The 66890-nt window shown below is 50.1% G+C and overlaps 2 protein-coding genes and 1 long non-coding RNA gene across 4 annotated transcripts; 2 read left to right on the forward strand and 1 right to left on the reverse strand.

The window, feature by feature from the left end:
• Positions 1-23735: 23735 nt before the first annotated feature.
• Positions 23736-49837, reverse strand: LOC150045310 (uncharacterized). The gene is made up of 3 exons (XR_016533001.1): positions 49749-49837; positions 39386-39507; positions 23736-23992 (listed from the first exon to the last, which is right to left on the reverse strand). It is a non-coding gene; the product is annotated as an uncharacterized LOC150045310 (long non-coding RNA).
• Positions 49485-58069, forward strand: Septin5 (septin 5). Of its 2 annotated transcripts, XM_090320630.1 has the most exons (12): positions 49485-49542; positions 49701-49711; positions 54316-54412; positions 54515-54601; positions 55062-55185; positions 55282-55416; positions 55513-55630; positions 55734-55835; positions 56482-56578; positions 56666-56801; positions 56943-57045; positions 57142-58069. In XM_090320630.1, the coding sequence occupies exons 1-12, from the start codon at positions 49500-49502 to the stop codon at positions 57196-57198; spliced, it is 1110 nt and encodes a 369-aa protein (XP_090176756.1). In that variant the 5' UTR covers positions 49485-49499; the 3' UTR covers positions 57199-58069. The 2 variants fall into 2 exon arrangements, with proteins under 2 accessions (XP_090176756.1, XP_090176755.1); XM_090320629.1 differs by lacking the exons at positions 49485-49542; positions 49701-49711 and adding an exon at positions 53111-53457.
• A 111-nt stretch (positions 58070-58180) lies between these two features.
• Positions 58181-59427, forward strand: Gp1bb (glycoprotein Ib platelet subunit beta). Its single transcript, XM_090320631.1, has 2 exons — positions 58181-58320; positions 58588-59427. The coding sequence occupies exons 1-2, from the start codon at positions 58311-58313 to the stop codon at positions 59217-59219; spliced, it is 642 nt and encodes a 213-aa protein (XP_090176757.1). The 5' UTR covers positions 58181-58310; the 3' UTR covers positions 59220-59427.
• Positions 59428-66890: the final 7463 nt, after the last annotated feature.

Consider the following 66890-nt stretch of genomic DNA (forward strand, 5'->3'; position numbering starts at 1 on the left):
TCGCGTTGTTGACTGTGGTAGATTCTGAGAGCCATTTTTATTGCAAGTAGATAGGCGCTCTTATTCTGGAGGCTTCTATCTACTTCAAGTCACAGGAACTTTCTATATTTGTTTTTCTTTTCTTGTCAGTTGTGGGGCTTGAACTCAGGTTCTGGGCATTGTCCTTGGACACATTTTTGCTCAAGGCTACAACTCTGCCACTTGAGCCACAGGGCCACTTCTGGCTTTTTCTGTGTATGTGGTACTGAGGACTTGAACCCATGGCTTTGTGCATGTGAGGCGAGTACTCTACCACTAGGCTACCCTTTCAGCCTTCTCTTAGCTTTTTTGCTTAAAGGTGGTATTCTGTGACTCAAGACACTTTCTAGTCTGGTTAGTTGCAGACATGAGTCTCCTGGCTTTGTCTGCCTATGCAGGTTTCAAACCTGGAACCCCAGATCTCAGACTCCTAAATAGCTAAAATGACAGGCATGAACCACCAGCATTTGGCCTCTTTCTTGTTCTTATTGGTTCTAGGGTCTGAGCTCAGGGCTTCACACTTGTTGAGGCAGGTGCTCTATCACTGGAGTCAAACCTTCATCTTTTAGGTTTTTTGTGGGGGAGGGTCAGCTATGGGGCTTGAACTCAGGGCTTGGGCACTGTCCTTGGACATTTTTTGCTTAAGGCTAGTGCTCGGCCACTTAAGCCACAACACCACTTCCAGCTTTTTCTCTGTATGTGGTACCAAATCATTGAACCCAGGGCTTCATGCATGCAAGGCAAGCACTACCAACTAAACCACGCTCCGGGCCCTGGCACCTGGCTTTTTTCAGTCTTTGGCAGCTCTCATGTCTGCAATGTATGCCATGTCCCTCTAGTTCATTGTAGAAGTGAGGCTGCCAAATACACAGCCCCCGAGCAGGGCAGGGAGCGTTCCTGTGGAGAGGTAAGAAATTCCACATGTGAATAAGGGTGGGAGTACAAGTCAACAAACAAACAGGAGAACCCGGGAAAATGTTGGCAGCTTGTTTGCTGCTACAGAAGAAAATAGAAAGGGAGAAATCGATGCCACCTAGAAAAGTCAGAGAGCAAGGATATTAAGAAACAGGGTGTTGGTGGCTCATGCCTGAAATCCTAACTACTCAGGAGGCTGAGATCTGACAATTTCAGTTCCAAGCCATTGTGTGCAGACAAATCCAAGACCTTTTTTCTTCTTCTTCTTTTTTTTTTTTGCCAGTCCTGGAGCTTAAACTCAGGGCCTGGGCCCTGTTCTTGAGCTTCATCAAAACTTGTGCTCTACCACTTGAGTGATAGCACTATTTCCAGCACTTTCTGTGTATGTGCTACCAAGGAATCAAACCCAGAGCTTTATGCATGTTAGGCAAGCACTCTACCACTAGGCCTCTCTCTGGGCCCTGGAAGTTTAACTTTTTTTTTTTTTCCATCTCTCTGGGGCTTGAACTCAGGACCTGGGTGCTGGCTTTGAGATTTTTTTGCTCAAGCCTAGCACTCTAATACTTGAGCCATAGCACCATTTCTGCCTTTTTCTGTATATGTGATACCAAAGGAATCGAACCCCAGGGCTGGTTCATGCTAGGCAGTAAGTCTACAACTAAGCAACACTCCTGGCCCTCCAATACTCTTATCTCCAAGTAACCAATAACAATGCTGGAAATAGAGCTGTGGCTAAAGCAGTAGAAAAAAGCTAAACAAGAATACAGATGCCCTGAGTTCAAGCCCCAGTAGTGGCACACATACACTTTAATGGATTTCTCATCAGCAGAGTGCAGCTCTCAACTGTGAATAACAGGAACCAGAAAGGGACCCTGCCCAGCCCCTCATCTTCTGGAAGGAAGCACTTTCTCTGGTTTCCTTCCTAACTGTGGGAAGGAAGGAGTGAGAAAAATAGCAATCTCTAAGGCTTCCATGAAGGCAGGAAATTCAGCATCCTCAACTCTGAATTGTATGCTATTCTCTCTTCTTCTCACACCTACAATGAACTTGCATTTCTAAATTCAGCTCAGGAAAAGAACAACAATCCCTAGAAATAAAATAGACCAATGGCAATAATATAGTGTGATAAAAGCTACATGAATATGTAGCTACGTGACTCCAGTGTTAGTCTTCTTGCCTCAGTCTCCCAAGTACTGGTATTACAGGTGGATACCACCAGGCTCAGCTCAGAACACCTTATGGAATTGTCCTTAGCCCTGTGGTGATGTGTGAGCACATGTAGAATTTAGTTTTTCAAAGTTCTGAAGTCCAAAATCAAGGTGTAGAGAGGCTGGATTCCTTCTTTTTTTTTTTTGTGCCAGTCCTGGGCTTGAGCTCAGGGCCTGAGCACTGTCCTTGGACTTTCTCAAGGCTAGAGCTCTACCTCTTGAGCCTCAGCACCACTTCTGGCTTTTTTCTATGTATGTGGTACCGAGGAATCGAACCTGGGTCTTCATGCATGCTAGGCAAGCACTTTAACCACTAGGCCAAACTCCCGGCCCCTTGGATTCCTTCTTACAGGATGCTGGTGGCTCCTGTCTATAATCCTAGCCACTCAGGAGGCCGAGATCTAAGGATCAAGATTCGAAGCCAGCCAGGGGAGCTAAGTCCCTGAGACTTATGTTCAATTAACTACCAAAATCTGGGAGTGGAGCTGTGGCTCAAGTGGTAGAGTGCTAGCTTCTAGCAAAGGAATCTCAGGGACAGTGTCCAGACTGTGTTCAAGTCCCGAGATAGAGGGTTCAAAGCTTGACTGCCCACTCTACTTGGTGCTCTACCACATGAACCATACTTCCAGCCCAGCTTTTTTGATTTTTGTCAATCATGGGGCTTGAACTCAGGGCCTGCACGTAGTCCTTGAGCTTTTTCTCTCAAGGCTATCCCTCTATCACTGGGAGCCATCGCTCCACTTCCAGTTTTCTGGTGGTTAATTGGAGGTAAGAGTCTCACTGACTTTTCTGCCCAGGCTTTGAACAACCATCTTCAGATCTCAGCCTCCTGAATAGCTAGGATTTGCATGTGTGAGCCTTCAGCACCTGGCCAGCACAGCTTTCGCTGGTGAATTGGAGATGGGATCTAGCACACCGTTCTGTCTGGTTTGCCTTCCAACCTCTATCCTTTAGGTGTTTGTGTGTGTGTGCGTGCGTGCGTGCGTGCGTGCGTGCGTGCGTGTGGTGTATGCTGGTTCTAAGTCTTGAGCACATCATTGGCCTGTGTGCTATGGCTTAGTTTTTTCTGCTCCGTGCTGGCACTCTAGCACTTGAGTGCTCCATGTTCAGCTTTTTTGGTCGTTAACTGGAGATAAATTTCACCGATTTTCCTGCCTGGGCTGGTCTGGAACCATGATCCTCAGATCTCAGCCCCCTGAGTAGTTAGGATTACAGGTGTGAGCCACTGATGCCCAGCTGGAGATAAAGTCTTGAAGAAAGTAATTCATTCAAAACCCTCATATAAGTAAGTCCGCATGCTATGACAAGCTCCCTCCAATAAGAGATTAAGATACGGGCGTGGGAAAACACAGGAAGACACCACGGCTAAGCTAGAGAAAGAGACTTCAGAAGGAAACAACCATGCCAAAGCCTTAATGTTGGACTTCCAGAACTGTGAGAAATGACCTGTGCTGGTTCCATGTGTGGCTCCCAATCAGATCACTCCAGAAAACAAATCTACCCCCTCCTTCCATATGCTTCTCTCTCAATACAAGAGCATGAGTCATTTATTCTACTTGTATTTCCTTATTTATTTTTGCCAGTCTAGGATTTGAACTCCGATCGTAGGCACGGTCCCTGAACTTTGTTTTGCTCAAGGCTAGCACTTGAGCCACAGTGCCAACTTCCTGCTTTTATTGTTTATGTAGTACTAAGGAATCGAACCATGGCTTCATACATGCTGGGCAAGCACTCTGTCACTGAGCCACATTCCCAGCTACATGAGGCATTTACTAACTCCATTAGCAGCAGTTTGTCACTGCCATGATTAATGTGACTGATCCAAAGAGTTACTTGGGGTTCTACTTGGCAAGAAATGGTGAGTCGTGATGGCCACATCCTGCTATAAATGGAGTCTTCTCTCCCTGAAAAGGGCCTGTGATCCTCTCGATCCAGAATTCTTGGCCACAGCCCAACGAAATGTTCCAAATAGGAAAGGGCGGCTTGATTTCAAGATTCAGTCTTCTAAGGCGTCATGTTGATTTATGTAAAAATAATATGAAATGGTTGACTAACAATGGGCTGCCACTCACCTGTGTGTGGCCAGGAGACTAATAAAACACACCCGTCCATCTCCATTGTAATGGCATCCATTTGTCGGAGCCATTCTTCCACGTTCACAAACGTGTCATCTGGTTCCAAATGAACCTTTACTGGCCCAAGGATTGTCTTAAGAAGTGGTTCCAAAAAAAATGAGTGTGTATATTTTCTCTCGGGAAATTCTTGTATATTATTGAAGTTCAGAACACCTTTCACACACAATGAGTAATCAGAGATTGAAGGAAGAAAAAAAAAAGTCAGGATCTCTCCTGCCAGCACAGCTGGTGAGTGTTACCATAAGATGTCTACCCACCCCCAAATTCCCCCCACCCACCCCATCCCCACCTCCCCACCCATGTGGGAGGCTGGCTGCTGTTTCCTTGGGAATTCAAGCCAGGTAGAAATATGTTTCTTGTGATTCAAGAGGAAACTCAGCTTGAAGCCATTCCTGTTTTGTCTCCCTAAAATTCAAAGATTTTGTGTGTGTGTGTGTGTGTGTATAGGTGCGCGTGCGCGCACGCATGCGTTGGTACTAGGACTTGAACTCAGGGCCTAGACACTGTCCTTTAGCTTTTTCACTCATGGCTGCCACTTTATCACTTGAACCATAGTTTCCCTCCCGGCTTATTTTGGTGGTTAATGGGGGAGATAAGAGTCTCAGATACTTTCCTGTATCCTCCATCCTCACATCTCAGACTCCTGAGGAGCTAGGATTAGAGGCAGGTTCCACTTGGCTCCAAAGATTCTTTCTTTCTTTTTTGTTTGTTTGTTTCTTTCTCCTCCTTCTCTTCCTTGGTTGTGAGGCTTGAACTCTGGGCCTAGGCACTGTCCCTGAGCTCTTCAGCTTAAGGCTTAGTGCTCTACCACTTGAGCCACAGCACCACTTCTGGTTTTCTGGAGGTTAACTGGCAATAAGAGTCTCATGGACTTTTGTGCCTGGGCTGGCTTTGAACTGCAATCCTCAGACCTCAGCCTCCTGAGTAGCTAGGATTACAGGCGTGAGCCCTATTGCCCAGCTTTCAAAAGATTATCTCTAAGCCTTTCTCCCAACTTGGGTTAAAATCTGCACCATGAGAGTTAGGAGTGTAGCCTAGTTGGTAGAGTGCTTGCCTAGCGTGCATGAAGACCTGGTTGGATTCCTAAGTACCACATACTCAGAAAAAGCCGGAAGTGGTGTTATGGCTCAAGGTGAGCAAAAAGTATCCAAGGACAGTGCCCAGGCCTGGGTTCAAGCCCCAGGGCTGGCAAAAAAAAAAAAATCTGTTGGAAAGAAACATAAGGAATGGAATAAACAGCAGGTTTAGCTTTTGATAATCAAGAGTTTTTTTTGAAAGGCACTGAAAAATACCCTTAAAATCATGAAAGACTAAAAAGATAAAAATATGAAGCAAAACTAATACTCTATTCTGTACATAATAACTAGTTCAATGTGCTGAGAGTGCTATATGTAGGAACTGAAACTGTAAAACTCTTCAAAGTAATACAGAAATCAATGTGACCTTACAGTATACGACACAGTCTTAGATATGACATTCAAAGCACCTGCAGCTCATTTTACAAAGAAAGTAAATGGGATTTCATCAAAATTTAAAACTTGGCCTAATGGCTTATACCTGTAATTACAGCTACTCAGGAAGCTATTAACTAGAGGATCATAATTCAAAAAAGAAATCCGCACCATGATTGTACAAGTTGTACAAAACCAGTTCAAAAGAATGATTTTTGTGAGAGAAGCTAATATTTGCTATATGCCCTGCCCCCCAGTTTTTAATTCCCCAAGAGAAGGCTAATCTTTAGAAACACAGACATGGAGAGCAAGAAAAGCCAGATTGTTTGGTTGTAGCAACTGTGAAATCCAGTTGGGTTTTTAAATGTTGCTTTTTTTTTTTTCCTTCAGGAAAGCTCTGGGTTAAGAGCCCTAATAGATTATTCATGCGCCTGTGCTTCTGGCTTTCCCCCTATTGTTCCAGTCTCCTTCTTTATCGAGAAAATCTCAGTCAAGTTCAATGCCATGCTGTGCCCAGGGGAGCCCTGCCCTCTGCCTGGGTTCCCATAGTTTCAATCCTACCCTTTCATGTGGCTAAGGAACCTTGAATTCAGTGTGTGTGTGTGTGTGTGTGTGTGTGTGTGTGTGTGTGTGTGTGTGTGTGTGTGTGTGTGTGTGTGTGTGTGTGTGTGGAGGGCGGGGTGGGGGGGGTAGGGCAGTGGGATCATGGGAGATCTTCCATGAGGGTGAGAATCACTGAGAATCTGGTGCAATGAGAGTTGTTGCTACTTCCCCACAGCAGCGTGGGATCTCAAGGGACAGTTAGACAGCTCCCTCTGATGACACTGCTGCCCCAGGGTGTAAGTTCAGCCAGTGAGCTGACCTTACTATAGAGTCCTGCGATGCTTTTATGTGCGTAGTGGTGTGCAATACATGAGGACCTCAAGCTAGAGAAAGCCAGGTGCCTGTGGCTATGCCTGTAATCCTAGCTCAGAGGAAGCTGAAATGTGAAGATCATTGTTTGAAACCAGCCCGTGGGGGGAAAGAGTGTGAGATTCTTCTCTTCATTGAACCACCAAAACAAAACAACAACAACAAAAAAGTACAGTGATAGCTCAAATGGTAGACCACCAGCCTTGAGAAAAAGGAAAAAAAAAAATTCAAAGCTAAAAGACAGTTCCTAGGCCCTTGAGTTCAAGTCTCAGTGCCGCCACAAAAGCAAATCAAAGAGTCCTCAAGCTAAATGAATCTCAGGAGCTAGGAGAAATAGGCCAGGGAATAAACAAAGGGTTAGATTTGACTTTGCTGCTGTCTTTTTCCCAACAGAAACTTTCTGCTCAAGTATTTTCTAGATGAACCTACAGACCCCCAGAAGAAGCTACAGGTGGAACTGCAAATGTGTGGCTCACGTGAAAAAAAAAAAAAAAGCCAGCCTTGAGCAAAAAAATAAAGCTAAGGAAGAAGACCTAGTACTGGAGAGACAGACAGACAGACCCAGAGGTGGCAGGCCACACCCCCCACCAGCCCTTCACAGCCACACTTACACGCCAGCCTACTAGTACCTCTAGTCTGGTGTGTGTGTGTGTGTGTGTGTGTGTGTGTGTGTGTGTGTGTGTGTTCCTTTCCTCAGACCTCCAGAGACCTCCAGATCCCTCCAGATCCCACTCACTTGGGACTGGGTCTCATGTGTGTGAAACTAGGTGTGTGGCAATTTAGCTTCCTCTGGAATTGACGCTTTCCTGTGAAAATATATTCCCCTTGTTTCTCACAGTTCTGTCTTAGCAAGGCACCATGGCTTGCTAGCTGCAATCTTAAATTACTTGGAGGTTTGAGACCATGCTGCATCCGCTACCCTTCCGTCATTCACCTAGTAGCCATGTCGGTTATCATATTGACTGTTGCAGCATTTCAGGACTTAGGTTCAAGTCACCCAATCGTGCTTAATAATGACATTAAAATCCACAAGTAGAGGTGTTAGGTGGGTGTTCGTGGCTCACGCCTGTAATCCTAACTGCCCAGGGGACTGAGTTCTGACGATGCCATTCAAATCCAGCCCAGCCAAGAAACTCCCTGGGATTTTTTTTTTTTTTTTGGCAGGTCCTGGGCTTAAACTCATGGCCTGAGTACTGTCCTTGAGCCTCTTTTTGCTCAAGGCTAGCTAGCCCTCTGCCACTTGAGCTACAGCATCACTTCCAGCTCTTTCTGAATAGTTCATTGGAGATAAGAGTCTGCCAGACTCAAAGTGGTATAAAACCAGCCTCAAGTAAATATGTAAATAAATGAAATAAAGGTATGGATTTGGGGGGCGGAATAGTACATAGTACATGTCTTGCTCCATAGTCAGCTGAGTTTCAGATGCTGCTGGGGATCTTGTCTGAATCCTCTGAGAATAAGGTGGAGCTGTGGATGATACATTGTTGCTCCTTTGACCTTGAACTCATAGCAGCAGGGCTCTGTCTCTGTGCATTTGACTGAAAGCAGCTAAGGGTCCCCAAGAGACCAGGCCAATCCTGCTCTGTATGCAGCCACTGCCCTCTAGTGGACACATGAAGAAGCAGCAGGAAGCAGATTTCCCTTGTGTATGCTCACAGCAAAAGCCATCCTAGTCTCTGCATGGTATCTGGACCAAGTGTTAGTGTCCTAAACTCTCAGGTATAGAGAATATATGAAATGAATCACACATTGTCCTGGGGTGAACTGTGCCCCTCCCCTCAAATTTTCCTGGTGACTCTGGCCCCATGAATGTGGCTTATTTGCAAACAGGATATTGGGTTAGTTTGGGGAGGAGTGGTACTGGTCCTTGAACTCAGGACCTGAGCATTGTCCTTCAGTTTATTTTTTGCTCCAGGCTGACATTCTACCCTTTGACCTTCAGCTCCATTTCTGGGTTTTTTTTTTTTTTTTGATGACTGATTGAAATAAGAATCGCGCAGACTTTCTGGCCCCGACTGGCTTTGAACTTAGATCCTCAGATCTCAGCCTCCTGAGTTAGCTAGGATTACAGGTGTTGAGCCACTAGCATCTGGTTCAGTCGAGCCTTAGACTTCCCTCATCCCAAACCTGTTCCTTCTGTTTGCAGTCCCTATTAATTTTCCTTTCATGCTCCAAAGCTGGCCCCAGGCTGCTTTCTCCTAAAGAGTCACTGCGCTAGGAGCCGAGCATTTTACACTTCAGCAAGTCTCCTCAGGAGACAGGCCAGCAAAGCTAGGGACACGTGACAGCCACTTCAGCAAGAAGGGAGAACAACAGTTCCTGGGGCCAGGATGTGGCCTGGTGGTAGAGTGCTTGCTTAGCATGCATGAAGCCCTGGGTTCCATTCCTTAGTACCACATACACAGAAAAAGCCGGAAGTGGTGCTGTGGCTCAAGTGTGGTAGAGTGTTAGCCTTAAGAATGCTCTAAGACCGTGCCTAGGTCCTGAGTTCAAGCCCCAGCACTGGAAAACAACAACAAGCTTCTGAAAAGCCCTTCCAAAAATGGATGTTAAAAAAATAATAAAACCAGAAACTGGCGGCTCAGGTAGAACAAAGGCTAAGGTCTGAGGATGGTACCTCCATGTCAGCTAGGATAGATAAATCCCAGAGACTCTTATCGCCAATGAACCAGCAAAAAAAAAAAACCCTGGAAGTGGAACCATGGCTCAAGTGGTAGAACACCAGTCTTGAGGACTATGATGCCCATGCTCTAAGTTCAATTCCCAGTACCAGCATACACACAGACAAAAATGGATTGGCAAAACCATACTGTCAGGTGGGGGGCTTACGTTGTTAAGTGCTTGCCAGGCATGCACAAGGCCCTGGGTTCACCCCCAGTACTTCCAGAACAAATGGCTATTGTTGTTTTCCTATCTAGGGGGGTCAGTTAGTTGGGTGATTCCTTGGTTGGTTTTGTGTTTTGTTTTAGCGATGTCTCACTATGAAATCAGGCTGTGCTCAAATTCACAATCCTCCTGCCTCAGCATCCCCAGTGCTGTGTTCAAAGGCATGTGCCATTATGCCTAGCTACTTTTCTTTCTCTAACAATGGCTATAAGCACTGGAGACCACATGAAAAACAAGAACCTGAGCAAACATTTGGAAAGGAGGCAGGGGTGTCGCTCAGTGATAGAGCACTTTCCTACAGAGGAAGCCGGGGTTTCCCTCAGCACTGTAAAACAAACAGGAAGGTGTAGACAAACATTCATGGAAGATTTCTCTCTGACAGACAAAACAACCAAAATACACTATCTGAATGATAAAATGTAGCAGGGCCCTTCTGGTCAATGGAATATTACTTAGCTGTGAAAACAGAGATGTCCTGGTTTGTGCAGCAACACGGGTGGACAGCAGAGTCCTCCATGAAGAAGCCAGACACAAAAAGGCCATCTAAAGTGATTTCATTGCCAGAGGCTGGAGGAAGAGGAGAACGGGGACAATCTTGGGAAAAGCAAATGAGATGAACTTCCCAAACTTATTAACTAAAAAAGCACAGAAACTGAGAATGTATTGACCATAAAGACAGATAGAAAGAAGAGTGGGAGGGGCTGGGAGTTTGGCCTAGTGGTTAAAGTGCTTGCCTAGCATGCATGAAGACCCAGGTTCAATTCTTCGGCACCACATAGATAGAAAAAAGCCAGAAGTGGTGCTGAGGCTCAAGTAGTAGAGCTCTAGCCTTGAGAAAGTCCAAGGACAGTGCTCAGGCCCTGGGCTCAAGCCCAAGACTGGCAAAAAAAAAAAAAAAAAAAAAGAAAGAAAGAAGAGTGGGAGACGTAGTGATTGTGCTGGTTATAAAACTTTGGGGAGGTAATAAGAATGCTCTAGAATTAGAATTTGTAGTTTGTGCTCAAAGCTAGTGTTCTACGACTTGAACCACAGCTCCACTTCTGGCTCTTTGTGTAGTTTAGTGGAGATCAGAATCTCATGGACTTTCCTGCCCTGGGCTGGCTTCAATCTGCAATCTTCATATCTCAGCTTCCTAAGTAGCTGGGTATAGGCTTGACACCCAGCTGGTATAACTTTGAAAATACACTAAACACCACTGAATAGTACACATTCAAAGAGAAAAAAATCTTACGGACTATGAATGGTACATGTATTGTAAAAATGATGAGGGGCTGGGCCCCCGTGACTCATGCCTGTAATCCTAGCTACTCAAGAGTCTGAGATCTGAAAATTTCAGTTTAAAGCCAGCCCTGATAGAAAAATCCCTGTGGACGCTCATCTCCAATTAACCACTCAAAAAGAAGTGGGTTGGCAGGGAGTGTGGCCTAGTGGTAGAAAACGTGCCTAGTATGCATGAAACTCTGGGTTCAATTCCTTGGTACCACATATATAGAAAAAGCCAGAAGTGGTGCTGTGGCTCCGAAGTGGTAGAGCACTAGCTGTGAGAAAACCCAAGGACAGTGCCCAGGCCCATAGTTCAAGCCCCAGGACTGGGAAGAAGAAGAAGGAGGAGGAGGAGGAGGAGGAGGAGGTGGGGGGAGGAGGAGTACTGGTAGCTCAAGTGGTAGAGCACTAGTCTTGAGCACAAAGAGGCACGGGGACAGCGCCCAGACCCTGAGTTCAAGCCCCACAAATGACAAAAAAAAAAAATCAACCACAAGGGTCAAGCATAGCAATACGTATTTGTAATCCAAGCTACTTAGGAGATAGAGATCAGAAGAATCAAGGTTCAGAGATTGAGTACAAGGTTATCAGAACCCCATGTCCTAGCTACTCAAGAGACTGAGATCTCAGGATTGTGGTTCAGAGCCTAACGAGGCAGAAATGTCTGTGAGAATCTTTTCTCCAATTAGACACACACACACACACACACACACACACACACACACACACACACACACACACACACAGAGCCAGAAGTGAACTGGGGTTCAAGTGGTAGAGTGCCAACCTTGAACAAAAATGCTGTGACTTGAGCTTGGGCAATGCCCAAGCCTTGATTTCAAGCCCCAGTACTGGCACACACACAGAATTTCAGATTATAGCCATTAGTTTGGCACAGAGAGAAGAAAAGCCCAAGATCACCCCCAGACAAAAACATAAGACCCAATTGGAAAAGCAAAAAGGACCAAAGGCTCTGAGTTCAAACCCCAGGGCTGCCAAAAATAATGATGATGATGATGATTCCACAAAAATCTAAACTAAAGGGGAGAAAAGAGAGAGAAGAAGAAAGAGAGGGTAAGACAGGGTTGTGTGAGGGACGCATATCAGACCATCTGACTAGAGAAATTGCTTATTTATTTTGGGGTATAGCTGGAAAATGAGGGGGCCCCCGTTCATCAGGGGACCTCATTTGAGACACATCTTCCATAATTTTTTCAATGATTAGGGCAAGGGCCATTTTCCTTATTAATAAAAAAAAGATCTGCCAGGTGCACGCCCGTAATCTTAATATTAGGAGACTGAGATCTAAATATTGTGATTCATGGTTCAAAGCCAGCCCAGGCAGAAAAGTTCGTGAGACTCTAATCTTCAATTATACAGCAAAAAGCTGGAAGTGGAGGTGTGCGTATAGCAGAGTACCAGCCTTGAACAAAATAAGCTAAGGGACAGAGCCCAGGCCCTGAGTTCAAGCACCAATATAGGGACATGCGCACACACACACACACACACACACACACACACACACACAATCTGCAATACTGTATATAAATCAATCTAGTTGAAATACGTTGTATTTTTTCCTAAACTCTTCCAGAGTAAAATAAATACCGTTTTGGTTAGGCGGCAGTTTACCTCGCCTCTGGCCTGGTGTAGTGGCCGTCTTTGTGCAGTGGCAGACTGGCCACACGGGGGCAGAGTGAGCACTGCTCAGACTGGACTGGAACCTGAACTTCTGGCCCCAAGAAAGCCAGCAAAGGCCTTGGAAAAGCTCTGAGGCCAGGGAGGTGTCTCTGGGTGCTGTGGTGTTTGGCGGGGAGAGATGCTGTTTTTGACAATAGTCCCGTGATATTTAAAAAACTTGGCAAAATATCTCAAAACATTTAAAGATAGCACTGCTCAGCATCATCTCTCATCTCTTTTGTTGTCCCTTGGTTATCTCATATTGTTACAGTATCTCACTTTGTTACCTGATATATCGGATATATTTGTATTTGGTTATTTCAAATTGGATAGGGAACGGAGGAAAACAAGATGAGGTGGGGGTGGGGGAGAGGGAAATGGGGACCAAGACATGTGAAAGGGTATCCATGTATGGGAATTAATGCACCATCTATCTGGCAAATATCATGTAACCCTTCTGTTAATTACAATAAAAATATATTAAAAAAAACCTGCTCAGCATCATATTGGGACTACTGCAGAGAAAGGAATGAGGAGGAGCAGGTGTCACAAACTGCTCATAATTTCATGTGTATGTGTGTGTGTGTGTGTGTTGGTGCTGGGATATGAACTCAGGGCCTCACAGACTTTCTTGGCTTTTTCACTCAAGGCTGGCACTCTACCACTCGAGACATGCCTCCACTGTTGCATTTTGCTGGTTAATTGGAGATTTAAAAGAAAATCTCTCTGTTTTGTCTGCTGATAGAAACACAACCCTCAGATCTCAGCTTTCCGAATAGCCACATCACAGGTGTGAGCCACCAGTTCCCAGCTTCCTGATTTCGAACCCCGGGGAGTTTCACTGAACATGTTCTCTTTTATACATACACATATGCAGTCTGCAAACCAAGCCCATGGATTTACATCTAAGTGACTCAACCAACTGCAAGTAGAAAAATAACTTAAAAATCACATTTGTAGCCTGTAATTATATTTATGGTACAGTCCTACAGTCCCAGAATACTTGCTAACTCCAAGCAGGAGAATTGAGAGTTTGAGGTCCGCCTTGTTTACATGCTGAAACTTAAAACAAAACAAATCTAACCAATCAACCCACCAAACAAACAAAACAGGCCAAGTATGGTAGTGAATGCCTGTGATTTCAGCATTTAGGAGCTTGAGGCAGGAGAAAGGCATGTATAAGGGTAACTTGGGGTACATAAGCAAGTTCTAGGCCAGCCTGACTATGTAGAAAGATCCTGTCTTATAACAAAATAAAAACAAAACAAAACAAGCAAAAATAACACCTAGACTGCTGTCCAGACTTCTTTTTCCTCTAAATGTTCTGTATGTACAGTATAACTACTTTGATAACCATTTAAGTATAGTTATTGGAGTTCATCTTATAATAAGTAGTGTAAGTCACCTACAAGTAGAGGGGGAGGGGGATACAGATGTAGTTTTGTGCAAATGTAAACTACGGTGAGGGGTTTTTTTGTTTTGTTTTGGGAGGGGAGAGGGTGTTGGTGATAGTTGGGCTTGAATTTATGCCCTTAAGCTTTCTAGGCACTACCACTTGAAATACACTTCCAACCCTTTGTGTTTTGGCTCTTTTCCAGATAGGATCTGGCTGTTTATGCAGGCAGACCTGGACTGTGATCTTCTTATTTGTGCTTCCCTGTGTCAGTGGGTGCAGCCAGCCACTGTCCAGTCATTGATTGAGGAGTCTCTGAAATTTGGGTCTTGAACTCTGGGCCTGGGCGCTGTCCTTGAGCTTTTTCAGCTCAAGGCTCCCGCCCTACCCCTTGAGCCTCAGCCCCACTTCCCATTTTCTAGAGGTTAATTGGAGATAAAAGTTCCCCCGGCTGGCTTTGAACAGCAATCCTCAGATCTCAGCCTCCCAAGTAGCTAGGATTACAGGTGTGAGCCACTGTGCCCTGCTGTTCTGAAACTTTTATACGCTGGCTGGCCGAGAACCTTGATCCCCACCTCCCAAGTAACTAAATTATTAGCCCTATATCCAGCTGCTGCACTGTTTTCTAAAGGGACTTGGTCATCATTGATTGTGGTGATAATACAGGCGTCCTGGAACCAATCCCCAAAGGATAATGAGGGACTGAGGGGTGACATGTACACATGCATATGCATGTGCATGTGGGTTTCAAATTTTTCCATTAAAAATCAAAATGAACTCCAGGGGAAGAAAAAGAAAAAAGCCTGGCAGAAGTTGAGGACTGATGGCTCACACCTGTGATCCTATCGACTTCTAAGCTGAGATTTGAGCATCCTGATTCAAAGCTAGCTAGCCCTGGGCAGGAACGTCCATAAGACTCTTATTTCCAAAGGCATGCCCCCCCCCAAAAAAAAGCAGAAGTGGCACTGTGGCTCAAAGTGGTAGAGCACCACCCTTGAGTGGAAAATACCAAGTGAAAGTTTAAGGCCCTGAGTTCAAGCCCCATTGCTAGCACCAGAAAATGAAAGGAAGGAAGGAAGGAAGGAAGGAAGGAAGGAAGGAAGGAAGGAAGGAGGGAGGGAGGGAGGGAGGGAGGGAGGGAGGGAGGGAGGGAGGGAGGGAGGGAGGGGCGGAAGTTTGAACTTGTCAATGTCCTTGTTCTTTGAACAGGAATGGAGGTTATCATAGCCTTCTTGCTTTAAAAAAGGACACAAGCCTGTAATCCTAACTACTCAGGAGGCTGAGATCTGACTTTCCTGGTGCAAAGCCAGCGTGAGCACTAAAGACTGGGAGACTCTTATCTCCAATTAACCATTAGAAAACTGGAAGTGGCCCTGTGGCTCAGGTGGTAGCCTTGAGCTAAAGAGCTCAGGGACAGCGACCAGACTCACAGTTCAAGCCCTGCAACCACCCCCCCCCCCCCAAAAAAAAGGACACTGCCCCTGAGAAACAGGCAAGACTGGATCACTAGAATGAATGGGTAACATTACAGGCCAGGCACGTGGCCCCAGCGCAGGCACTGCAGCCACCAGAGGAGAAGGGACTAAGCCACACTCGAGGTACCTGGCTTAATGCCTGTGAGGTGGGTGGAGATGGGGGAAGGAGACTTCAGGGGGTTCAGTGTGTCCCTGGCTAGAGCCCTGACACAGTACCTGGGTCTCCCCTTCTTCCCCCTCTCCTTTCCCTTTCTCTCCCTTTTCCTGCCCTCCCTTCCCCTCCCTCTCTTTTTCCTCCCCTACCTCTGCTCTCCCTCTGTGCCTCCCTCTCTCTGGGGTAACCTTCCCTGTCCTTTCCCCCACCCCCTTCCTCCATCTGCCCCACCCGCATCAATGCTGGACCAGGCTCAGATGGGCGGGGTCCCCCTCCCCAGTGCATGAGGGCTGGGGGGCTAGAGGAGGTTGGGGTGGGGGGCAGTCAGTACAAGCCAGAAGCTTGCAGCTGCCCTTCAATTCTGTAAAGGGCACAGGGAGGTTTTGCTCCCCCTTCCTCCAGCTCCTCCCCCTCCACTCTCTGAGCTCTCTGTGTTCTGTCCTCCCCTCCCCTAGTTGGGGGACACAGCCCTGGAGGCCACTTGTGTGCAGCCCCACTTGGCAGGCACTGGGGAGGGAAAGAAAGGGCTATAGATATCCCTAGGGACTCTCTCCCTTTTAGTTTTCCATTTGTTTTATTTTTGGTAAAGAATGTATTTTATTATAAAAGAAATGTTGCTTTAAAATGTAAACATAGTTTGGTTTTTTTTTTTTTTTTTTGCCAGTCCTGGGCTTGAGCTCAGGGCCTGAGCACTATCCTTGGACTTTCTCAAGGCTAGAGCTCTACCACTTGAGCCTCAGCACCACTTCTGGCTTTTTTCTATGTATGTGGTACCGAGGAATCGAACCCGGGTCTTCATGCATGCTAGGCAAGCACTCTACCACTAGGCCAAACTCCCGGCCCAAACATAGTTATTTTTGAAGTAGGTTCTAAAACACAAAAAGGGTTGGGAGAGTGACTCAGGTGGTACAGCACCTACTTAGCAAGCTTGAGGCCTTGAGTTCAAACCCTCAGTATCAAATAATTAATAAGAATAAGAATAATCAGGGGAAGGAAATGGGGACAAAAGCATGAGAAGGGGTAGCAATGTTTGTGAAGTAATGCACCTCCTATCTGGCGAATATAATGAAACCCTTCTATTAATTACAATAAAAATACAGTAAAGGAAAAAAAGAATAATCAGGGGCCGGGAGTGTAGCCTGGTGGTAGAGTGCTTGCACAAAGCCCTGGGTTCGATTCCTCAGTACCACATACATGCAAAAAGCTGGAAGTGGTGCTGTGGCTCAAGTGGTAGAGCACAAGCCTTGAGAAAGCTCAAGGACAGTGCCTAGCAGAGCAAGACAATTATTTAGTCTGATACTACCACGCCATTGCACGTGGTCCCACATTTGTCTGAACCCACAGAATGTGCAACACCCATGTCAGCGCATGTGCACTGGGTCATGTCACACATGTGTGCCCCTTGCCTGGAGATGCCACAGCAGGGCTGCATGTGGGAACACTGGAAACTAGGCTACTTTTTTTTGTGTGTGCTGGGACTGGGGCTTGAACTCAGGGCCTGGGCATTGTCTTTGAGCTTTTCGTCTCAAAGTTGTTAGCACTCTACCACTTTGAGCTGCAGTACTACTTCTGGCTTTTGGGTAGTTAATGGGCAATTAAAGTCTTACGGATTTTTCTGCCTGGGCTGGGTTTGAACTGCTCAGATCTCAGCCTCTGTAGCTACGATTATAGGTGTAAACCACCAGCACCCAGATAACTATATCACTTTTTGCTCTTAAGAAAAAGTCCTTTAAAGATATTTTTTTAAGCGAGGGGCCAGGGCCTCAAAGCCGGCCGAGGCAGGAAAGTCCATGAAGACTCTTATCTCCAAAAGGCCAGCAGAAAACTAGAAGGGGTGCTATGGCTCAAAGTGATAGAGCACTAGCCTTAAGTAAAAAGAGCTCAAGGTCAGCATCCACAACTGGCAAAAAAGAAAGGAAGGAAGGAAGAAAGGAAGTCAGACAGACTGGTCCCAGGCAAAAAAGACGATACTCTAGTTGAGAAATTATAAGCCAAAGGGTTGAGGGGGGCGTGGCTCAAGTGGTAAAGCTCCTGCCTAGCAAGCCCTGAGTTCAACCCCAGAACTGCCATAAATAAATGACTAAATAAAGGAAATGAGAGGTGGGGGGGGGGCGGAGGGACGAGCTTGACAGGCTGTCCTAAGGGAGGGCAGGTGTTAGCCAGGACTTCCAGTTGGATGATAAGTTTGAGGCTGAGAACCTTGGGGAACCTTCGGGAATGTGAACGCTCAGGCTCTTCCAGCTTGTTTCCATGCGTGTGAAATGACCTGCTTCAACTTGCCTCTGTGGCACCCGGATGCCACTGGGGGTCACTCATGGGTGCACCCTTCTCTCCAGACCAGTAGGCCGGCTGGCCTGAACTTGGAGGCCAGGCACTGTCACTGGGCTTGCTGGGCAAAGAGCAGGAGACAGGGCTCTCCCCAAACACACAGACACCCCTGCCAGGGTGGCAGGAGGCTAAACAGCCAGCCAGGAGGGAGACAGCCACAGGAAGCAGGCTGTGGTGGCAGAGGCTGATGGCCTTGAGGAGGGACCGGGATCAGGTCTACCCACCCCTGCCTACACCTGAGCCTGTCCATTTCACTGTGAGAGCAGGGCTCGCTCACACCGCTCAGGTCCCAGGAGGTGAGAACCATACCCTATCAGGGCACGAGTGGCTATGCCTGTAATCTTAGCTACTCTGGAAGCTCAGATCTGAGGATCAGGGTTAGGAGCCAACCTGGACAGAAAAGTCCATGAGACTCTTATCTCCAATCAGACACACACACACACACACACACACACACACACACACACACACACACACACACACAGCCAAAAGTGGAGCTGTGGCTTAAGTGGCAGTGTTGTAGCCTTAAAGCGGAAAAAGCAGCTCAGGGACCATGCTGCCCAGGACCTGAGTTCAAGCCCCAGGACACACACACACACACACACACACACACACCAAGTTTGAGGTGGAGTTCAGGGGCTGCAGGGAGCCTTTGAGACAACCCTGGAGATAGGATCTCTGGGTGCAGGGCCTGTCCTCCAGGGGAGTTGCTGGGGGCTGTGTGGTCCAGGGGCTGTGCCATGGCATAGGCTGGAGGCCTGGCATGTCAGAGCAGCTGCACACTCCCTTTCTTAGTGGAAATCCCTCTCTTGCAGCCATACATTACGAGTGACTGAAGTCTGTTTTTCTTGGCTCTAAGGCCCAGGATTAGTTACACGCTTTGTAATTTTTGGTATTGAAGGTATTTTTAACAAATGTGGGAACATCCTGGAGCCCCCGGCATGTCTGTAGTTTCAACTCTCCCCTCCTTTCGCCCCCAGCCTTCCTCTTTAAAGATGAAGCTCCGTGGAATGTCTATTTTTGTTCATTTCGAGCTGGAGTCGAAACCAGACTTGAGGAAACAGAAATTCCCTGTAGCTAAGTCTTCATTCTCTTGCTCCTAATAGGAAACAGCAAAGGACATGCTAAAAACTACAAGAATGCACAGCATATGCCAGGCAGGGAATGTTGGGGACCAGAGACTGTCCCTCTCTAGGGAGTGGGGGCGGAAGGGGGAAACAAGGCAAAGAAAATTGAGGTGCTCTTGTGTTCATTTGTTTTGTGTTCGTTATCGACTGCTGCGTAACAAATCACCACCGCTGTGTAGAGTACTATTGGGAGAAGATGTAGCAGACCCATTGGGAGATGGGGTTGAGCGGGAGGAAGTTGGATTATTGGGGTCCTGGATTATTGATTATTGGCAGGGGAATCTGGACTCTGGGACTCAGTGTCCTCCTATCTTTTTATTTCCTGCTAAGGTGTGTTGCTTCCTTCACCATAATGTGTGTGTGTGTGTGTGTGTGTGTGTGTGTGTGTGTGTCAGTACTGAGCTTTGCACTCAGAGCTGGATGCTGTCCTTTCCATGTCTTGTTTTGTTTTTCCTTTGCTGAAGGCAGTGCTTTACCCCTGGAGACACACTTTCCATTATTTTTGGGGTGGTTAATTGGACATAAGTCTCATAAAGCCAGGTACTGGTGGCTCCAGCCTGTAAACCCAGCTACTCAGGAGGCAGAGACCTGAGGATTGTGGTTCATTCTGCCTGGGCAGAAGTGTCCCCATGAGACTCCTATCTCCAGTTAGCCACTCAACAACCAGAAGTGGCGCAGTGGTTAAAATGGTAGAATGCTAGCTTTGAGCAAAAGAGCTCAGAGATGACACCTAAAACTGCTGTCCAAGTCCCACAACTGACCAAAAAAAAAAAAGTCTCAGAGACTTTCCTGCCTAGGATAGGATGACTATTTTGTTTTAGTTGTTGTTGTTGTTGTTGTTTTGGTTTTTGTATTTTTAGTTGGTCATAGGGGTCGAACTCAGACCTGGGTGGCGCTGTCCCCGAGCTCTTTTTGTTCAAGGCTAGAAGTGTTCTATCACTTGGAGCCACAGCTCTGCTTCCAGTTTTCTGCTGGTTAATTGGAGATAAGAGTCTCATGAATGTTCCTGCCTAGGCTGGCTTTGAACCCTGACCCTCAGATCTCAGCTTCCTGAGTAGCTAGGATTACAGGTGTGAGCCACCAGCACCTGGACACTGTACTTTCTCACTACAAGGTACAATTTCCTTACAGGCTCAAAGTAACAGGGTGGAACAACCATGGATTGGGAGGTTTGAGTTAAAACCTGAGTTAAAATTAACCTTTCCTTCCTTTTAGGTTGATGGTTTCAGGTGTTTTGTCAGTCATTAAAAAAACCCAAACACCTAACCATTCAACATGTCAATGATCTCACAGTCTCTGTGGGTCATAAATTCATAATTGAACTAGAATTGGGTGGCAAATACCTGTAATCTCAGTCACTTTGGAGACAGAGGTAAAAGGATCATCTGAAAGCGGGGGCCGGGAGTTGGAAAGGAAGAATAAAATGGAAGACCTTATCTGAAAAAAAAAAGAAAACTAAAACAAAAAGTAAGTGCAAGGCCCTGACTTTAAACCCCAGTACAGACAGACAGAACACACACACACACACACACACACACACACACACACACACACACACACACATGATTAAATTCTGTCCTGTAACACAGAAGGGAAACTAGACTTAATAACAATTAATTGGATACCCATTGTTCATGTTTTTTTTGTTGTTAATGGGGCTTGAACTCTCACTCTCACTTGGCTGTTTCATTCACTGCTGGTACTCTACCATTTGAGCCACACCTCCAGTCTGATATTTTGTTGGGTAATTGGAGATGGATAGAGTCTTGTGGACTTTTCTGCTTGTGGCCACTTTCAACCCCAGTCCTCCAGCAAATCCCAAATTCTTGGGTAACTGGGGTTGCAGGTGTGAGCTCTTGGGCTAGGCTGAATACTTGCTGTTGGTAGTAGAGAGAATTTGAATGTTTTCACCATAATAAATATAGATGTTCAAGGAGGTCACTGTGCCCATTACCCTAATTATGTTATATATATTGTATTATACTATGCACTGTGTACAGATATCACTATACCCCCCTAAAGTATGTACAACTATTGTATGTCAGTTAAAGTTTATTTATTTTTTGCCAGTCCTAGGGCTTGAACTCTGGTCCTGCACGCTCTTTCTGGGCTCCTGTCATACTAGGTTAATACTCTACCACCTGAGCCACAGCACCACGTCAGGCATTTTCTGTGATTAATTGAAGATACGAATCTCATAAACTTTCCTGCACAGAATTCCTTTGAGCCAGGATCCTCAGATCTCAGCCTCCTGAGTAGCTAGGATTCCAAGCAGGAGCTACCAGTACATGGCTACCATTCTGCCCCTTGGGCCATAGCACCACTTTCTATTTCTAGTGATTAATTGGAAATAAGAGTCTCATGTTTTTTAGTGCCCGGACTGACTTTGAACCTCAACCTTCAGATCTCAGCCTTCTGAGTAGCTAGGATTACAGGCGTGAGGTTTCTCTGCATGCTAGGCAATCACTCTACCACTAGGCCAAACTCCTGGCGGCAAAGAAGAAATCTTGAAGACAAGCAGGGAAAAACATCTTCTCTCCAGGGGAAAAACAATTTGTATTATAGGGAATTTTTGTCAGTAGCCACAGGAAGTGTCATACTTTGCAAGCATTAGAAGAAAAGAGCTGCCCACCCCAAATCCTTCCCAAAGAACTGGAAGAGAAAATGGGAAAGTTCTTAGACAGAGGGAACAAAGAGAATTTGTGACCGACAGATCTACTTAAGCCAGGGAGAGTGGCTTATGCCTGTAACTCTATTTTCTTATCTCTTCAGAAGGGGCAGTGATTAGGAAGTTTGAGATTCTAGATCTATCCTGGTTTTAAAAAAAAAAAAACTTGGGGAGACTCCATCTCAGCCAATAAAAACTGGGTATGGTGGCATGTGCTGGATATGGCCCAGACATAAACACAAGGCCCTCAGTAAACAATAAAAGGGTTAGGGTTCTAGGAGTTGATGACTCACACCTGTAATCCTAGCTACTTAGGGGACTGAAATTGAGGATGGGAATTTCAGACCAGCCTGAGCATGAACGTCTGTGAGACTCTTTTTTCTTTTTTTGGGTCAGTTGTGGGGCTTGAACTCTGGGCTTGGGTCTTGTTCCTGAGCTCTTGGCTCAAGGCTAGCACTCTATCACTTGAGCCACAGAGCTACTTCTGGATTTCTGGTGGTTAACTGGAGATAAGAGTTTCACTGGCTTTTGTGTCCAAGCTGGCTTTGAACCATGGTCCTTAGCTCTCAGCCTCCTGAGTAGCTAGGATTATAAGCATGAGCCACCAGCACCCAGCTGTCAAACCCTTAAAATAATAAATAAAAATAAAATAATGATAGTGGTGAAATGAACTCCAGGAAATGGAAACAAAATGCTTTTCTTTATTGGTGCTTTTGTTTTCTTTTTGTCTTATTTGTTAATTATCTGTCCTGGGGATGGAGACACAGAAATGGTGGGTCAAAGCGTGAACAAATACATCACTAGACACTGTGTTAAAATCAACTATACAACATGTGCATGGGGATAGGAGAGAAAAACTGAGAGACATTGCCCCAAAAGAAATTTGCCAGTCCTGGGGCTTGAACTCAGAGTGTGGGCATGTCCTTGGGCTTTCTCAAGGCTAGCACTCTATCATTTGAGCCACCGAGTACCACTTCTGGCTTTTTCTGTGCATGTGGTACTGAGGAATCAAACCCAGGGCTTTGTGCATGGTAGGAAGCACTCTACCACTAAGTCACACTCTTGGCAAGAAAGGTAATCTTTACCTGATTTATGTAACTGAAATTTCTCTATATATCACCTTTATAATAATAAGAAAAAGAAATAAAAATTAAAACAACCTCCAACTTACATTGTACTGCTGCTTTCTCCTGTTACACACCCTTCCCAAACAACACAGTTATGGGCTAGGAGTGTGGCCCAGTGGTAGAGTGCTTGCCTAGTATGCACAAAGCCCTGAGTTCCATTCCTCAGTACCATATACATAGTAAAAGCTGGAAGTGGTATTGTGGCTTAAGTGGTAGAGCACTAGCCTTAAACAAAAGTGCTTAAGTACAGTGCCCAGGCCCTGAGTTCCAGCCCCAGGACTGGACACAATTAATTTCTGGTTTTTGGCTGTGTGTGTGTGTGTGTTTGTGTGTGTGTGTGTTTGCACGTGTGTGCACTCTTGGGGGCTTGAACTCAGGGCTTCTCTCTGATTTTATTTTTTTCTACTCAAGGCTGGCTTTGTACCACTTGGACCACACCTTCATTTCTGGCTTTTTTGCTGGCTCACTGGAAATAAAAGAGTCTCTGGATTTGGCTGGCTTTGAACTTTGATCCTCAGATCTCAGTCTCCTGAATAATTAGTATTTTATGGGTGTGAATCATCGGCACCAGACACTAGATCATTCCTGAATCTAAAAGATCAGAAAATGTCTCCCACTCAGCAAGCAGTCACCTGTGTGTGTGTGTGTGTGTGTGTGTGTGTGTGTGTCTCTCTCTCACACATACACACACATACACACACACACACCAGCCTACTGTCCTCTGGTCTAGTTCGGTCCTGACCTGACCACATAAGCAGGAGAGAGCATCAGATCCCACAGGCTGATGTCTCAGTCTTCAGACTCCTGTACCTCAGAGGCCACCTGCTAATTCAAGGTGACCTTACCTGCGCTTCTCACTACCTGGCTATGAATTTCCCACCCACAGTGCCCTGGATTCCGTTCATTGGTTAGAGCAGATCATACAACTCAAGCGAACACTTCGATGGGTCAGTTTATCATAAGGGACACGATGGATGAAGAGAGGCACAGGGAGAGAAGGAGGGGCTGGGGGAGCATCCATGTCTCCAGGGCAGAGCACACCATTTAGGGATGCTGAGGGTTGTGCTCTGGACCCTGGCATTCTGGACGTCTACGGAGATTCAATGTCAGTAGATGCATGGGGGCTGCCGGCAAGGGCTGTCAGTTCAGATTCTCCTTTGCCTCTTGGTGTGATGTCTCTTCCTCCCTGGTATGAGGCCTAAGCCTGAAATGCAGTTCTTATCTTCTAGAAATTCTAGTTTCTACAGCCTGTCTGGAGGAGAAAAAGGAGCCAGTGAGAGGAGAGCAGGAGAAAATAAGAGGCTGGGTGTTTGTAATCCTAGCTACTCAGGGGGCTGAGATCTGAGGACTGTGATTGTAAACTAGCCCAGGAAAATCTGTGAGACTCTCTTGCCAATTAACCATTGGAAAACTGGAAGTGGAGTTATGGCTCAAAATGGTAGAGTGAGAGACACACATATCGAGAGAGAGCTCCTCGCTCTGGCTGGAAGCATGGCTCAAGTGGTAGAGCACCTGCTTGGCAATCATAAGTCTCTGAGTTCAAAGCACAGCAGCTCCAAAATAATTATGAAATATTTAGGGCATCGATCTGACAAAATATATAAAAAATTCCAACACTGAAAAATATATAACATTGATAGAAATGTGAGTTATTTTTATGGATGCACTAAACCTGGGTATTTTTCAGAGGCTGCTGAATGAGAAAGACCAAACCCCAAAGACTGCACACTTGATTCCACTTCTATGTATCTGCCATTTCATATATATATATATATATGACCAAGGGACAGACTAGGACAACACTGTAGTTGCTGATGGAGTTGAATTTAGGATGGGGAATGCAAAGGAAGGGGTGACATTATCTAAAAAGGAGTGTACTCAATACCTGACTTAAGAAATGATAACTCCTCTGTATAACACCTTAATAAGAACAATAAAATTATATTTTAAAAGGGGGAAGCTGTGAGAGGGGGCGTGGTTATGGGCATGGTCAAGGGGCGTGGCCAGGAGGAAATGAGCATAATCATAAAAGTGTGATGGGAAAGAGGCTTGTGGCAGTGGAAACGCCCTGGACCTTGAATGTTGGCAAGAAATGCACTACCGTTTTGCAACATATCATTCCAGGGAAGAACAGGGTGGAGGGTGGAAGAGACTTCTCTGTTAGTTCTTATACCTGCATATGAGTCTATCATTATTCCCAAATAGTCCAATTCAAACATTGTTTTTAGGTTTAGCTCAGTGGAGGAGCACTTGCCTAGAAAGTGCAGGGGGCTGAATTCAGTACTCAACACCGAAAGGGGAAAAGATTAGCCTAATGTTAATGGTTCATGCCTATAAAATCTCAGCTACCAAGAGGCTGAGATCTGAGGACCTTGGTTCAAAGCCAGTCTGGATAGGAATGTCCATGATACTCTTTTTTTTTTTTTTTTTTGCCAGTCCTGGGCTTGAGCTCAGGGTCTGAGCACTGTCCTTGGATTTTCTCAAGGCTAGAGCTCTACCACTTGAGCCTCAGCACCACTTCCGGCTTTTTTCTATGTATATGGTACCGAGGAATCGAACCCGGGTCTCCATGCATGCTAGGCAACCACTTTAACCACTAGGCCAAACTCCCGGCCCCGTCCATGATACTCTTATCTCTAATTAATCGCTAAAAAGCTAGAAGTGAAACTGTGGCTGAAGTGGTAGAGCCTTAGCCTTGAACACAAAAGCTCAAAGATCTCTCCTCAGGCCTTGAGTTCAAGCCCCAGGACTGAGCTGAGTGCAGAGCCTGTCCTTCTTAGAGCTTCACAGGACCCTGGCTGGTGACCCCAGAGCTTTCCAAAGAGCCTCCTTGTCTTGCTACAGGGCTGCGTGGTCCCCAGGACGACCTAGTAGGGAAACCTATTTCTCTTCTTCCCTCTATCTTTGACACACTCTACTTGTTGCAAAAAGGGAATTGCAACACGAAGTTTCTGGTTTCCACACCGCTGGGGTATTGGTGGCCCTTGGCCAGTAGAAACCTGTTGGGGAGGCTAGAAAGGGCGTCTCTACATCCCAGAGCTGCACCCCTGTTGAGCAGGCACTCTGAGTTTCTAGAATCTTCAGCCACACCCTCTGTACTGCTTGGAGCTGGTGGGCAGAGTATGCAGGGGCGGGTGCCTGTGACAGGGGTCAGTGGTGAGAGCTGCTGTGTAGCCACCAAGCCGGTAATTTGCTTTTTAATTTGTGGTCACAGCTGCTGAGTATGGAAAGCAGAGCTTGAATGGGATGGGTGGCTGGAGTTGTCTCCCAGCTGCATGCACCCCGGCTCTGCATCTGACCATCTGTCCTTGCCGTCTCTCCATCCCTGTCTCTTCTCCTCATTATGCCTCGATGCCCCCTCCATGAGAACTTTGGATCTAGGCAGTCCATTGAAAGCCTCCGGTCCAGCAAGGCCACCCTACCTCCCTGAGAGACAGCAAGGACTATGTCATTCTCCCCAAATCACTCCTCTCTCTCAAAATGACCCCGTTAGCCAGTCCCCAGTGGCTCATACCTGTAATCCTAGCTACTCATCAGTCTGAGATCTGAGGATCCTAGTTCCAAGCCAATGAGGCAGAAAAGTCCACAAGACTCTTGTTTGCAATTAACCATCAAAAAGCCAGAAGTGGAGGGCCAGGAGTGTTGCCTATTGGTAGAGTGCTTGCCTAGCATGCACAAAGTCCTGGATCGGATTCCATAGAACCACATACACAGAAAAAGCCGGAAGTGGCTCTGTGGCTCAAGTGGCAGAGCACTAACTTTGAGCAAAAAATGTCCAAGGCCAGTGACCAGGCACTGAGTTCAAGCCCCAGGTCTGGCAAAAAAAAAAAAAAAAATCCAGAAATGGAGATGTGGCTTAAGTGGCAGGGAGGGACAGTACCCTGGCCTCTGAGTTCAAGCTCCAGTATTGGCACAAAAACAAACTACAACAAAACCCCCAACACCCAGGTGTCTTTCACCAGAAGTATACACAGGGCCCCTTAACTTGCTCAGCTTGCCCTAGGCTCTCCCTTATGATTCGTCCCTCTGGCCCTGCTGCTCAACTCCCAATCTCCCCCTCCCCAGTCTATTATGGCTTCTGCTGAAAATCAGGTTGGAGTTTAACTCTCATGATCTGATTATGAAGAGATGAAGTCTTTAAACCAGGTAGCAGTGTCTCGTGGCTATTGTCTAAGCTAAGATGGGAAGGATGGTGGTTTCAGGCCTTCAAGGGCAGAAAAGTCCTTGAAATTCTACCTCCATAGAGGTACCTGTCATCCCAAGCAAATGGCTTGTGGTCTAAATGGGTGCCCAAGCCGGAAGTGAGACCCTATCTCAAAAATAATAAGAGAAACACATAGCCGAGACCTTTAAAATCAGTTCGTAGATTAGTAAAGTAATGGGTTATCTTGAGAATGGGCTTGTTAAGGCTCTGTCCTTTGGTGTGCCTCTGGCTCCATGCTAGGTGCCAATGGCTCACACCTATAATCCTAGCTACTCAGGAGACTGAGATTTTAGGATTGTGGTTCAAAGCCACCTTAGGCAAGAAAGTCCATGAGTTTCTTATGTCCAATTAACCATCCAAAAGCTAGAAGTAGAGCTGTAGCTCAAATGGTGCAGTGCTTGCTAGACTTGAGCACATAATCTCAACGGACAGCATTCCTAGGGGAGAGGGACGATGATAAAATAAAAATGACATGGATCTGTTGCACAGAGACAGTGAAGAAAGCATACTGGGTGAGGCCTTGTCTACTGCCATTGCCTGTAGCTTCAGCACACTTTCCTTCTTCATAGGATAGCTCCCCGCTACACAGCCCCCCAATCCTGAGCTTTCCACTCTGTGCCTGGGCCCTAAATTCTTTTTTGCTCAAGGATAGCACTCTATCATTTGAGCCACAACATTCCTTCAGCTTTCTGGTGGTTGACTGAAAATAAGAGTTTCATGGGCTTTCCTCCTACGCTTCAAATCATTATACTCAGATCTCAGCCTCCTGAGGCTCTACAATGATAAGCCGGAGCCGCCAGCACTTGGCTAAATTCAGGAAATTTAACATTCACACAGCGCATATATTCAAGGTGTATGTGGCAGGACATGCCTGTAATTCCAGCCTCTTAGGAGATGGAATTAAGAAGAGCATGATCAGAGGCTGGCTTGGGCTCATACCTATAATCCTAGCTATTCAAGAGGCTGAGATCTAAGGATCACAGTTCAAAGCCTGCCCAGGCAGGAATGTATGGGAGATTCTTATTTTTTAATTAACCAGTCAAAAACCATAAGTGGGACTGCGAGTAGGCCTAGTGGTAGAGCCCTTACCCATAATGCACGAAGCCCTGGGTTTGATTCCTCAGTGCCACAGGCACGTAAAAAGCCAGAAGTGGTGCTGTGGCTCAAGTGGCAGGGTGCTCAGCTAGGTATAGTAGCACATGTCTATAAGCCCAGCCTTCAGGAGGCCGAGACTGGAGAATTGTTGGGCTACAGAGCAAATTCAGGGCCAACTGGGGCTACACAGACAGACTTCATCACACACACACACACACACACACACACACACACACACACTCACACACACCAGAAGTGTGAAGCTGTGGCTAGCCTTGAAGAGAAAAATTCAAGGACAGTCTCCAGGCCCAGAGTTCAAGCTGCACAGCTGACACAAAAACAAAACAACAGAACACCCAAAGCAATGATAGCGTATTTGCTCTAAAAGAAATTTAAAACTTATAGTTTATTTCTGGAATTTTCCATTTAACGTTTTTAACAATAGTTGAAGGTCAGCAATAGAAATCTCTGAGAAGTAGGGTGCTCCTAGATTCAAAGTTTACCAAATGTGTCAGCAATTTTCTAGAGACTAGGCATCCACCCACTTCACCAGCTCACACGCATCCCTCACCCTGGCAAGCTTAGCCATTTTGTCCAATAAGAAACAGCAGGTCAGGCTGGGAATCTGGCTTAGTGGTAGAGTGCTTGCCTAGCATGCCTGAAGCCTTAGGTTCGATTCTTAGTGCCACAGAAACTGAAAAGGCTGGAAGTGGAGCTGTGGCTCAAGTGGTAGAGCATTAGCCTTGAGCACAGAGAGGCTCAGGAACAGAGCCCAGGCCCTGAGTTCAAGCCTTAAGACTGGCAAAAAAAAAAAAAAAGAAAAAGAAAAAAAGAAAAGAAAAAAGGAAAAGAAAGAAAGAACAGGCTTGCCAGGTGTCACCAAAAAAGAGGTAGTTAAAAATAATGGGGGAGGCATTGTAAGACAGGTGCAGTGGTTCACACTTGTAGATCAAAGTTCAAAGCCAGCCCAGCCAGACAAAGCTGAGCCTCTCCTCTCTGATTAACCAGCAAAAAGGCAGAAGTGGAGGTGGATTGGAAGTGGCAGAACACCCGCCTTGAATGAAAAAGCTAAGGGACAATGCCCAAGCTCTGAATTCAAATCTGAGCAGCCATTAAAAAAGAAGGAGGAGGAGGAGTGCTGTGAGCCACACAACTGTGGATTATGCTTATAATTCTAACTACTCGAGGCTCAGATTTGAGGATTCTGGTTTGACGCCAGCCCAAACATAAAAGTCCATGACACTAGCTGAGTGCCGGTGGCTCACGCCTGTAATCCTAGCTACTCAGGAGGCGGAGATCTAAGTATGGTAGCTCAAAGCCAGCCTGGGCATAAAAGTCTGTGAGACTCTTATCTCCAATCAAGCAGCACCAGAAAACTGGAAATGGTATTGTGACTCAAAGTGGTAGAGTGCTAGGCTTGAGCTGAAGAAGTCAGGGACAGAGCCCACACCCTGAGTTTAAGTCCCGGGACCCACCAAACAACAACAAAAAAGTCCATGAATCACCCAAAAGCGGAAAGTGAAGCTATAGCTCAAGTGCCAGCTTTGAAAAAGCCAGGGAAGAGCATAAGGCCCTGCGTTTAAGTTCCTGTATTCACACGCACACACACACACACACACACACACACACACACACACACACACACACACACACACACACACACACACACACAGAGATGGTGAACACCATAGGAGAAATTCCAAGACTGAGTGAATTCTACCCAGAGGCCTCCTGGAACCCGCTGATGGCTCTTCCTATACTGGTTATTGCTACAGAGGTTGCAAGATAATGATTTTTCAACGCCTTCCTCTATTTCTGCAATTGGCAGCTGGCATTGTACCACGACGCCATGGCTGGCAATGTCCTTGCCTTGCTTATTTATTAGGAGTGTGGGTGTGTGAATTTTCCCTTGACACAGTGAGTTACGATTGTTACTGCAGTTGTAGTGCATTTCAGTGCTGCGTTCTGGCTTATGGTGTCGCATGAAGGAGTCTTTGTGGTTCAGGGCACTTCCTGGCTCCTGGGTGCTCCAGGCTCTGTCATACTTCCTGTCCTGTAAGCCTGGGGTCAGTCCTATGTCCCAGGGGTCCATCTTGTCCTTGACCAAGAGGTTCCCTTCATGCTAAGATGGAAGTGTGAACTGTGTTCATTTTTAAGGTCACCCTGGGAGGCCCAAGGGAAAACTCATTATACATGTTAATAGGATTTGAACTCGGGACCTTGAGCTTGCATAGCCACTCTATTGCTAAGCCACACCTCCAAGCCTCCCGCTCTTTTTGTGCTGATACTTGGACTTGAACTTAGGGCCTAAAGCTCTGTCCTTTAGCTTCCTTCCCCCAACCCCATCCCTCAAGGCTGACACTTCTGGTTTTGCGGTAGTTCATTGGAGATAAGAGTCTTACAGACTTGCCTGCCCAGACTGGCTTCAAACCTTGATCCTCGGAGCTCAGCCTCCTGAGTAGCTAGGATTACAGATGTGTGTGAACCACTGGCTCCTGGTTTTATTTTTAAGATAGAATATTGATTTCTGCTCAGACATGTTTCTGGACCATGATCTGTCTCTTTGGGGCCTTTCTTTCTTTCTTTCTTTCTTTTGTTGGTCACAGACTTTTTAGTGCCCAGGTTGGCTTTGAACTGCGATCCTCAGATCTTAAGCCTCCTGAATAGCTAGGATTGCAGGTGTGAGCCACCACGCCGAGTTTTGGGGACTTTTCTTTATAGCTGGAATGACAGACACATCACCACATCCAGCTTTTTCCTTTCCAGCTTATACAATTATTAATATATAATTATATACAAATTTTAACTGGGTAGTGACAGTATATTAACATGTTGAGTTATATTGTTCATTATATAAATATATAATGGTCATATGGTTCTTTATATATCACTTATATGATTAATATTAATTATATTTGTAATGAAGTCTAGTTCTGTGTAATTAGTACATAATTATACTGCAGGTTCCTCCCTGCTTCTACCAGCTGGTACTTGTATCTGTCCTAACCTCATCCCAGGTCTATTCCTGTGGGGTCTATCATCCCATAGCTCAGAAACTGCAGGCCTGCTAAGATTTGTTTGCATCTGTGTGTGGGGGGGTGTGCATGTGTGTATGCTGGCACGATGGCTTGATCTCAAGGTCTAGAACACTGTCCAGCAACCTTTTTCCTCACTCAAGGCTAGCGACAATCTATCACTTGAATCATAGTTTCACTTCCAGCTTTTTGGTGTTTAATTACAAGTAAGAGTTGGATAGACTTTTCTGCCTGGGGTGACTTTGAACTAAGATCCTCAGATCTCAGCCTCCTGAGTAACTAGGATTACAGGTGTGGGTCACTGGTCATATAGCTTTGTTTGTACTTCTTGTCAGTGCACAGAATAATCTATGATCAAAATACTGTATTCCAAATTTGCTTTAAAAAAGATGCAGAACTGAGCCGGGCATGGTGGCTCACAGCTGTAATCCTGGCTACTCAGGAGGCTGATATCTGAGGATCTCGGTTCAAAGCCAGCCTGGGTACTTAAAAATGTGAGAATCTTATCTCCAATTAATCACTAGAAAACAGGAAATGGGGTTGTGGCTCAAGGGTAGGGCAGTAGCCTTGAGCTGAAGAGCTCAGAGACAACATCCAGGGTTCAAGCCCCATGACCCACTTGGCCTCTGCAGGGCAGGCTGGGAATGTGGCTTAGTGGTAGAGTGTTTGCCTAGCATGCATGAAGCCTTGGATTCAATTCCTCAGTACCACATACACAGAAAAATCCAGAAGTGGTGTTGTGGCTCAAGTGGTAGAGTGCTAGTCTTGAGCAAAAGAAGTTCAGGGGCAGTGCCCAGGCCCTGAGTTCAAGTCCCAAGACTGGCAAAAATATGTATGTGTGTGTGTGTGTGTGTGTGTGGACGCGCGTGCGCGCGCACATTGGTGGCTCCTACCTGTAATCCTAGCTACTCAAGAGGCTGAAATCTGAAGATCGAAATTCAAAGCCAACCCAGGGTAGGATGTCTGTGAGATTCTCATCTCCAATTAACTACCATAGAGCTGGAAGTGGAGCTGTGACACAAATTAGTAGAGTACCAGCCTTGATCATAAGAACTCAAGGATAGCACCCAGGCTCTGAATTCAAATCCCACAACTGACAAAAAAAGAAAAAGATAACATAAAAACAAAATAAAGAGAAAAAGAGAGAAGCATGCCTCAAGTGCTAGAATACCTTGTGTGAAGCCCTTTGTGTTCAAGCCAGAGTTATGCCCTCAATTTTTTTTTTAACTTGAAAAATACAATTCATTAAACAATTTAACTTTTTTTGTGCTGCTACAGGGCTTGAGGCCTCATGCTTTCCCTTAACATTTATGTGTACATGGCAAGTATGCATGTGAGTGTGTGTGTGTGTGTGTGTGTGTGTGTGTGTGTGTGTATGTTAGTAGTCATGCTTAAACTCAGGACCTGAGTGCTGTCCCTTGACTTTTTCACTTAAGTCTGGCACTCCGTCACAGAGTCTAGCTCCACTTTTGGCTTTTTGCTGGATAACTGGAGGTAAGAGTGTCAGATTTTGTTTGCTGGGCTAACTTTGAATCAAGATCTTCAGTTCTCAGCCTCTTGACTAGATGAAATTATAGGTTTGAGCTACGAATGCCCAGGCAGGAATAATTTTATTGAGGTTCCAGTGGCAGCTGGCTTTTTAACAAGAAAGCATAAGAAATTTCCATTTCTCTGGAAACTTGATCTAGGAAAAGTGTTCCATCAGAAGCCGGTATGTCAGAGACAAGGAAATGACTTCTTTTTGCATAGGGAATTTTCCTCTGTTTCTCAAACCTCCAACTGGCTTCTTGGTAACATTTTGAAATGTTCCAAAAGGTAAAAATAAACTCAGAAGGAAGTCCTGTACCTTGGTCCCTCGCCTGAGGGAAGGGCTAGCTTTCTGAATTCTCAATCAAACATACTGTTTTTCTGTTGAAGGGTTTTTGTGTGAGGGTGAACATTCCAGGCTTCAATAGTAAGTCGATTTTAATTGCTCTGCACAAACCTCCCCTTTCTCTGCTTGTTCCATTGCACTTTTCTCCCAGCAAATAATCCTTCCCTCTTGCTCTGGCTGCTCCAGATTCCACGGTTGAGCAAAGCCGCCGCCGCCCGCCCTGTCCCCATCCCATGGGGATTGGTGACCGCACGCTGCTAAGAAAGCTGGGCGTGGCTGCCCAGCTACACTACATCACAGTCTGAGAGGCTGAGTTTTTCCTTAAGGGGGGCTTCTCTTCCCGCTGAGCCCCCTCCCTGCCCTGCCCTGCCCTGCGATGGGGGTGGCTCTAATTTAGCCTCTGGTTTGGCCTCCTGAAGCAATTTGTTTTCTTAAAACTTTTTCCACTAAGTAACAGAGTCTCAATTTTCAAAGTTCCAGAAGCATCAAAGGTTTATGTGGGGAGAATTAGGCCTGACTCCTTCTGCCCTCCTACTCAAAGCCCCCACCCCAACCCCACCCCTGCCTTGGGCAGGCCCCTGGTGTCCTGTACAAGCACAGACACATGCTGACGTACATGTGTGTGTGTGTGTGTGCGTGCATGCATGCACACTTGTACACACTTTTTTCCCCTCATAGGACATGGCAGTATATTATGTCTATAAGCTTGTAGCTTTTTATTTATCGGATGTGTGTGTGCACACATGTAGTGAAGCTTTCACTCAGGGCTTCAGTGCTTTCCCTCAAGGTCTACCACTTGAGCCACAGCTCTTCTGTTGGCTTTTTTTGCTAGTTAATTGGTGATAAGAGTCTCATGGACTTTTCTGACTGCACTGGCTTTGAACTGTGATCCCCTCCTAAGTAGCTAGGATTACAGGAGTGAGTCATCAGCTCCTGGCTCTATTTGATTGATTTTTAATTCTTTTTTTTTTTTTTAACTTGGTAGTTGCATAGCCTATAGTCCAGCTATTTAGGAATGGGAGGAAAGGGGATCACAGAGACTGGTCCAGGCAAAAATGCCAGACCCAGGGCCAGGAGTGTGGCCTAGCGGTAGAGTGTTTGCCTAGCACACACAAAGTCCTGGATTTGATTCCTCAGTGCCACATATACAAAGAAAACAAAACTTGGTGCTGTGGCTCAAGTGGTAGAGCACTAGCCATGAGAAAGCTCAAGGACAGTGCCAGGCCCTGAGTTCAAGCCCAGGACTAGCAAAAAAAAAAAAAACCAAAAAGATAGGCTCTATCTGGAAAACAAACTAAAATCCAAAAGACTATGTGGTAGGATGGTTGTCACACAGCATGAGACCCTGAGTTCAATCCCCAGTACCACACACACACACACACACACACACACACACACACACACACACACACAATATTGTAGTTAACCATATAGGTACTTGGGATGGGAACTACTTGGGTTTTGAACCCCAGCAATGTGTCCTCTACCACTTGAGCAATGCTCCTATCCTTTTTGGCCTTTTTTGTCTATTTTTTAAGGTCAAGTCTTGCACCTTTGTCCAAGGCTGTCCTCAGATTTGATCTTCCTGTGCCCAGTTTGTTTTATCGAAAAAGAGTTTTAACTGTTTATACGCCTAACATTGATCCACAATCCTCATCTGTACCTCCTGAGTTGGGATTATAGGCATGAGTCACTGCTCTGGGCCAGGCTTACCATTTAAACCATAGTACATTTCTGTGGCTCTGAGTTCATTCATACTGTTGTGCAACCATCACCACCAACCCTCTCCAGAGTTCTACCCATCTCCACCTAGCTGAAACTCTGCCCCCATTAAATACTCACTCCCTCTTCTTATCCCTAGCCCCTGGAACCCTTCATCCTGCCTCTGTCTCTACACTGTGTGGAAGTGGAGTCACGTAGTGTTTGTCATTTGTGACTGGTTTATTTTTTAATTTTTCTTTTTTTTTGTTGGTAGTGGGACTTGAACTCTGGGCCTGGGTGTTTATTTTTTAACTTTTTTTTTTTGCCAGTCCTGGGGCTTGTACTCCAGGCCTAGGTGCTGTCTGAGCCTCTTTGTGCTCAAGGTTAGTGTTCTACCACTTGAGCCACAGCACCAATTTTGGCATTTTCTAAGTAGTTTATTGGAGATAAGAGTCTTAAGGAGGGGTGAGAGTGTAGCCTAGTGGTAGAGTGCTTGCCTAGCATTCATGACGCTCTGGGTTTGATTCCTCCATACCAAATACACAGAAAAGGCTGGAAGTAGTGCTGCAGTTCAAGTGGGAGAGGGCTAGCCTTGAGATAGGGGTCTTCAAACTAAACTCTGACTGCTTGAGGAGCAACGCTAACCCAAAGTGACCTCCTAAGAAAACATGGGCATGTACAAGCAAAGAGAAAGGCCCCAGGCGAAACCAAGGCAGCCCTTGCCTTGCTCTTGGATTTCCCATCCCTGCAACTAAGAGATTTGTGGGTAAGCTGTCTCTAGACTATGAACCTTCATCATGCGGCCCCAGGACCCTAGAATGGGTGGCATGGTGTCAAGCAGTGCAATGTGATTTCATGTGAGCATAGGAATCAGAGGTCCAACTAGAGCCCTATGGGGTAGGTGGAGAAGGAGCCCAAGCAATGTGTGTGGAGGGATTGCTTTCAGTGAATGGTGAGTGAACTGTCACTTTGGGACAGAAGCCAGTGTAGGCCTGTCTACCAAAGGTGCCAGACCTGGAGCCAGGAATTTGACCTAATGGTAGAGTGTTTACCTAGCATTCACAAAGACCTGGGTTCAATTCCTCAGTAGCACATAGATAGAAAAAGCCAGAAGTGGTGCTATGGCTCAAGTGGTAGAGTTCTAGCCTTGAGAAAGCCCAAGGACAGTGCTCAGGCCCTGAGCTCAAGCCCTGGTCTGGCAATAAATAAATAAATAAAATTTAAAACTTAAAAAACAATTGAGAGAATAATTTGGTCACTACCTATATGATGGCAAGTGGTGTGTGGGATGTGTGCACAGAGAAGCCACGTACAACAGACAGGCCAGGCTCTCATCTCATGAGGGAAGAGAAGAATATGCAGATGAGAAATGGAGGGCATGCGAGAGCCACAAGGCAATGGTGTAGGGGTTGACGCTGGTGGAGCTTCGCGGCTGCAGGAGGGGACAGCTTCCTGAAGGCCTTGATCTGGGTAAGAAAAAAGGAAATGCCACCAGGAGATGCTCATTCTGTAACACCCCGAGGGGGAATTAGCCATGTTACTCCTGGTCCCCTCACACACCTAGACTGCCAGGCCACTGGCAGAGCCAGCATTAGCCTCAGGGCGGGGGCTCCCCTGACTTGACTCCATGGTCATTTCTTAGGGATCTCCTTTGGCCATGTTTGTGGGGAGAAGTCGTCTGCACAGGAAAAACGTCATCAGTCCCTGAGGGGCTTGGGGGTCCAGGCCTTGGAGAGAGCTGGCCAAACACAACACAGGCACCCCCTCTCCTAGCTGGAGCCAGGACAGTGCCAAACCACGGTATGTGGCCTTTCACTCAGCAACTCTACAGGAGCCCCAGACAGCTCCATTCGGCTCCTAGCAGCCTCTGGGGCCATAGCCAATGCAAACACCCTTGCTCATGGGCGGGGAGGGGGGGGTTTCTTTCCCAGCCAGAGCAGGACGTTAGGGTGGGTAGGGCAACCCCCCACCAGCCAGTGCATTTGTAGTCTCGTCCCCTACTGTCCTGCACCACCTCTGCAAGCCTGCCCCACAGACACCTGCCACCTGCCCACACCTCACACCTGGACTGCCTTGCTCCTCTGCTCTGCAGCTGTCCTGGCCCGTCCACACCAATGCCCATGCCAGTGTATCCCACTCTGCCAGCAAGGGATGGCTCCACACGGATTGTCCAGTCTGCGGAGCAGAGAAGACAGATGGCTCCAAAACAAAGCAATAGATTTGACAGGATGTTGTCTTCAAGGTTGGCCATACCAACAATGCCTTTGATCCCTGCGCCTCCTCTGGATTCCCGGGCATCTTAGAAAGGACAGAATGAACCAGGTGTCAGAGCTCACAACTTTCATCCTAGCTACTCCAGGCTCCCAGCTGGAGGGATCAGGATTGGAAGCCAAAAGTCCTCAAGATCCCACCTCCAATTAACCAGCAAAAGGGCTCAGAGTTCAAGTCTCTCTCCCTCTCTCTCTCTCTCTCTGCGCCCAGCCTGGCCCTATAATTTTTTAAACTTCAAACATAAACCACAATTGCTGTGTGTCAGTCATAGTCTTCAACTCTGCTGATGAACAGGCAAACTGCCTGATTTTAAGACCTAATCCAAAACTATAGCAACTTTTTCACTCAAAATTCCTGCTCTACCTCTCGAATCACAGCTCTACTTCCAGCTTTTTGCTGGTTGATTGGAAATAAGATTCTCACAGACTTTCGTATTGGGGCTGGCTGTGAATCTCAATCCTCAATTCTCAGTCTTCTGCATAGCTAGGATTATAAGCTTCAGTTCAGCTAATTCTTTTTTTAAATTTACTTCTATTTTTTTATTTTTGTTATAAAGGTGATAGTTAATATAAGTCAGGTAGAGTAGATTTCTTTCGTTCCTCCCTCCCTTCCTCCTTCCCTCCCCGCCCTCTCTGTTTCTTTCTTTCTGTTATTGCCAATCCTGGAGCTGGAGTTGGAGCTTTCTCAAGGCTAGCTCTCTCACTTGAGCCACAGCACCTTTCCAGCCTTTTCTGTGTATGTGGTACCAAGGAATCAAACCCAGGACTTCTTTGGGCATGCTGGGCAAGCACTCTACCACTAGGCCAAGCTCCTGGCCTGCGGATACTTCCTAATCAAAGTTCAAAAGTAACTTGCTATGGTTTGGATGTGATTTGGATGTGCTGAAGACTTGATCCCTGGGTGTGGTGATATTGAGAGATGGTGGGCCTTTAAGAGGTGGGGTTAGAGTGGAAAGTAGTAAGGTCATAGAAGATGCTGCCCTCAGAAGGAATTGATGTAGTTTTCCCATAACCTGATTAGATCTGGGGGGGGGGGGGAAGGTTATGATGAAATTGATCTTGATTCCTCTCTGCCCTGTGGTTTCCTGTCTTACCACACAATCTCTTGGTGTTACATCCACTCTCACGGTGATACAATCTGCCCAGAGGTCCTCATTAGCCACCAAATCCATGGAGCTACTTGATCTGGGTTTCTCAGCCTTTCATACAGTGAGCTAGATAAACGTCTTTTCTTCATAAAGAACCCTGCTTTGGGTATTTTGTTACCATAATGGAAATGAACTAATATGCAACTCGTTGAAAGCCATTACAAACCATGCTGAAGCAATGAGACATTCATAGGCAAAGACCTCAACCTGAATCTTTTTTTAATTGTAATTAATAGGGGGGGTTACAGTTATATTCGCCAGATAGAAGGAGCATTACTTCACACACATTGATACCCCTTCTCATGTTTTGTCCCCATTTCCCTTCCCTACCCCCTCCCCTCCTAAATCTTAACATAGACTATAAAAATCAATCTTGACATTTACTACAAAAATCAACTAAAAAATAGTATTATACCCAGGCACTGGTAGCTTATGCCTTTAATCCTAACTACTCAGGAGGCTGAGTTCTGGGGATCAAGGTTCAATGCTAGTTCTGGCAGGACAGTCTGCGAGGTGGTTTTTGTTTGTTTATTTTGTTTTGTTTTGTTTTTGCTGGTCCTGGGGCTTGTACTCAGGGCCTGGGCACTGTCCTTGGGCTTTCTCAAAGCTAGAGCTCTACCACTTGAGCCACAGCACTGCTTCCGATGTTTTCTATGTATTTGGTACCAAAGAATCGAACCTAGGTCTTCATGCATGCTCGGCAAGCACTTTACCACTTGAGCTACCAAGTCAAACTCCCTGTCACCGTCCATCTGTTCAAGGTTAGCAGTCTACCACTTGAGCTACAGTACCACGTTCAGCTTTTTCTATTTACTGAGGAATCAAACCCAGGGCTTCATGCATGCTAGGCAGGGACTCTACCACTAGGCCACATTCCCAGCCCTAAGGATGGGGTTTTGAGAACATCCTGTTAGCTAAACCCATGGAGGTACCTGAGAGCAGTTACTCAGAGAGAAACTGAGGCTCTCCATTCCCCCCTCCATGACTCACACCAATTACTTAAAAGTAGAAAAAGAACTTGACTAGGTAATCAGGGCAAAGGCCTCTTCCTGGAGAGGTTCTGAACCCCTTGCCACGGCCCTGGGCAGTTTTGTGTGCATGTCCTTGGACATCACATCACCATGACCTTGAGCAGTCGCACTTTGAGCCTCTGTGCCTCACCTCATGGCCCATTGGCCCTGGAAGGACTTGTAAGCACAGTGGGCTGACTGGACGGCAGAGGTGTGGCAGGAAGGAGCCTCTGATTGGCCCTGAGGAATCTCAGGCTGTCCAATGATCTTGAGAGTCATTAAACTCTCTCCTAGAGATACCTTATTTACCACTGCACAGCACCCCAGATGGTGCCTTCTCTTGGAATGCTTTCTGCCTGTCGGGATCTCTGTTTCTCTTCATGAATAAGCCTTTGCCATTTGACTTCTTCCTCTGTGTCCATGGGTTCATTCTAGGAGACCAGAAGAATAAATGCTTCAATCAGGGTATTGCAGGGTTTTTTTTTTGTATCATGTCTTAATCTCTTCATGTTAGTTTTCTTTTTTATATATTTTATGGTTATCTTAAGGGTGGTGGACACCGGAGCTACAGTTACATACGTCAGGTAAAGCGTCCATTTCTTTTTGGAAAATTTCACCCTCTCCATTGCCTTCACCCAGCTTTTTCCTCCCATCCCCACTCACAGTTCTTGTTGTATAGACACATAGTGTATAGTGAGTACAACTTCTGTATTTGTTCATCGCTTGTCTCTCCATTACTATGTCCCCATATTATTTTACGTGTGTGTGTGTGTGTGTGTGTGTGTGTGTGTGTGTGTGTTCTGGGACTTGAACTCAGGGCCTGGGTACTGTCCCTGAGCTTTTTAGCTCAAAAATAGTGTTCTACTACTGAGCCACAGCTCCACTTCTGGCTTTTTCCTGAAAACTTTCCTGCCCACAGTTGGCTTCAAACTTTGATTCTCAGATCTCAGTCTCCTCAGTAGTTAGGATTACAGCCATAAGCCGCTGGTGCTTGGCTTGTTTTTCATTTTAGAATGATTCTCTCTCTCTCTCTCTCTCTCTCTCTCTCTCTCTCTCTCTCTCTCTCTCTCTCCCTCCCTCCCTCCCTCCCTCCCTCTCCCTCTCTTCTTACTTCCTGGTTCTTCCTTTCTCTCCCTCTTCTTCTTTCTCCCTTCCCCTCTTTTTCTCTCTCCCTCCCCCTCTCTCTTCTTTCTCTTTCATCTTTGCAATGCATCTTTATTGGGACTGGCCCTCTCCTCACACTGACTTTACACAGGAAATATAGCCAAGTTAGTTCTTGTGCTGAGGCCACCAACAGATGGAACACCACAGATTCTAGTTCCCTCCCCGCCCCCCCCCCTCTCTCTCTCTCACACACACACACATATTCAGCTCCAAATAGCAGGTACACAGCCAAGCTTGGTGACACATGCCTTTAATCTCAGTAGTCAGAAGACTAAGCAGGAGGATTATGGGATCTGGGCCAGCCTGGACAGCATAGAGAAACTCTGTCTCAAAACAAACCAAACAAAAAACAAGGACCAGGCACAGCCAATATGTTCCCCTGGGTCACAAGTGGGGAAACTAAGCCAGATTTCTGCCCCACACTAAGGGGTGTGAGTCCCCCGAGGACTTAGGGGTTCTCTGGTAGGACAGCTTGATTGGATCTGTCATTAGTGTATGTGACAGTTGTAGGCAAAAACCATGGGCACGAGGTCTGGCAGAACCTTCCGGGTTGTCTTGGCAGTGACACCCAAAGTGGCTGATGGCATGCTGGCTCTGTTCCTGGTGGCCCAGAAACTGGAAAACCCACACCCTGGCCCTAATGATGCCGTCGACTGTGGGCTGTGGACTTCCTGCTCTTCTGAGGTCCATTCAGCATAGCTGGCGACTGCCCAGGGCCACAGGGAGGTCAGCTCTTGGGTCTCCGTGCCACTGCTCATGGCGCAGCTCCTCTCTCCTGGCTGTAAGGACCTGTGGCATTCGTCAATGTGAAACCCTAAGGGAAGAGGGAGGGGGGCATGCGCAGACCACAGATGCTGTCTCTTAGCTTTGTTGCTTAAAGCTAGTGCTGAACTTCAGGTTTTCTGGTGGTTAATTGGAAATAAGAATCTCACACACTTTCCTACCTGTGCTGTTATCCAAGCTCAATCTCCTGAGTAGCTAGGATTTCAGGCTTGAGCCGCCAGTGCCCAGCATTCTAGGAGACTTTTTTTTTTTGCCAGTCCTGGGTCTTGAACTCAGGGCTTGGGCACTCTTCTTGGGCTCAAAGTAGTGCTCTGCCACTTAAGCCACAGCACCATGTCCATCTTTTTCTGTGTATGAGGTACCGAGGGCTTCATGCAAACTAGGCAAGCACTCTACCACTAAACCATACTCCCAGCCCACTAGAAGACCTTTTAAAGACAATCTGTGGCTCAGGAGGCTGAGATGTGAGGATCATGGTTCAAAGACAGCTCAGGCAGGAAAGTCCATGAGACTTTTATCTCCAATTAACCACCAAAAAACCAGAAGTGGAGCTGTAGCTCAAAGTGGTTCAGCACTAACTTTGAGCAAAAAAATAAAATGAAGCTCAGGGACAGTACCTAGGCCCAGAGTTCAAACCCCACGACTGGCAAAAATAAAAAGATAGTCTATGGACCAAAAATCCAGTATCTCATGTTTGATCACGACTGTAATCTTAGCTACTCAGAAGGCTGAGATCTGAGGATCAAAGTTTGAAGCCAGCCTGGAGAGGAGTTTGTGAAACTATCTCCAATTAACCAGCAAAATGTCAGAAGTGGAGATACGGTTCAAGTGGGAAAAAAAAAACAAACCTCAGAGATAGTGCCCAGGCCCTGAGTTCAAGCCCCAGGACCAGCTCGTGGCATACACACACACACACACACACACACACACACACACACACACACACACACAGAGTCTATGGAACAGGGAGGGGACAGATATTAACTTCTTGATTGCAGGAGAGACCCAGGCCCATGAAGAGTTACCCTGGATGACCGTCAATCTCCCTGTCCCATCATGCAAAGCGGAAGGAGTCTTGAAGCCACCAACACATAGTGGGAGTGTTTTTCTGTTCCACTGGTCCATGACTCAAGATCTGGGTAGGCATGCAACAATGACTGATGAGAAATGAGGTTCAACGAGGAGCAAGTGGGGAGAAAAGCAGAACCCCAACTGTACCAGCATGGAGGGAACTGATGGGGCTCTACTCAGGCTAGCCCCACTGCCAATGGCCATGATAAGTGAAGTTGGCTGCCCTTTGCTACCAACCCAAAGCCCACCACTTGTCAGTATCTCTGACCCCACTGAACCAAAGCAGGGCCATGGTGAGGACCAAGGTAAGACCCCTCATTCCCTGCTGTCACCCGAGACCTTAGGTGATGGGTACCACACTGAGGGCTTTGGGGGCTGCCTTCCCATGGAAGCATATGTAGCAAAAGTCACATATGCATGGCTGGTTGCTGACCTGATCCACCCTCTCCGGGTGATGTCAGGGACCTGCTGCCAACATGTATAGGGTAGGGTGCCAGGACAGGCCGGGGCATGTATCTTCTGGCAAAGGTGCTAAGGCCATTATAGGATTTAACTTTTGTGATTGGGGGTGGGGGTGGGGCGGGCAGAGCCATCCTCCGTGTCCTGTTTATTCCAGAGGGATTTTCCAGATCAGATCCTGGCACTCATGGGACAGGTCAAGGGCACTGGATGCAGGGGAACCCAGATCAGATCATAGGAACCCCGGGGCAGAGAGAAGAGAGTGGATGGAGGGGCGGGGTGAGCTCTGCTAAATTGCTCTCTTGCTGACTGCATCAAGATGTAGGTCACGGGTGCTCTGGGCCCAGCACTCAGTCTTTTGCAAGTGCAAGTTCCTGTGGGATTTTTCTTTTTAATGGCACAATGCCTCCAGGCCAAGCAAGATGTTGGTGCGATTTCCCATCACCTAATTCATCTTCTTTTCATTAAACCACAGGAGTGGGGGCCAGGAGTTGGGCTTAGTAGTAGAGTGCTTGCCTAGTATGCACAAAGACCTAAGTTCGACTCTTTGGTACCACATACACAGAAAAAGGCCAGATGTGGTGCTGTGGCTGAAGTGGTAGAGCTCTAGCCTTGAGAAAGTTCAAGGACAGTGCTCAGGGCCTGAGTTCAGTTTCCAGGACTGGTAAAGGAAACAAACAAACAAACAAACAACCATAAGAGTGTAGCAAGGGTTGGGAGGAGGCCGGGACGGGTGGGGGGGATGAACAGGGGTCCAGCTCTGCGCATGTGCCCCACAGGCAGCATCTGCAGGCAGAAATTCCTTACAGCGGTCATAAGCACTCCTGGTCTCTGCCTGGACAGCTTTCTGTCCCCTCCTCCAAGCACTGCCCCAGGGCACCACAGACACCTCTGTGGCCAGTCAGATGTGGCCTGAGGCCACTCCACCCCCAGCAGAGACACCCTAACTGCTATGGGTCCCTAAGCTGGCTCCCAGCCACAGTGCACAGGCGCCCTTTGTGGCAATGGCTCCAGATGTCCAGTGAATTGGGGACTTGGTATTGACCAGGACTCAAATCCCCCATGGAACCCTGCTCGGTCCAGCCCTGCAGTACACAGGCAGCTTTAAATGAGGCCTGCGTAGAACCCTCTTGGCCAGGGAGCTGCCAAAGGATTCTTTGCTCTTTTAATCAGCCTTTGATTGGTGACGAGAATTTGTTTATGTAGTGATCCCTTTACATTTTTCTAACAAAGAAATTAAAGAAAAACTTTCCCAATAGCCCCTCACCCTGCACACATGTTCCCTTGTGCATAGAGATAGTCATTGCTTTAGGGAGCAAAGAGGGTACCCCAGACTTCTGGGTCTCCACAATTTCCCTCTTGCTGGAAGATCCACAGACTGCTTTCTAAAGTATGAAAGGGGTTTTAGATTCAGAGCACCCCAGACCTTGGTGCTTGTTTGTTTGTCTTTTTGTACTAGGGTTTAAAACTCAGGGCCTGGGCATTGTCCCTTAGTTTTTTCACTCAAGGTTAGTAATCTACTTCTTGAACCCCAGATCCGCTTCCGGCTTTGGGTGGTTAATTGGAGACAAGAGTCTCCCAGACTTTCCTGCTCAGGCTGGCTTCAGACCATGGCCCTCAGATCTCAACCTTCTGAGCAGCTAGGATTACAGGTGCCTGGCTAACCCTGACTTTCTTGTCCCCATCCACCCTGTAACCCTGACCTCAGCGTGCCTCTGTTGTCCTCTGCTATCCAGAGTGAATTGATACCATGGAGATTCCTTGGATATGGGACAGGAGTGACAGGGACAGCAGCGCCAGGTAGCTGGGTTGGAGTTAAAAGGGTAACCTAGGCTATGTCCCACAGGAAAAGGCTTGCCGGGGATGAGGGTAAAGGTTGAGATGGTCCAAAAGGGGCCCTGCAGGGCTGGGTAAGGCAGGGGTGCATACCATCACCAGGTATAGAGATAGGAAACCACAGCATGTACCTCCTTCTCTCCTCCTCCCCCTCTTCCCCCATCCCCCTCTTTTCCCTCCCCCTTCCTCCTCCTCCTCCTCCTCCTCCTCTTCCTCCTCCTCCTCCTCCTCCTCCTCCTCCTCCTCCTCCTCCTCCTCCTCCTCCTCCTTCCTCCCAGTCCTGGAGCTTGAACTCCGGGCCTGGCATTATCCCTGAGCTTCTAGCTTCTTTTGCTCGAAGCTAGCACTCTACCACTTGAGCCATCATGCCACTTCCAGATTTTTCTGTATATGTGGTATTAAGGAATCGAACCCAGGGCTAAACAAGCACTTTACCACTAAGCCACATTTCCAGCCCTTTCCTTCTTTTCTGCTTTCTTTTCTTGGTCTAAGATCAGGACTTGAACTCAGTACCTGACACTTTCATTGGCTGAGTCATCCCTCCAACCCCTGCTACCTCCTGATTTGGAGCCTCTCTCCCACTTCCATGCGCCTGCACTAGCAGTTGAGTTCAAATCTCATACTGCTGGCTGGGCCAGGGTGAGAAATGGCAGCAGTGATGGAAGATGAGGGAGACAGAAGGGACCTGAATTCAGGCTCTGACTATGCTAGAATCGATCCACGCACCATGGGAAGCATGAAGCCTGAGCTCCGGAGGTCCCTGTGGTCTGGGCTGCTTATTCTCCAGTGTATCATACTCAAACCTGTGTTTTCTGCTCTGCCCCAAGGGCACAGAGCCACCTACTCCAGACTCAAGTCCAGGCTGCTCTGAGATGTCCTGTGTGTGGGGGGAGTCCCTAAGGATCTAGCCTGTTTTGTCTAGCTTTACCATTGCCCTCAGCCTCAGCTTCAGATGGAGTGAAGAATACTATGGGGTTTTGTCACTGCAACCATGCCCATGTGCCATCAGACCCAAACTGTCCCATGCAACTTCAGACCCAAACTGCCCTACCTCTGAACCTGGGCACTTTTGTCACCTGCCTACCAAGTACAGATAGCAGGTGCCTCGTCCTTGTGTCATTGTGAGATCTTTTTTTTGTTTTGTTGTTTTGGTCAGTCGTAGGGCTTGAACTCAGGGCCTGGGTGCTGTCCTTGAGCTTTTCAAGGCTAGCAATCTACCACTTAGGGCTGGAGCATCACTGCCAGTTTTCTGGTGGTTCATTGGAGATAAGAGTCTAAGACTTTCCTGTCGTTGCTGGCTCTAAATCACACTCCTCAGACCTCAGCCTCCTGAGTAGCTGGGATTACAGGTGTGAATCACTAGTTTTGTCACTGTGGTTTTCAGGGGACCAGCTCCCCACAAGCTCCTTCCATTCTCCAACTGGCCTTGTGATACCAGCGAAAACCCACTCTCCACAATCTGTGCTGAGTGGATGACGCGCGGTTTAAATGCAGCCTCTTGAGAATTTCTTAACAAAAAAAGATTTTTTTTTCCTTCCAAAAAGTGTCAAGCTATTTGTAGCCCAACTGGTTGAACAGATTTTCTCTGGTATAATTTATTTTTTTCACTCATTAACTTTTTTTTTCTTATGAATTAAAAAACAGCACCCCACCTCCTCACATAGAAGTAGTGGTTTATTTACTGTTCTCTCTACTACAGCCAGTGTTTGATTTTTGTGCTGGCAAAGTAAGCACCCCAATGTGAGGAGCTGTCTTTCCTTCCTTCAAGCCACAGCCTCCTGAAGAGGTACAGGTGGTGGGTGTACCCACGTCCCAGCTTCCAGGTTCCTTTAGCCCCATCATCAGCCAAGACCCTGGTGGTGGTGTATTTTTCAATAGCCCTGAGCCTTCTAAGGGTTTCCCTGGGGGCTCTTAGCCCCTGACTGCTATGACTAGAGGTGAGAATTTGTAAAGCTGACCCTGTTCAGCTGGCTAAACTGGAAATGTATCCTATGACCCTGCTGATCCTTGCTGACAGAAATGTCACCTGTGAATACTTTACCCGTTGAGCCATGGATACTGCTTCCAAATAGACAGGGTGTCTCTATGTGCTTGTGGAGGGACTCAAGGCTTCCCCTCATCCTGGGGCACGTGGGGGGGAGGGGCAGGGAGAACTGCAGTGTCCCAGGTTGAAAATGCCTGGCATTTTAGATGTTTGCTGATTGTGTTCTCCTAAACAGCATCTCCCACTCCATTAAATGCTGAACTCAACTCAACTGCATTTCTGTCATATTAGAAGTACATTTATCTTTATTTGTTTGTTTCTTTGTTTGTTGCCTGCCCTGACTTTGAACTCTGGGCCTGAGCACTGTCCTTGGGATTTCTCAAGGCTAGAGCTCTACCACTTGAGCTACAGCACCACTTCTGGCTTTTTCTATGTATGTGGTACTGAGGAGTCAAACCTGGATCTTCATGTATGCTAGGCAAGCACTCTACCATTAGGCCAAACTCCTGGCATGTTTACCTTTATGTAGGAAAAAAAATAGTTGAGCATTAATGGCTCAACTATGCAATCTTATCTACTAAAAAGGCTAAAATATGAGGATCATGGTTTAAGCCAACCCCGGGCAGAAATGTCAGTGATACTCTTTATCTCCAACTAACCAGCACAAAGCCAGAGTGGAGGTATGGCTTAAGTGGTAGAGTATTGCCCTTGAGTGACAAAGCCAAATAAAAGCAAGAGGTCCTAAGTTCAAGCCCCAGTATGAAGACACAAACAAAGCAATAACACACTCCCACAGGTACACACATGACATTTATTTGATACGTAATCCTCATCTTTTTTTTTTCTTATCTACAATCTCTAGATTTGTCTCAAAAACTATTATTAAGGGCTGGGAATGTGGCCTAGTGGTAGAGCATTTGCCTAGCATGCATGAAGCCCTGGGTTTGATTCCTCAGTACCACACACACAGAAAAAGCTGTGTATGTGCTGTGGCTCAAGTGGTAGAGTGCTAGTCTTGAGAAAGACCAAGGACAGTGCCCAGACTCTGAGTTCAAGCCCCAGGACTGCCAAAAAAAACCTATTATTATTATTTTCCAGGTACCAATGGCTCATGCCTGTAATCACATCTATTCAGGCAGCTGAGACCTGGAGGATCAAGTAGAAAAGTCTTTGAGACTCTCTCCAATTAATGCAAAATACACAGACGGGAGACATGACTCAAGTGATAGAGCACCAGCCATAAATAAGAAAGCCCTGGTACACACACACACACACACACACACACACACACGTCATTACTCTTGTACATGTGTCCCACATACCCTGTACACAAGCTATGTCCTTTACCCATCTCCCTCAAGGCCAAGTTCAGCTCACTTGACTTAGGGCTGTCTGGATCTGCCTTCCTGAGTGCAAGACAAGGTTCCTTTATTTCCAGCTTTGTCTCCATCAGCACAGGGTCTGTACTAGTGGACATACATAGCCCAGCTAGGTGTCCCTGTGTTGCCATGCACCCTGAGAACCATTTAGCAGAGCTCCTGGTTTCCTGACAGAATTTTTCCCCAGTCCACCCTGGTCTGATGAGTCACTCAGAACTCTAGCCTGGCACTTCCTTGTTGGTCCCAACGTTTAAGGGTCCACATTCCTTTATCAGAATTTCAAATAACCCCCAAACTCAGCGGCAAAAGTCAGTGAAAAAACCAAGACATACACAGATGAAAACTATTTATTCTAAGCATCCATTATTTTGGATTGTGTAAATAGTTTTATGGTTCACTACAAGAATATTAAATGTATGTGATTATGATGTACAAATCCAGGTTCCAAAGAGGCATCATACCAGATGGCACATTGATCCAAACAATCTCAGTTCCAAACATATCTGGCCCTGTGGCTTTGGGTAAGGGTCCAGTCCTAGACCTGGAGAAGGTTTGTAGTGAATGGAGATTGGCCAGAGCAAGAACTGGGGAAGAGAAGTTGCTTGTATGACCTCTTTGTTTACTAAGCAGACAACTCTGGGGACTGTCACCGACTTTGCTCAGGGAGCCCAAGGCCAATGCAGGTAACAACAGGCACCTGAGGGGCAGAGGTGGGCTTTCTGACTATGGAAAACACTACTGGACTAGGCAAAAGAGGCCATATCCTCCTAGAGAACCCTGAGCCTGGACCCTCAGATCCTGGGCTCTGTCCCTTAGCCTTTTCTGCTCAAGGCTATCTCTCTACCACTTGAGCCACAGGTCTATTTAAAGGGGGGTGGGGATTCATTGTAGATGAGAATCATATGGACTTTCCTACCTGGGTTGGCTTGGAACTATGATCTTCATATATCAGCTCCCTGAGTAGCGAGGATTACAGGGATGCGCCTCCCACAACCGGCTCCCATAGTCCTTTTATGAGAAAGGACTTCTGGGACTCTCTGGGCAAGGGCAAGGGCCCCTGAGAATAATGATTACATAGAAGATTATAGTTACTTATACCACCAAGTCCCACTAACTCCTTCAAAGTCTGGGGCCTTAGCGAGTTGCCCTGGCAGCAGGTCAACCTGGAGCACATCCCCACAGCATGGAGGTCAAGAGTGGGCAAGGCAGGCATCAAGAAAAGAGAGGCTGGACAGCTGCCCACTGACATGGGCTTGGTTGCTGGGGTGGGGGAGACAAGGAGCAGGGTATTCATTAACCCCAAGCGAGGTGGGGCGCAGTGATGCCAAGCCCAGGGACCGACTTTACAGAATGAGGCCCAAGAATGGCCTGGGGTCCCCACAGGAGCAGCCAGAGCCTCGAGTGACTTGATGACAAGGGACACAGGGGCCTGGCAGAGGCCTTTTAACCCTGCAGAACCCACCAGCAGCCTGGGGGCCCGCGGTCGCGGGGGTGGGGAGGGGAGAGGGTGCACTCAGTCCCCGCCTCCACCACCGCCCGCGCCGGGTCGCGCGTGGGCGCGGCGGGCGCCGATTGGCTGGCGGGCGCGCGGGCGGGGCGGGCGGTGGCGGCGCGGAGGGGCGGGTCACCCCGCAGCCGGGCCTCGGCCTCCGCCGCCCGCCTGCCGCTCGTCGCCGCGCCCCGCCCGCGCGCCCGCCGCCGCCGCACGTCCCCCGCGCCCCCCCTTCCCCCCCCGCCGGCGGCCACCATGAGCACAGGACTGCGGTACAAGAGCAAGCTGGCGACCCCAGGTGAGCCCGGCGCCCGCCCCTGTGCCCGCGTGCGCCTTTGTCCCGGCCGCCCGCCCACCCCTCACCGTGTCTCTCTGTCTCTCCCCCACCCGCCTGCCCGGATGCGGTTCCGCCCGGATTCGGACCTGACCCCGATCACCACCCCGACTCCTCCGCAGAGGACAAGCAGGTAAGGTGCGCTGCGCCCGCTCAACGCGTCTGGGTACCTGGACTGCCTGTCACCCATTGTGGCACCGCGGCCGCTGGCGCCCAGACGCGACCGCGCCCCCGCCGGCCGTCTTCCAGCCTCGGCTCAATAATCGATTGTCTGTTAGGGCAGTGCCGCCGCGCGTGGGGCTGCGGAGGGGACAGTGGGAGCCCTGCCTGGCCCCTTGATCTTCATAGCGGGAGTGGAGGGGCCCGTGCCGCTCCCTGGGATGGGAGGATGGAGCATGGGTTGAGCGCCCCTCTCCTGCTGGTCCAGCATCTCTCTGCTGACCACTTGGATCGTAGGCCAGGTGCTGGGAGTCCTGGGTGCGGTCTGCTCACCGAAGACCATAAGCTGAGGAATCGGGGGGGGGGGGGTCTCTGGGTCCACCAGCCGGTACATAGTTCCTCAACAGCTCTGGGGAGCATCTGGTCACCCCATTTCATGCCCTTGTAGCTTTATATCCCCTCTCCACACTCACATTCATCCACAGTAGCCCGTGAGACCGCCTTTTCCCAGGCCTACCTACTCTGAGTCATCACAGGCCCCAGAACCCATCTTTGAACCCAATGGGTACACATAGACTTGGAGCTTAAAGGGCGGTGTCCTGGTCCCTGCCTTCTGGGAATGAAGAAGCTAGTGGGAGGCTAGCCTAAGCCAAGCCCCGTGAAAGCTAGCTGTGAGACTTAAGAAGGAGACAAGCCTGGGGGCTGTGGGGCTGCCCTGTTGTTGGCCTGTGTGCCTTGAGCTCAGCCACATTTAGAGTAAGAAAAAGGAGTCCAAGTTCTGGCAGCATCCATGGCTTTGGTGGTCAGGAAAAGGGTTCATTCACACGTGATCTGGATGCAGCACTGGACCGTGGAGTCCTAATCCAGGTTGCAGTGGGCAGGGCAAGGAGCAGCTGGCAGGTGGGGCAAGTTGTAGAGTCACTGGCTGCCTGGTGCTATCTCCTGGCTGGACGGAGCCCCACCCAGTACAGATGAGGCTTGCTGGGAGGGACTTCCCTTGGGAGCCTGGGTGGAGAGATGCCTTCCCATCATCTCTGGTCAGACAAAGCCTGAGATATAGCCAGGCTTATGGCCAAGGCTATTGTTTAAGGGAGAGAAAAAGAGCTACAGGCAGCAGGACCAGCTCCCTCAGTTTCTGCTAGGCCTTTGGGAGCTCCAGGCCTGGCCTCAGGGCACTGAGTCACCTGGCTTGGGCACCTGCTACTCAGCCCCAACCAGATTCTCTTGCCTATACCTGCCAGAATGGCCAGCTCCTCCTTCTGAAGTGAAAGGACAGATAGGCCTGAGTCTCCATCCTTTGAGATCAACTAAGAGCCAGCCTTCTGCCCTGGCTCAGCAGAAGAGGGCACCAGCCAAGGCAGAGGAAGGGACCCCCAGGAACAAAGATCAGGGAATCTCCGTGTTTGGAGTGAGCCCCTATGGGTCTGAGAGGAGCCAGTAGCAGACAATAGCTTCCCTGGACCCTGTGCTAGTTATTGAGCTTGAGGCTTATCAAGGCTCCTTTTCATGAAGAGAAGTGGGGAGAAAGTGTGTGGAGGGGCAAGGTGATGACTCCATTGGCCTTCTGTGTCTTCTCCCTCCTCTCAGGCAGTGAGGAGGGCTCTGTTGGCTCTCTTAGCCCTGGCTGCTGCTTCCAGAGCTGACTCTGGTGATTCTAAGAATGGAAATGCCTGGAGAGTCTCACTCAGGAGGAGGTGGGCGCAGCTGTGCCAGCCAGCTCAGGAAGCCCTGGGGAATATGTGTTGTGCCTAAGGGACCAGAGGAGGGAGGGGTGGCAGGGCCCCTCCTTTAAGTGTTCCACCCCCTCCCCCCAGCCCAGGGAATATACAGACCCCTATGGGGTCTATGATGAGGCAAACCAAGTAAGAATCAGGATTAGGGCTCTGCTCTCCTAACCTGAACCTTCCTCAGAACCTTTCCACTAGGGAAACAGAGCCCAACAAGGTTTGCTTAGCACCAGGACAGTTGAGGCTTTTGGTCTGAAGCCCAGGCCAGAGCTCTCTGTCTTCCCCTTGGGCCCAGGAATGCTAACCAGTCTGGATGGGGGCTGTGGACCAGTGATGGAGGTTGGGTGGGGGACTCAGCCCTGAGGCTTCCTGTGGGAAGGTCAGGATTACTGTGGCTGCAGCCAGGGAGAAAGCTTTCTGGGAGCCAAGACTGGGGAGGTGACCTGGAGAGCTGGGGGCCCTGTGACTGCCCCTTGCCTTAGGATGAAAGGGCCTCCTGTTCCCAACCGCAGGCCCACCTCCTACCCAGGTGCCAGGCCCCCACAGCAGCATCTGGGCCGGGATAGGGCTAGGTCGTGGAGGGCTCCTCCACTAGCCAGGATGGGAGGGGCTGGCTGAGGGAGGGGTGGTGCCTAGAGGGGAGGGGGCCTCCTAGTCCTGCCGCACACTGACCAGGGTCTGCCCAGAGTCGCTTTCCTGCCTCTCTGGGACAGGCTAGTTGTGATTCTCGAGGGGTCCTCAAGATGAAGAATAAAATGTTTGGGGTTTGGAGGCCCACGGAGAGTAATTCCGGGCTCGGCAGACCCCTGATGTACCTGAGGTGGCCACGGGGGTGGGGCGGGGTCGTAGCTGATGGGAACTTTCCAATCTCCATTCGTCCCTGTGGGGCCACAGCAAGCAGACAAGCAGGGAGGGCAAGTGTTTGGCGCACGCGGGACTGTGAGAAACGGACCCCACTCTGGCCTCCCACCCACCCGTCGACTACGGGGGAGGGGCGGGGGCGGCTTTGAACGGCAGGCTGGCTGGGGCGTCCACATTTGGAGGGAAGGATCGACGGCAAACTCTGTCCTCCCCCCCCTCCAACTTCCCCTCCCACGGAAGCCTCCGTGAAGGTGGGGGCGGGTGGGCTGCCTGCGTGGCCCCGGGGTGCCACGCGGGTCCAGAAGCTTCGGGGCGCGCCCGCGCTGGGTGCGCGCACGCGGGGAGGTCAGCCGTCTGGCGTGGGGGTGGTGGGGGCGCGCGACGCGGCCGGTCGGTGGAGAGGGGCCGGTGCCCGCGCGTGGGTCGGCGCGTTCCCTCCCCGCCGGCGCCCTCTGGCGGGCAGAGGCCGCGGCCCGTCTCGGGGGGGGGGCGGCGTGGGAGCTCGCGGGGACCGCAGACGCCAACCTCCGCCGCCGGGGTGGGGACCCGGCCCCGCCCCTCCCTGCGGACGCCGCGGCCAGGCTCGGGGTCCACGCGGCGCCGCGCGCCCGGGCTTGGGCCCCGCTCGCGGCCATCGCCGCCGCCACATCCCCCCTCTCCCCCCCCCTCCCGGTCCCCCGAGGCTCCGCCCGCGGCCCAATTTCCAGGCGATGGTTTCCCGGCGACGGCGGCCGGCGGGCGGGGCCGGCTCCGCCGCCCCCTGCCGTGGGCGCCCGCGAAGCCCCGCCTCGGGGTCGGGTGCGGGAGCCGGGCCTGGGGAGGCGGCGACGGCTCCGCAGCTCCCAGCCAGGCCCTCGGAGGCTGGCGATGGCCCCGCTGGCCTCTGGAGCCGGCGATCCCCCGGGGAAGCCACGTCCCCTCTCCCAGTCTCAGTTCCCCGGACTGCAGCACTGGGGCGGGGAGAGGGATTAAGAGCAACCCCGCCCAAGGCCCTGGTAAACGCCCCGTCCCGAGGGCCCCGAGGGCCAGCGGGCTGGCCGGGGTCATCGTCATGGACTCCCTAGCAGCACCCCAGGACCGCCTGGTAGAGCAGCTGCTGTCACCGAGGACTCAGGCCCAGAGGCGGCTCAAGGTGTGTGTGTGTGTGTGAGAGAGAGTGAGTGTGCAGGGGTGGAATGTGGGTCCGCGTGTGCTGCCTGCCTGGCCAGGGCCCTTCGCCCCTGGACCTGTCAAGGCCCACAGGGCCGGGGTCCACCCGTTGAGACCTGGTGGTGGAGGAGGAGACTGGGCGCCATTGTCTATAAATAGCCCCTGCGCAGCTGCCGTCTTCCACCCCCAGGCTGGATGGGGGCCAACGAGCGTCCCACCCTGGCTGTGCTGGAGACCGGAGAGGGGTTCTGAGGCCTGGACTTCTGCCTTTGGAGGCCCTGGAATGTGTCTATGGGGTCTCGGTGTGGTGCCACCCACCCCATCCAAGGAGGACACCATCTGTGGGGGCCTTATATCCAGAATCCTCCTATTCCCTAATGTCTTTTTTTGTTTGTTTGTTTTGGCTGGGGGTGGAGGGGTCCTGGGGCTTGAACTCAGGACCTAAGGCACTATTCCTGACCTCCCTTTGCTCAAGGCTCTACCACTTGAGCCACAGCTCCACTTCCAGCCTTTTCTGATTAATTGGAGATAAAAGGTCTTATGGACATTTCTGCCCAGGCTGGCTTCAAACCAGAATCCTCAGTTCTCAGCCTCCTGAGTAACTAGGATTACAGGTGTAATGTCCACCCCTCCCCCCCAATGTCTCTGCAGAGCCCCTTGCTGAGGCTGGGTACCTTTCCTGGTGGCCCAACCCCTATGCACACACTCTCTCCTCTAAGCCTTGGTTCACAAGCCCTCACCCCATTTTTTACCAGGAAACTGTGCCATCTGCTGTCTCTTCCTGAACTAGGTAAGGGCCAAGGCATTGGCATGCTCCTGACCCACTTCCTTCTGTCCCCAGGATATTGACAAGCAGTACGTCGGCTTTGCCACACTGCCCAACCAGGTACACCGCAAGTCAGTGAAAAAAGGCTTCGACTTCACGCTCATGGTGGCTGGTGAGTGGACCAGGCTGCAGGAAGGAGTGGCTGGGACAGTTGGCCAGCCAGGCTCATAGGGTCCCAGATCTAATTCAGCTTCTTCATTGTACCTGTATCCAGGTGAGTCTGGTCTAGGAAAATCCACACTGGTCCACAGCCTTTTCCTGACCGACCTGTATAAGGACCGGAAGCTTCTCAGTGCTGAGGGTGAGTGGCCTTACAGTACAGTCCGAACACCATTACTGCTCTGGGGCCTCAAGGGCATCCTCCTTGAGGACTGAGTCCCTGTTCAGGGCCCAAGAAGAGTGGCCCAGAGAGCAGATTATGTGGCTGAGAGCAAAGTGGTGGGCAGATGGATGGATGGATGGATGGAGACAGGGTAAAGAGAACAGGGGTCAATGATGCCCCTGAGTTAAAGCTGAAGGTTGGAGATGCCCCTTCAAATAATTTCCAGGTGCTGGTGGCTCACGCCTGTAATCCTAGCTGCTTAGGAGACTGGTATCTGAGGATCGAGGTTTGAAGCCAGCTGGGGCAGGAAGTCCGTGAGGCTCTTATCTCCAATAGACTATTTGGAAAGCCAGAGGTGGCACTATGGCTCAAGTGGTAGAGCACCAGCCTTGAGCCAAAGGAGCACAGGGAAAATAGTTTTTCCCCCTCCCCCTTACAGAACGAATCAACCAGACAGTAGAGATTCTGAAGCACACAGTAGACATAGAGGAGAAAGGGGTCAAGTTGAAGCTCACCATTGTAGACACACCTGGTTTCGGGGATGCTGTCAACAACTCAGAGTGGTAAGAAGAGCCCGGCTAGGGAATGGTTCTCTACCTCCAGCCAATCCCCCTGGCCAGTAGACAGCTCTTTCTGTTTCATGCTCCCTCTCCGCCCAGCTGGAAGCCCATCACCGACTATGTGGACCAGCAATTTGAGCAATACTTCCGGGATGAGAGCGGCCTCAATCGCAAGAACATCCAGGACAACCGCGTGCACTGCTGCCTGTACTTTATCTCCCCCTTCGGCCATGGGTGCGTGTCCTTCCTGCAGGCAGTGTGCCCCACTCATGCCCCCGCCTCACCACCTCCCTGACCACACCCATCCCCACCTCTGGCTGCTCTCTGCAGGCTGCGGCCGGTGGACGTGGGTTTCATGAAGGCTCTGCATGAGAAAGTCAACATTGTGCCCCTCATTGCTAAAGCTGACTGTCTGGTGCCCAGTGAGATCCGGAAGCTGAAGGAGCGGGTGAGGCTGTCATGGTGGAGGGATCTTGCCAAAGACTTTGGAGTCTTAGAGCTCCAGGGGCCTGGGCCAGCCTCACATCTGAGTCTTTGCCCCACCTCTGCAGATCCGGGAGGAGATTGACAAGTTTGGCATCCATGTGTACCAGTTTCCAGAGTGTGACTCCGATGAGGATGAGGACTTCAAGCAACAGGACCGGGAGTTGAAGGTGAGAACATAGCTCTGTGGGGTGAGGGCATGAGGGGGCCAAAGCAGAAAACCAGAGCCACACGGTCCCAGAGGAGGGCTGAGCACCCACGTCCAGCCTGATGAGAGCAGCTGTGGGCCTCAAGGATGGAAAATCCAGACACCCTTCACTTAGGGCTTGATGGACATATCCCTTCCTGGTTCCTTTGTGATGTACCTAGGTGTGCAGGGGTCATGAAACACCTGTCGAAGTCAACCTGACCTGCATTTCCCTGGTAATCAGTGTAAGGCCTCAATTTAGTGGCCAAGGGCTGTGAAATGCCCCAGCTTCCTAGATTTTGAGCTGCAGAAAGTAGTGATTTGGGGGTGCCTAGAGTAATGATAATCCGGAGCCAAGGAGTGCTGAGGGATCGGGAGCAGTGTGTGATGGGAAATGTCCACCACGAGGCGTGGGCTCAGAGGCTGCATGCGTGGCTCTCAAAGGGAGGACATCTGGAGAGAAGCCTGACTGGTTGGGCACAGCCTGGCAGGAGGCTGTGAGGCTAGCTTCAGCAGGCAGCAGAGTGTCCAAAAGAGGGGAGATGGTGGAGGTGTTAGGGCCAGGCCCCCCTGAACCTCTAAGCCCGATCTCTCAGCTGCTAGGCTGAGCCTCTGCTCCCTCCCCGCAGGAGAGTGCGCCCTTCGCTGTTATTGGCAGCAACACTGTGGTAGAAGCCAAGGGGCAGCGGGTCCGGGGGCGACTGTATCCCTGGGGGATCGTAGAAGGTAAGTTGGAGCTTGGGGCCTCACTCAGTACAGGGTGGGAAGGTCTCCTGGGCTGGTGCCCACGTACTGCCCACTCCTGCCCCACAGTGGAGAATCAAGCACACTGCGACTTCGTAAAGTTGCGTAACATGCTCATCCGCACTCACATGCACGACCTCAAGGACGTGACTTGCGACGTGCACTATGAAAACTACCGAGCACACTGCATCCAGCAGATGACCAGGTAGGTTGCCCCTCTCAACACATGGGGATGCTGCCTCACCCCTGCTAGCCCTAGCCCACACCCAGGGCAAGCCCTCCCACCCCTCCTTACCTAGGGCTGAACTTTCTCACATGGACCCTCTCATCCCCATACCTCCTGCAGCAAACTGGCCCAGGACAACCGCATGGAGAGTCCCATCCCCATCTTGCCACTGCCCACCCCCGATGCAGAGACAGAGAAGCTCATCAGGATGAAGGATGAGGAGGTCAGTGGGAGGCGAGATGGGAGATGGGGTGACTATGGGGGAGGGGCCTGGCGAAAGCCATGTCTCACCCCACCCTCTGCTGTCCCCACCTACCAGCTGAGGCGCATGCAGGAGATGCTGCAGAAGATGAAGCAGCAAATGCAGGATCAGTGACACACCGCCCCAGCCCCACTTTGCCACGGACAGACCATCTGTTTCCGGACTGGCCCCTTCTACCCCTGGGCCCCAGACTGTGGCCTGGACTCCACCCTGGATTCACCTGGTTCTTGGATGGGCCTGGACCTGACCTATCCCCAGAGTGGCCCTGACTGTTCCTGACCCGGAAGCCACCGAGTCACACCCCAAATGACCCTAATTTATTCTCAGCATCAACCCCTTCCAGGTCATTTGAATCTGTCTCCCAGGGGTCTGGACAATGGCTCCTCCCCAGCTGGCTTTCTCTGACCTTAGAGGAGGCAAGTCTAAAAGCTAAGTCAGGCACCATTTCTGAGTCTCCCCACCCCACCCCACCCCCAGATCACAGATTTCTGGCACTGTTCCAGCAGGCAGGTAAACCAAGGCAGAGGAGAGAAAAGGGATTCCCAGTGCTGCAGAGCGGACTTGGGAGCTCTCCTCTGCTGGTTTCCGTGGGCTGACGACATATGCTGACACCTTACTTGAGGCCAAGATGGTCCTGTCCTCCTTATCTCCTCCCCAGGCTGGGGGGTCAGAGCAGGCAAAGGTGGGTGACTGCAGCCATTCAGAAGCTTGGGCAGCTGAAGGCTGCTGGTGAGGAAGGCAGCCTTGGCTGACCTGGAGTGCTCTGGGTCGGTTGGCCATCCTTGGTAGCCCCCACCAGCCCTTTCTGTCTTCCGGTCCCCATCGCTGGAGGTGCCCTCTTCTCAGCCGCCCCGTGGCGCTGGGATCCCGAGCCCTCGCCATTCCACCCGCATGATCCCCCCCCCACCCCACCCCTGCTCCGTTTTATTCCGTTGTGAATGCCGCGTCCTGTCCTGGTGACAGGAGAACAATGTTGGTGAACGTCGCCGCAGCGGTGTCCGAGTGTTCCGTGCTGGGACGGCGTGGGGGCGGAAGGCGCGCGGTGGCGCGCGCAGGCGGGCGCCGGCGATAGGCGCTATCGGAGCCCGCAGCCCCCTCCGGGTTATTTCTGGCCGGCGGCTGCGCTGTGGTCTGCGGCAGGCGGGCAGCGGGACCTGGCCATCGCGGGTGGGCGCTCCGACCAACGCCTCCCGCTCCAGACCCAGCCAGGCCACCGACCTTTCGCCATGGGCTCCCGTGAGTCTGGGGTCGGATCTGCCGCTCCCCGGGCGGATCTAGGTTTTGGGGGGGGGCGTTCTGGTTTGGACAGTTATTAGGGAGATGGGATCAAACTTAAAGGGGGAAATTGCAGCCGGCGAGCCAGGTGAGGTGGAAAGGCCTGCACGCGGAACCCGCCACGGGCCTTCCCAGCTGGGTGGAGCCGAGCCAAGGCTCCCGATGCTGAGGGACCCCTCCCTAGGTGCCCCGCCAATCGCCCCACTCATGGCAGCGCTTCTCTTCCAGGGCCGTGCGGGGCGCTGAGCCTGCTGCTCCTGCTGCTGGCGCCGCCCGGCCATCGGGCCGGAGGCTGCCCCGCGCCGTGCAGCTGCGCGGGGACGCTCGTGGACTGCGGGCGCCGCGGGCTGACGTGGGCCTCGATGCCCGTGGTCTTCCCGCCAGACACCACGGAACTGGTGCTGACCGGTAACAACCTGACGGCGCTGCCGCCGGGGTTGCTGGATGCGCTGCCCGCGCTGCGCACGGCGCAACTGGGCTCCAACCCCTGGCGCTGCGATTGCCGCCTGCTGCCGCTGCGCGCCTGGCTGGCGGGGCGCCCCGAGCGCGCGCCCTACCGCGCCCTGCGCTGCGCGGAGCCCCCCGCGCTCCGCGGCCGGCTGCTGCCCTACTTGACGGAGGAGGAGCTGCGAGCGGCCTGCGGGCCGGGCCCGCTCTGCTGGGGGGCCATGGCGGTGCAGCTGGCGCTGCTCGGCCTCGGGCTGTTGCACGCGGTGCTGCTGGCGTTGCTGCTGTGTCGCCTGCGGAGGCTGCGCCACCAGGCCCGCGCCCGCGCCTGGGAGGGGCCCGGGGTATTGCTGACCACCCCACTGGTGGCCAAGCCCGCTGGAACTGACTCGTCCTGTGAGAACATGGACTGACCTTCTGCCAACCTGGTTCCACTTTGTCCTCTGCCTCTGCCCATTCTCCCAGACCCTCCAGGCCGGGCAGGCTCAGCTCTGCTGCACGCGGCTGGAGCCCACCCTGTGCCGGCCGCCTTAGGCAAGTGGTAGGGGCCAAGGTGCGGCGGTGCTCCGCTGAGTCTCCCAGCCCCAAACTCCAGGCTGAATAAACCATTCTCCTCTGCTGGGCCAGTCTCTCTCTGCACTGTGTGATCCAGGATTCCCTTCCACATGCTCCCAGAAAAGCCTCCGGGGGCATTAGCCTGGGGCAAACTGGAATCAGTAGGATGTGCCCCCCACCCCACCCTGCACCATGGGATACACAGGCTGGGGTTACTTGGTCAGTGATTCTAGGGGGACAGAGAGGGGCCAGAGAATATTGCGAAGGACAGATTTAGGGGGCCTGCTACATGGCCAGCTTCCAGAGCAGTCACAGGTAGATTGAGGTTAGAACCCTGTGAGGACTTTTGGCTGGATTCTGAGCACAGTGGCCTCTGGAGGGTATGCAGGCTGGGAGAGGTTAGGGGGGCTGGGCTGGGTCCACCCAGCATGAGTGGATATCAGGCTTTCTGGGGTTTGACTTCCTGCCACACTCAGACACAAGTGCCTCCACATTTTCCCATCCCACAGCCCACACCACCCGGTAGCCTCACCCCTGACTCCTGCCACTCCAACTAAAAGCCCATGACTCTCTGAACTCTGTCCCCCCATGGCTTCTACCTTCTAGCCTTCCAGAATGCTCCATGCCAGCCCAATCCTGCCACATGGTAGGCCTTTGCAAGGGTCCTCTTGCCTGGCACCTGGTGCCCTTCATCTCTGTGCTCCCTGCTCCTTTCTCTCCAAAAGCCTCCCACCTCACTGCACTCCGCCCCCCCCCCCAACAAACAGCCTCCATGACCTGGCCTCTCACTACTGCCAGGAAGGCTCCAATGCCCCCCCACCCCCACCCCCAGCTGCCAATGACCAGGTCGGGGATGCTGTGGCTGACATAGCTTTTGTCCTGGCCTTTGTGGGACAAGACAAATGACCCTCCGGTGTAGGGCTGATGCTATCTTGAGGCTGCTGGTCAGACATGAGGCAGGACCGCCCCCGCCCCACTTTGTGGAAAGGTGCGGGGCATCCGGTCCATTGTGGGCTGCAGCCAACTGTCCGGTTGTCCATCCAGCCTTATCACCACATCATGGATGGTGGCCCTCTTTGACAAATGAACTGCCCACATTTCCCTCCCCCGAGGTGGCCTGTCACCCCTGAGAATTCCTAAAGGAGGTCAGAGGTAACAGTTAAGGTACATAGGCCAGTCCTTAAATTCAATGGGTACAGGCAGGGGGTGTTCCCCAGAGGTGGGGTTCCTGCTGGACTTCAGAGCTCCCCTGAGGCTACAGTGGGAGTGGAACTGAGTCAGGCCACTGCGGTCCCACATTTGTAGGTGGCCAGAAAGCCCACCTAAGAACCCCCCCCCAAACTGTGAACCAAGCCCAAACACAAGCCCAGGATGGCGACTGGACCCTGCTCACAAGGCCTGCGGGTTCCAGGGCCAGTGTCTTGCTAAAAGAGAGGAGCTACAGGACAGGTGCTGCTCTGATGCAAGAACAAGACAGAAGTGACAGTGTGGTCATAAGAAAGCGCTTCCTACTTGCTGGTCAGTAGGACAGCTGGACCCCCACAGTCCCCCAGGAACCCTCGTCTTGCCTGTACCCTGTGGTCTGGCCTGGCCTCCATGGCTAGCTTGTCACAGTGGCCTGGGAGTCCCCAGTCCCAACTTCTGACCCTGAGCTGACCCTTCACGTGTTGAGCCTGGGGCTTCAGCCTCCAATTGAGTATGGGGAAGTAGCTGGCCCCAGCTCAGTGCTCCTGAATGACTCCTCAAAGGGGAGCAGGATGCACATTCTCCACTTAGTGCCCTGTCCCCACATTGTCCAGCCCCTTCCTTAGCACACCTGCCCCAGGGCCTCTTCCCCGCTCACAGCTGGTCCTCTCTGTGACCCCAGACTCCTCTCAGATCGGTAAGTCAGGGGAGTCCTCTTAAGACCCTAGACATTTACAGAACTCAAGCTGGCTGCTTCAGGACCCTCCTCCCTGTGGCGCAAGCCATCAGATGTGATTATATCACAGCTACCAAGGCTTCATCCTGAGATGGGGTCCACCTCTTAATGCACCCTGTCCACCTGTCCCCCGACTGAACTCTTTATCCACCACACTCAAACGGATTCCAAAGAAATTGGGAGATGGAGTCCCACAAGGCCAGCCATAACTGCCTGCATAGAGCCTCAATCTTCTCACTCGTGCCTGGAGTGGGTGCAGCCTGGACTGTGTGACCCTCTCTGCCCCTCATTGGGTCCCACGGCAGATGCAGTGATTTCTGAATGGCACCAGAGGGCGCTTGTGGCCCACAGAAAATGCCCACCAAGGTGTTTTTCTATGCAGGCAAAAGTCAGTGCTAAGGGCTAAGGGCTCTATTCATAGAGAAACAGGGGCTGGGAGAGTGGGGTGTGTGTCCAGGCTGGGTAGGGACAGCATCTAAAGAGGGGTGTCCCACATCTGCCTTCACTCACTGATGGACTGGCCCACAGGACCTGCTGCTGACGGAAGGGGAGATGGTGAGTACAACTGACAGCCCGTCAACAGCAAAGATAAGAGAGCTCTTCCGCTCGGAGTGAGGGGAGGGGGTCAGCCCAGGTGTGCCCTCCCCCACTCTGGCTGGAGTTTGCTCTGTAAACACTTATTGGGCCCCTGCTGTGTGCACTGCAGTGGGGGCGGGGCAGAGGACCGACTGGGAAGGCTGGAGTTAGTTTCTACCCTGGATGCTAAGTAGGGGGAAAGAGGGGAATCAAAGATTGGAGAAAAGAGGTTCTTCCACCTCCTGACCACACGGGGGACCTGGTTTGCAGTTCGGGGGGGGGGGCCCTTCTTGGGCTTCCTTCAGTCTGAGGTCTTGAAACTGGGCTGATCTGCCTGAGGCCCCGCATGGAGGAGGGTGTGGGGGCCCAAGCCCAGGCCATGGTGTATGTGGAGGGAGGGGAGGCGATCGCACCCGCTGCCCAGACAGAGCAACAACATTGGGGTGGGTGGCGGAACCCTGGGGGCTCATAGCTCACCTCACCGTCTGCGCCCACCCCCAGAGTTTCCGATGGAAGACAGGCGGCTAGTGATAAATCACCAGCTCCTGCCCCCACCCACCCAGGCCAAGCAGGGAAAAGGGACTGGTGGGCGGGCGGGGGGGGGGGGGGGAGGGCTGCATATCACAGAGACAGCGCTTGAAACAAGAGACAGACCCAGAGAGGGAGAGACCCCTAGACACCCAGGTCAGCTGACACTAGGCAGGTACTTGCTGGGGTGTCTGCTTTCTACCCCCCCTCAGGTGCTCCATCCACAAAGCCCATCTGGAAACCAGCTGAGAGCCACCCCTCCCCACCAAGGCTGACCCCAGCAGGGAGGGGGGAAGAGAGGGGAGTGTGTCTTCACAGCCCAAATTCCAACTCTCCAGGGAGGACCATAAATCAGTGGGGGGCACTCGGGAAACACCCCCCCCAGACAGAGAGGGTCTTCAGGGTCACTGATGCTGATGACTGGGCCTGACCTTGGCTGTGTCCTTCCCTCCTTAACCCACCCTTGGGGCATGGGGAGGGGGCTCTCCCTAGCCCTACCATCTCTTTCACAAGCAGTCTGAGGAAGGGAAATGGGTCTCAGCAAAACGGACTACACTGGATATCTATGATCACTGTCTTCTCTCTACAGACCGGAAGTGCTATGCAAGGAGTGGCATGTCCCAATTTGGAGACCCTTTGGGGGTGGGCTTGTCCATGGTCCCTCAGGACTTGAGGGTGAGCAGGTCTTTCCAGTGAAACCCTCCTGGGGGGCCTTAGCATGCTTCCTTCCACCCTGCCTTCCTGTCCCCCCCCCCTCCGACACTTCTCCTGGGTGCTAAACACTGGCTGGACAAAGGGTGCTGAGAGATGAGCCAGGTGGCCTCAGGTGTGAACGTCTCTCTCCACACACAGATGTGAGGTCAGCACCCAATGGGAGAGGATAGAGTGAGCCTGGAGAGTGTTCCTGGGGCCTGTAGGGTGTGCTTAGCCCACCCCCTCCCTGACCCCAGACTTCATCACAGCCACCTCCGTTCAGAGATCTGCCCTGTCCTGTCCTCAGGCTAACCGTTAGCTACAAAGGCAGAGAAGATCAGGAACATCACAGAGGCAAAGCCAGGCCTGATACTCCAATCCCCTCACCCCACCCCCACATACATACACACGAAAGTTAGCAAAATCCCATGGGCCCCATCCCCATCCAGTCCTGGGGCTTGAACTCAGGGCCGGGGAACTGTCCCTGAGCATTTTTTTTTTTTTTGCTTAAGGCTAGCACTCTACCACTTGAGCCACAGCACCACTTCTGGCTTTTTCTTTTTTCTTTTTTTGTTTGTTTTTTTTGGTACAGCATGCTTTATGCATGCTAAGCAAGCACTCTACCACTAAGCTACATTCCCACCCCATCTTAATCAATAAAATTGGACATGGTATTTTATGCTTGTCATCTTTGCGAGAATAGGAGGTTTATGTAAGAGACTCTTGGTGTAAAGTCAGTCCTCGAAACAAGTAGTAGAGCCCAGCAAGTGAGAGCCCTAAATCCAAGCCTGCATAGCAATAAACAAACAAATAAATAAATGGCTGGGATTGAGGGGAGAACAAGTGGTCCTTGGAATTCTTGGGATTCTACGCTTCTGGGGGGGCATGAGTGCCCTGGAGACTGGCATGGCTGATCTTGCTCCTCAGAAGAAAAGCTCAAACTGAGCTGGGCACTGGTGTCTCCTGCCAGTAATCCTAGCTACTCAGGAAGCTGAGCTATGAGGATCTCAGTTCAAAGCCAGCTGGGGGAAGGAAAGTCCAAATCTCCAATTAACCACAAATAGCCCAAAGTAGAGCTTGTAGCGTTGAGTGGGAATAGTTCAGAGAAAGCACCCAGACCCCTGAGTTCAAGCCCTAGTACCAGCACTGAAAACTGAAAACAAAAACCCCTACACTGGGCATCTCAGGGAAGAGGATAGCGAGGACTGACATTGGAGGGTTTAAGCCTAGAGTTTCCCAAATTTCTACCTAGTAGAGGCCTCCAGATGGGGCAAGTTCCCTCCCACTTCAAGGTGACTGTCCTCATTATAAAGTCCCATGTCCCTGGGGGACTCACCTAGCTCTGTTTGTTTGAGCATGTCAGACAAATGGAGGAGGCGGGCCCGGCAAATGTGATAGGACAGGGGAGGAATGCAAAGACACCCTCACCAGGACCCAGCCTGCCCTTCCCCCACCCCACCCCCCACAGGTGTGGCCATGTCCCCATCCAGATCACATAGAACCCTGGGGTCGGCCCCACACAGACATTGCATCCCTCGTGGGTAAAGGAATCCTCAGAGGGGCTGGAAGGGAACCTGTCAGCTTTGCCTGGTAACACTCGGTGATGGGGACAGCCGCCCTTGACTGATGCTCCCTTCAGAGGGGACTGGGGGAGGGGTTCCGAGAGATGGAAATGTGGATCCCTGAGCAGCACTGGCCTTTGCTGCAGCCCAAGATCTCATCCAGGGCTGTGCAAAGGGCATCTATGTCCTTAAGTCTGGGGTGAAGGAGAGGTCCAGATGGAGGAGGAGGGGCTTCAGGGAGGAAGATGGGCCCAAGCCAAAGGCCAAGCTCTGCCCTTGGTGTCTACGTTCAAATCTATTTGGATATGATTTGTATGGCGGGGCATGGAGGCTGCTTGCTTTTCTCTGTGCTTTGTTTATTTAGAGATGCTCTTGAAGAATTTCAACTAGTCTTTGCAGATGCTGAGGAAGAAGCCTCTGTCTGAGCAGGGCTGGAAGGTGGGAGTCCTGGCGTCTACCTGTTCCGGCATGCCTGCCAGTGCCCCTGTTGCCTGCTCAGGGGGTCAGTAGAGCCTACAGAAGCAGCCTAGGGTGGGCAGCCACACACACCAGAGCTGGGTAGAGCCATGGAAGCGGTCACTGACACAAAGGGAGGAGGGCACCCCAGGGCAGGGTGGACACCTTGGACTCTGAGAGAGACCAAAGTCTCCAGGCACTAAATGTCTCATCTGGGGATCTCTTGTTGTTGCTGTTGTTGAGCATGGACTTGAACTTGGGGCACTATCCCTGAGCTCTTTCACTCAACGTTACCGCTGTACACTTTGAGTCACAGTACCACTTCCAGTTTTCTAATGGTTCTTTGGAGATTAGGGTCTCATGGACTTTCTTGCCTAGGCTGGTTTTGAACTGTGATCCTCAGATCTTAGCTTCCCCGGTAGCTGGGATTACAGGCATGAACCACCCGTGTATAGCATCTACAGATTGTTGGTCGGAGCCTCCTGGTCTGTGAGTCCTGGGTGTTGGTATCTGGTCTCAAAATCCTAGCTTGGAAAAAAAAAATCCTTTCACAGATGCATGCTCTTTGGATTAGGGGTGACCTGTCCTTCTGCTTACATCAGTGCTATGACCATGCCATAGTTCAGCCTGGGACATCAGTGACCCCTCCTCCATGAGCTAGCGGCCTGCTGCTCTCAGAGGGGTCCCAGAGGCCCACACACCTAAGCACCTTGTAACAAAGCCAAGAGAGCTGCCAAAGCTTGAAGAGTGTCCTTGGGCCCCTGGGACTCACCAGAAGACCCTCAGTTTTCCAAATGTCCTAGCAAGACTTGAGTGCTGAAGTAGACGCCCCTCCTAATCCTCCCAGAGTCCTCCAGGTGCTCCCTGCCCTCCTCACTTCACCTGGCCCTTCACACCTGGAGCTGTCCCAGCCTGTTCTTGGGGATGGAGTTCCATTGACGCCAACAGAACTGTGAGCCTGGAATCTTCCTTGTCCTTAGGCAAGAGAGACGGGGGACTCAGACACTGGTGGCTCCCGCCTGCAATGTTAGCTACTCAGGAAGCTGAGATCTGAGGATCCTGGTTCCCAGGCAGGAAAGTCTGTGAGACTCTTATCTTCAACTAACCAGGAAAAAGCTGGAAGGGGAGCTGTGGCTCAAGTGGTAGAGTACTCGACTTGAGGGGAAAAAAAAAAAGCTCAGGAATAGCAATAGAATTAGATACACTTGCTCAGAGTGCCTGATTCCTTGAGTGTCGTTATCACTTAACTGTGTATGCGTACATGCATGTGTGCATGCATTATATGTGCGTGCATGCATGTTATCAGTGGGTGGGTCTATCAGAGACATAGACAATCGTGTGAGTGTGATAGTTCCCACAACCCCATGTGTATGGACCCTGTTCCCAACCCTTGCACATTAGTGTGAGCCTGTGTCTCCATCCTCCTGTCCTCACATCTCCTGTATGCACTCCTGTCCTGCTACCTTGCCTCTCCCCCCTCCCAGTCCCTCCCCACCACTCACCCCTCCGGCAGCAGCCCTGCCCACCACACCATGTGTACACAGACTCTTGTTTTCTCTGCCTTGTGGGCCAGGGGTGTGCTCGTAAATCGTGCAGCCGATGACACATTTATCCCGCAGGCGGCTGGCGGTGTGAATTTATGGCTGCATCTCCTTTCCCCCAGCCGAGCAAGGCAGAAGCTGGGACACCTCGCAGGCACACAGATACCTTCGAGCCGGATCGCTGAGCTTTGGTGGAGGACTGAGTCAAGAGGAACTCTGACATGTACCCGAGCCCCTACCTTGCTCAGAAGT

Source organism: Megascapheus bottae, chromosome 28 (assembly GCF_031878675.1).
Source record: "Megascapheus bottae isolate mThoBot1 chromosome 28, mThoBot2.hap1, whole genome shotgun sequence".
NCBI lineage: Eukaryota > Metazoa > Chordata > Mammalia > Rodentia > Geomyidae > Megascapheus > Megascapheus bottae.

Coding starts and splice junctions, on each gene's coding strand:
- Septin5 (XM_090320629.1), top strand. CDS start 53,377: ATGGACTCCCTAGCAGCACCCCAGGACCGCCTGGTAGAGCAGCTGCTG. Junction 55,631..55,733: donor TCCGGAAGCTGAAGGAGCGG/GTGAGGCTGTCA, acceptor CCACCTCTGCAG/ATCCGGGAGGAGATTGACAA. Junction 57,046..57,141: donor TCAGGATGAAGGATGAGGAG/GTCAGTGGGAGG, acceptor CCCACCTACCAG/CTGAGGCGCATGCAGGAGAT.